This window comes from Chiloscyllium punctatum, chromosome 28, assembly GCF_047496795.1.
Source record: "Chiloscyllium punctatum isolate Juve2018m chromosome 28, sChiPun1.3, whole genome shotgun sequence".
Taxonomy (NCBI): Eukaryota; Metazoa; Chordata; class Chondrichthyes; order Orectolobiformes; family Hemiscylliidae; genus Chiloscyllium; species Chiloscyllium punctatum.
Genome location: NC_092766.1, coordinates 81,397,932 through 81,470,020, shown reverse-complemented (window position 1 = coordinate 81,470,020; position 72,089 = coordinate 81,397,932). Strand labels below are relative to the sequence as shown.

Below are 72,089 nucleotides of genomic sequence, written 5' to 3'. Positions count from 1 at the left end.
GGTGCCTAACCAAGACAACTGGCTGTTCACCCTCCCCGTTTAGAACACTCTGAAGTCAATCAGTGACATCCCTGACCTGAGCATCTGGGAGGCAACATGCCATCCAGTAGTCCCGTTTACGGCCACAGAACCACTTATCTACTCCCCTCACAATAGAATCCTCTATGACTATGGCCCTACGAGTCTTATTCCTGCCCTTCTGAACAGCAGTGCCCATCGCGGTGCCATTATCCTGGCAACTGCTGCCCTCCCCTGGTGAGCCATCTCCCCCAACTGTATTCAAAACAGTATACCTGTTTTGGAGGGAGATGACCGCAGGGGACACCTGCACTGCCTTCCTACACTTTTTCTGCCTTTTGGTCACCCATTCACCGTCACCCTCAGCAACTCTAACTGCGGTGCGACCAGTTCACTAAATCTGCTATGAACGACCGACACAGAATCGCGGATGCTCCACATTAAGTCCATCTGCAGCTCCAGAGTCGTCATGCAGTTAAACAAGAGCTGCAGCTGGACACACTTCTGGCAAGTGTAAGAGTCAGGAACGTCACCACGTTCCTAAGCTCTCACATCAACAAGACGCACAGGTCACAGGTCTAAGTCAACCATTGTAGTTTGGCTAAAAGGTTGTCATATTACAGTGGAAGTTTATAGTATCCATTTGCCTTACAGACACCGTACATTTCAAGATTGTCGCTTATCCATGGTGTGTGTGTGTGTGTGTGTGTGTGTGTGTGTGTGTGTGTGTGTGTGTGTGTGTGTGTGTGTATGTGTGTGTGTTTAGAGAGAGAGAGGATGACGAGCACGCTATTGCTGTTTTGGTATTCTCTAATTAGATTCAAGGGCTCTACCTTTTTTACATGAATGTTCGCGTTTACTTTGGTTTTTGTTTGGAATTGAGAATTAACTGGAGTTCCGAATGGTGAGGATAATATAACTTGAGCAGCCATTTGAATCAAATCTGTATCTGCTCAAATTTTCTAAGTATTGACTCACAGTCCATGACTTACGAAGGAATGAATATAAAGCTGACATGACAAAGAAAGGTTAAAAAATAACCTCAGCGGACATTGGGGTGCTATAGAGAAATATAGGTTAAGTGAGTAGTCAAAGACCTGACAAATAGAACTTTACGTAGATAACTGTGAAGTTGTCCATTTTGACTGGAAGAAAAGCATTTTTTTTTAAAATAGAGGGGGATTCCATAGTTCTGGGATGCAGTGGAATGAGAGTGTAACATAACCTAAATCACAAAGTACATACAGATATAGTATGTAATTAGGAAAGTGAATAAATGTTTTCCTTTTATCGTGGGGGAATTTTAACACAAAAGTAGAGAGCACTTCCAGAAGAGACGAGAATGAAGTACTACTGTCTAAATGTCAGTGGTTGTCCATTTAAAACAGATCGAGATGATTTATTCTATCTCAAAACGTGGAAACTCTGACACGTTATTAAAGCAGAGCAATGGAATATTTCAAAGGCCAAGATAAATAGTTTATTGTTGAGAGAGGGGTGGGGAAAGGTTTTCAGTTATAGGCAGGAATGTGGATTTAACATTACAATTAATGAGACATTCTCATGTTGAATATCTAACTCATCCCTGTTTGTATGGGATGTGGCAGGTTGAATAAATTACCAAATTGGAGTTTCAATGTAAAGATTCAACAAACAAGTTTATAATGCTGAAATCCTCCATCTTCAGAGCTTTTTCAATGGTTGAAATTTTCAAGTGTTTGTTTAAAATCACTTAATTTGTGCTGTAACACCAATTGCAGATATGGAAACTGCGACATTTCGAAGGCAGATGAGATTCCAGTAATGAATGCAGTGATCACAAAGAAAGTTTTCGTCCAATGTGTGACTTAATTAAGTTTCATCTAGAACACAACTATGTGAAAGAAAATTAGTACCACTTCCTGTAAGTTCGATGGAGGGGCTTCTGTCTGAGTACATGCCACAACAATGCAACAAACACCAGCCTACAGCAGTCACATTAACAAAATTGCTTTAATCTGTCTATAATGTTTGCATTTCTCTGAGAGATTATAGATTTTGTTTGCTTAAAAAATAGTTGCATCGTTGTGGTTCTGGGCGCCGAGCTGGGAATTTGCGTTGCAGACGTTTCGTACCCTGTCTAGGTGACATCTTCAATGCTTGGTAGCCTCCTGTGAAGCGCTTCTGTGATCTTTTCTCCGGCATTCGGAGGAAATGCCGGAGGAAACATCACAGAAGCGCTTCACAGGAGGCTCCCAAGCACTGAGAATGTCACCTAGACAGGCGACGAAGCGTCTGCAACACAAATTCCCAGCTCTGCGACCAGAACCACAACAACGAGCACCCAAGCTACAAATCTTCTCCCAAACTTTGAATAGTTGCGTCAATACAAAAGCTTCAAAAGTGGTCAGTGGAAAATTGCTTGCCCATTCAATATTCAGACTCAATTTGTAGTCGAACATTTAGATAGCTGAACTCTGAAGAAAGGTTAAAAACATTGAATGATTATGGTTCCTATCTTCTCTGCTTCCCTCATTCTGCCTGTGGTGTCTTTCAAATCCCCGATGAAAGTTTTAAAGACAAAGTTTTCCATTGTCCCACTACCTCTGGAAGTTGATCTACTTAATAAATATAGTTGATCAAAGAATATAATACTGAATCCCTGAGCATCCAGCAATTTTATACCAAGCATCAGCCAATTGTTCGTACAAGACCTAGCTTAAAATATCTTCTTTCATGACTAATTTCAGCTGTGTACACTGTAAAGAACCGGAAAATCTAATTTCTCCAGGGACAGTTGCAGAAAATAAGTTTGCTCCATTTTGTTTATAAATGATCCTTGATTAAGAATTCAAAGACGTGAAAGGATATTGCTGGAGAACTGTTGTTTAATTGTTCAGGGGCTGCCTCTTGAAAGCATGTGACAGCAGTGCAACAAAGACCTTTGTAAACCAGACCACAGCAATCGCACTGAATTTGCATCTCTCATGCTTGCTTTGTTCCTACAGATTGAAGCTCTTATTTAACTAGAACAACAGAATCCATCCAAATAAAACCGGAAAGAACTGCGAATGCTGTAAATCAGAGAGAAAAACAGAGTTGCTGGAAATGCCATTCCTTCAAAATATCCAAATCTCTTCAGTGAAATGTTTCCCCTTCATCAGCCCGGTCCTGTACGTTTTACTTCCCATTGACCTCTCTGGTCTGTACTGCATGGAAAAATTCCATCTCCCTGACATTCTCTGCCTCTCCCCTTACCTGTGCTCCGACTTCTTGCAAACCAGTTATGTAGGTTTACCAAAAAAATCACCAACTCATGCAGTCATCCTTCTGCAGTGTGAGCAGTTTTTTAAAAAGCAGCTGAATAAGCGCTGCAATACTGTATCCAGATCCTTCAGCCATTCCAGCAGCAGTCACACAATTGCATATGCAGGCGAATGCTGATTTCAGTGACTAAACTTGCCTGTTCAATTGCAAGCCTGGTAAACCTGACAGCCTAAATGGCGATGGAGATTGAAAACCGTGCCTTCCAAATCTAAGGCGGTCGCGAAAAAGTATGTGTGATATGATATGTGACCATGATTTTGCTTCATTCAGAGTACAAGAAAGTGAAAGTACGTTGCTGGTGGGCAGGCAGTTACGTAAGATAACGTACAGACCCATCATGAAAACACCACACAGCAATGCAGAGATTACCATTCCCGACCATAGCAATCACATACTGCCTCTCCATTATCTACTTTGGTCTTTGGGTCGGGGAGTTTTTTTTTTTCAAAACAGACAGCTTTAGGAGAGGACATAAAGGAAGCTTGAATTCATAATTGCTTGCAAATTTGGGTTACTTATCTCTGAAGATTTTAGTCTCTTAAAATGAATATATTCAAGAAATTCGTATCCCATCCCATTCTCACCCTTATCACCAGCTCTAGTGTCCATCAAACCTGTGAAAGGGGTTGAAGAATCAAATCAGTATTGATTGCAGTATCCGTCTGGATTGTAAGACGTTTAACAAAAACAGCTGAACTCAAGCTCCACGACTAAATCCAGAGTCTTCGGCCATTCCAGCAGCTGGCACTCAAGGATAGCTGGAGGCAAATGCAAACTTAAGGACTTAATTTATCTTGCCTGACCAGTTACAGGCATGGCCAGGATGACAATCCAAACTGCATGGGATATGGAAAATATAGTTCTCCAGGATTGTTTGCAATAACTAGAAAATATGTTTGATCTTTTGTGTAATTCGTACTTCATTTGATATTATATTCTCCAAGGCAATTACTGAAGAACAAGCAGTTCCTGTGAAATAATGTAGATATTTCCTTCTGCATCCAGAAGCCATGCAGCAGGCTCTAGTTACCACACTCAGCTTAACCCACAAAATAGGTATTACATCCAGAAGTTGGAAGATGGTGTTCTTTCTTATTCAAGACTTTTGCAGTCATAATTTTATGAATTCTGGTGAAGCCCTGCTGGTTGAACTGAGAGTTGGATTATAACGCGATGGTTGGCAGTGCCAAGGGTGGCATGATACTGACAGTAGCTAATACAGAAGTTGCTGCCTGGTCACAAATCATTATTGAAATGACATGATCACAGGAGCTAACAGCAATAACAGAGTGAAGGCAGAGCAGTGACCTTTCCTTTACTGCCATTAGTGTTGAGTATTGCTGAGTCTGTACTAAATAGATTTGCTGGCCACGGCCCACTGTGGGAGTTGAGGAGCTCTATTGTTCACAACACAGACAGACAGGAGTAGCTCTCAATTTGTGCCTTCATTTGCTCACCACTGACAAGATAATATAGTGGTGCAGAAGGGAGTTGGGCTTTGCTCCTGAACTCCTCTCCACTTGGCCTGACTCATGCGAATCTTGGCAAGAGCTAGCTGACATGGAAAATGCAGCCCTGTATGTCGAGACTGTACCAAAGGTCTTCATTGGACACATTGGAAATTTGCTTGCCTCGTCTTCATTTGGGCCTGGAGCTGTTGAGTTGAGATATTTTGAGATGTTGCAATAAGTATAAAGTATTGAAGAAATGAATTTGTTGCATCGTGTCTCCCTTTCTTTGCTACCACACTCCAGCCTCATTATCTTGTCTTGCAAACAGCCAATGAGGGTTTTGGGGTGATAGATCCCCATCTACTGTAGTTGTGTCTTGAACGAATTTTACAAAACTAGCAGTCAATGGCTTGAAATACTTCCTGAATGTTTCAGGTTTATAATGATGATTTTATTGTGGATGAAGATGTATGCTTAAAATGACTGAATAACACTTTTCTGACTATTTGCAGATCACCTGACCGTCCAATGTACAAGATCAATGGAAAACTGTACACTGCAAAATCTATCGTGAAAAAAGTAAGTTTGAAAATAATATGTGATTAATGTTTTTCTTCATTCAGAGTACACAAAATAGAAAGGAAATTACTTTCTAGGAACTTTTCAGGAAACATCACACAGCAGCGCAGGGAACACCACTCCAGGCAAGAGCATTTGCATTACTGTCTCTCCGTTATCTGCATTAGAACTAGGGTTTTAGAATTTTGATTCAAAAATATTGTATTCGTAGAGGATATCAGTGTAAGTTTGCTTGCATTTTGTTATTTAAGTTTCTAAACTCCGAATACGAATACATTCAATAACTTGCTATCCCACTTCTGTCTCTAAATGTTATCAACAGCAGCAAAGGATTTGAAGAACAAATACACCATCTATTGTAGTCACCCATCTGGACTGTGGCCAGTTTCACTCAAATGGCTGAATGCAGGCTACAGTCCTGAATCCAGAATTTTCAGTCTTTCAAACAGCTGGCACACAATTGTGGGATGGAGGCAAATGCTCATTTAAATAACTTCATTTGTCTTTTATGACTAACTGCAGGCATAGTAAGTGTGACAATCCAAACTGCGATGGAAATGAAACCTATTGTCCATCAGGAACAACTGAAGAAATTAAAGTGTCAGTTTGACCCAAAGTGCAATTTAATTCCTGATTAATATTGTATTTGGAATAAAGGTTATTTCTGGAGAACCAGCAATTCCTGTGAAGTTATGTAGGTATTTCCTTTTGCATACATGCGAGAACAATGTCAAATATACTATTCCAGGCCTTAGTTAGCACATGACGGAAAATGCAGGGCTCTGCCTCCCAAGTCTGTATTTTTCCTGCAAGTTAGATTGTGGTGTTTTTTTTTAAAGAAACAAGCCATTTGCAATAATAATATTGTGAATTGTGGTGGAGCCCTGCTGCTTGGACTGAGAGCTGGAGCCAGCGCTGCTGTGAATGACGGCACCACGAATGTTGACATGCTGCTGATGAGGCCTGATCAAGAATCTGTTGCTTGGTCACTATCCCAAGAATGAAATGGCGCAATCTAAAGAGCTGATGGTTTAATTGGAACAATAGCAGAGTGGCAAACCTTTCTGTGCCACCATTAATGTTCGCAATTGTTGAGCCAATACCCATTGATGAGGAAAAGTCAATCCTGTATGAAGAGCCAATATCCAATTCCCTTAAATGGAGAAATTGGACAGTTAGTTGCCCTTCTATAATTGCCCTAAGCTCTTTATTTGAGACTTTTCTAGACTATGCAACACGTGTTGAAGAAATGGGTTTGTCACATCCTTCATTTCCATGTTCTAGCCTGACTGTCAGTGGCTCGAAAGCCTGACACTCATATTCAAGTTTCTAAAAACGTTTTTATTCTGAGCGTAAATGTTTGCTTAAATTGGCTTAATGGCACTTGACCATTTGCAGCTCTTAAAACATCAACTGCTGAAAGTGCAAGGGAGCTGGTGATTCTGGTTCTCCAGAAACTAAGAAGGTAATTCAAAAATAAGCTGAATACAATGTGTGACTGTCTACTAACAGCGAGCAGATCTAGCTGCATCTGTGGAGTGAAAACAGAGTTAAATTTTTAGTTGAATGACTAATGTTCAGAACTTCAGATCTCTCTGAAAAAGGGTCACTTGAATCAAGGTGGACTCTGCTTTCTGTCCACAAATGCTGCAAAATATGTTGGGTTTCTCCAGCAAATTCTGCATTTCTTTTAGATTGTCAGATTCCACAGGTTGTTCTTTTACATTAAAGAAATTATTAACTGGCATATAATCTTTGCTCTGTCGTTAGTCTTGTGAAAAGACGTTGAAGGTGGAAGCTTGCAGTGAATGCTGCAAACCTAATGCTGGGACAGAAACCTGGAGTTTTGGCGTATGCTAAGGATGGTATATTGCCAGCAGTGACCAATGAAGAGATTCTTCATTAATGAAGGGCCTTTGCCCGAAACGGCGATTTTCCTGCTCCTCAGATACTGCCTGACCTGCTGTGCTTTTCCAGCTCCATTCTAAACTAAAATGAAGAGATTCTTGCAAGGGTTACTCATCAGTTGACGGTGCAGCTTACTTTCAAGAGCTGCTACTCCAGTAAGAGGGAGGACAGATCAACACATTTATGAGCCCTACTATTCATACTGATCATCGCTGAGACACCAAAAGTGGGCACAATTAGGGAAATGAGGGAGGCAGGCTTGAGAGATCATGGAGAGTCAAGATGTCAAAGAGAACTGGTCTCGCAATGAAAAGATGCCAGAGTCCCTACCTGCCATTTTCTAAGTCCTACCACCTCCCAGTTAAAAGCCAGTGAATAATTGAGCATGCATTAACACAAAGTCGTTCAATAATCATTTCCAACCGTTCAATGTTCAGGCCTTCAGTTGTTCACTTCAAAGCACTGGACTGTGCAATGAGGCTAAACGTATTGACAACCCTTTAACTACCTGACTCTCTGCTTCCCAATACTACTACATCGGCGACGTCCCCTCATCCCATCCCTTCAATGGAACAGACCATGGTGTCCTGCAAACCACTGTGAAAGTTGAAAAAAAGTCAACATATATTGCAGTCATAGCTTTTGAAAGTGGCCTTTTTAACAGAATGTAATGTGAACAGGAATTTCTGGACAGCAGGAATTTCTGTAAGATTTTTGCAGGAAATTCCTATTGACAAAATCACCCAGTGCTACAGCAAACACCACCATTCCAGACTCCAGCCCCTCCCAATATTTGCATTTCCCCTGGTGAGTAAAGTGATTCCTCTTTTTTTGAAAAAAATGTATCAGCTCAATAGAGCCTTTTGATCTTCAGGGTTTATTTCCAAATGTTTGCAAGTTGTTTTTCGGTGGAGACCTTTTGTGTAATTTGTGCTTCACGGTGACGTGTGGCTGGGGACGTTTTGACAGACCAGATTGCCAGGAGGATGGGAATCAAAGTTTACCAGACATGAGGAAGGAAGTTTGATTTGATCTGATGTTGATGTGATTTAATTATGCTTCATTTGGAATGCAACAATGTGAAAAGGGAATGTTGAAGAACCTTTGATTCCTTCAAAACGTTTTGTGCAATGCGACGAATGCCAGTTCAGACAACGGCAGCAACATTAAAGAGACTGATAGACTGCCTCCCAAGGAATTTAATATAAATGACAGACATGTCTTAAACAGTAGTACCACCACCCTAAATGCTGAGACGGGAAATTACTTGCTGATCAATATTGAGGTTCTGTTTCTGGCCATTGGAGCTATAGTGAAAATGCTGAAGAATTGGGTTCCTCACCTACACCCCACCGCGTCATTTCTCTTTGTTTCTCTTTCCTGCTCATCCTCACTTCCCCACCCACCATTCCACACTCCCTCCAAAATCATTGCTATAGTCTCCAGACTTTGGTGACACTTGATGAAATATGGCTATGGATTGGGACCAGCTCCTGGTCTCCTCGTCTTGTCTATCTCCCATACAATGTCGCTATTGAATGCTTCGCACTTTTTATAATTTAAGTTGACCAGAGGCCATGTGTAGCTACGGAGTCAGGCACTTTCCCTAGTAATAGTTATGTGTTTGAATAAAGCTTATAAAGTGCTTTCATGGCGAATGCAATACAGACAGCATCACATCCACGCCATTTTACTGATGTCATCAATTAATAGAATCCGAAACGCTGACGTCATTACACTGCTCTGTGTTTATTATGGTCAGATCTTTCTGTAAACTCCGAATGAATTAAGGAGCAGGAAAGGGAAAGGAATAAAATTCTCTTTTCAACGATACAGTCAATATGACATGAACCTTCAGTGAATTTGAAAAATTTAAAATTACAATATTCGGATTCTGAATCAAACATTGATTTACAAATTGTGCTTGTAAGGGTTACATTAGCATTAGTATGTGAAGAGCTTGAGTTTCTTTTTCTAAGATCAGTAAGTTAAACTTAAATCCTTGCATTTGGGATGTTTTCCCTCTGTCTCAGTGCAGAGAGTGTTTATTTGACCTCTTTATTCCCCAACTACCAGCTCCTGCCCTCACAGCCAAAACTCTCAATGTTGATAAGAAGTATCAACTATTAACTTGGTGATCATGCACATAGTTAAAATGATCTAACTGGCACTTTATGATGAGTTCCAGCTGTGAAAATGTTGTCACCTCACACTGTGAATAAGCTGGAAACCTAAGTTTGTCAGAAACTAAAAGAAACAAATTGGCAAGTAAGTTTGGTCTAATGTCAGACTTAAATCTGCTATGTTAGGGATCCAATAATATGAAAGGGAAGTGCTGGCAGCTCTTGCAAGATTATGTCAGGGTTGCCTCACGAAGACATCCCATGGCAGTGTAGTGAACACTAACAGCGATGAGGACAATCACAGAGAACAACTGCTTGACTGATTCAGAAATGCTTGGCTTTTTTTTTAAAGACCAATCTTGAATCAGAATAAAACAACCAAAGTTTTTCAGTGGTCAGTTGAATTTTGCTTGTCTTTCAACATGAAGGTTTGCATAGCCCAGAAATGGCTATAAACAATGGTGACACACTAAAGAAATGGTTTTCTCTTCTTTTCACCCTGTACTGTCTCTTCCACACTCCAACCCCAGCAGTCCCTCATTGTGGTGTACTGTAGACCTCCTGTGGAAATCTAAAGAACCCCATACTAACACGACCACGATGGTTCATGATGCATCTTGAAAACAAATAACGTCCCAGCAACATTTTTTAGATCATAGGACAGCATTGTCAATATACTCCAGGGGGACGGGTGGTGAAGGCAGCAATAACTCGTTACATTACCAAGATTACAAGACTGGGATACAAGGTATACTGTTTTGTCATTACCCCTCATTAACTTCACCATTACAAGGCTAAATTCGGGAGCATTGGAATCTTCACTGCTCACCTGGTAATTGCAACAATAGTCAAGAAGCTCAATATGATCAAAGAGAGCGCAGTTTGATTGACTGGCAAAAGAACTAACGTACCTAATTTCCACTCCCTTCACCATCACTGAGCAAAGATGTTGGGCTACCCAGCACTTACACTCTACGGAATGAACGACAACAACTCATTAGACTTACACTGAAACGACCTTTCCTGACTATAATCACAATTTCTGAAGAGAACAACGATCAGCAAAAGGTCTGTTACACCTGATTCTGACTTTGCATGGATATCTCTGTTTTTTTTTATCAATATGGCGAAATAATGCGATTTATTAAAATTGTAGTCATTGACTAACTTCAGAAAACTAGTCGACCAGGCTTGGAATATTGAATCTCAAGTCTGCGATTTTTTGGTAAATTGCTTTGGACTTAATTCTGGATAGGTTTACTGATGTTAAATGACTGAATTTGTGTTCTTTGATGAATTGCAGTTCTGGAAACACTGTCAGTGCAAACAGTGCGGAAAATGGGAATGCAGGTTCTCCTGGATCAGGTGAAGTAATTGCAAAGTAAGTTTATTTGCAGGCATGACTAAGTTAGTCATTATTTCAGAATATGACAAACCATTAGGAAATGACTGGAGAGCTGCTAGTTTGTGCAATGTTATACAACGATCAATGGTAACAACTCGGAGGCAATGATTTGATCAGCTCTCAAAGAGAACATTGCCTATGTGGACTCCCAAGTCCTTTTACTATGTGATACTGCAAAACCTCTCCTTATGAAAATTGTAGATTCCTTTTGAATACCTCAGTTGAAGCTGTCTCCACCGCTACACCATTAGGCAGAACATTCCAGTTTCCGAACTATGCTGCTTCTTTTTTAAAAAAAGGATTCCTTGAAACCGTTGTTTTTTTTTTGCTGGTCATCTTAAATCAGTGTCCTTTTCTTCTTAAGTCTTTTAAAATTATAATCCGTACAGAATGGAAACAGGCCACTTGACCCAAGTCCACACCAACCCTTCACAGAGTCACCAATCCAGATGCATTCTCCTCCCCTTTTACTCTACTCTATCCAAATCCCTCATGATTTTAAACACTTTTAAAATGTCTTCTTCATCTTCTGTTCTCCATAAAGAGCAGCCCGAGCTTCTTCAAACTATCCACTTAGTTGTCCAGTTGCTCATCTCTGGTACCATTTTTGTGTACCTTTTGTGCACCTTCTCTAATCTCTTCTTGAAGCGTGCTGTATAAATATTAGACATGAGGGAAAAGCAGGACTGTTTATAACTATTTGTCATAATTTCCTTATTTTGCACGCTACGGTCCTATTTATAATGTTCAGAATCCTAATGATATCTTCAATCTGCACTGCCAACTTCATAATTTGTGTGCATACACACAATATGTATAAAATGCATTAAGTATTAGACTGGGATCATTTAAGGAAGCATTGATCATTGTATCGAAAGATTTTAGCTTGTGTATTAAATGAGCAATGAACAATCAAGAATAATTCTGATTTGGAGGAGGGCTGAGTTCAATGAGGCAAGAGGGCATTTGTGCAAGGACATTTGAGCACAAATCTGGGCAATGTTCAGCTACAGCTGTACAGTACAGCTTAACATTTCCACAAAAAGGAAATGGTGGCTAAAACAGTACTTTAATTCCGTGCATGATGTTGCAAAGGACATGGATTATTGTTAACCCCAGTGAGAACAGTGCTAAATATAGATAGTTCACAGGGGAAATAAAGAGTAAGGGAGACTAGCAGCTAACTTTAAAAGGGAATCCAAAAGTCCTCATTAGTCACAAACAGTGAAAGGGTAGCAAAGGAATGAGTGGGGCCAATTATCATAAATCCCCTGTTTAAACCTCATAGGGGCAGGGGCCTGGCTGAGATATTATGAAGAGGAAGTTGATGTCCAGTTCATGGTGAAAAGAAAATGTAGTTGAGACTTGGATGAGATGAAGTTTGACAGAATTTTAGAAAGGCTAAAATAAAACAAAATTGTAGATGCTGGTAAACTGAAACAAAAATGAAACTGCTGGAGAACCTCAGCAGGTCTGGCAGCATCTGTGGCGGGAAAGCAGATGTTTAGTTTGCGAGTCCTGTGACCCATTGAGCATATCCAGCTCTTTCTTTTTCAATGAGAAAGGCTGATCATCATTGAGTGTTGTAACTGATAACAACTAAATTGGAGACACCTGAGGATACAGAGAAAAGTAACATTGAAGCTGCAGTGGGAATATCCACAACAACTTAATCCTGTTCAAATAGAGGCATGGAATCAGAGACAGGAGAATCACAACATTTAAAATACTTTTGTTCAAAATTGTCTGGATAAATCCAGCAACCAGATTCATCTTAGTGGTGGGAAAGTTTCTAATGAACAGTAATCTTAGCCTCAAGCAACAATATTGGGAGATCATATGGACTAACTTTATATGCTGACTAAAAATCTAATGTGTAACCTATTTAGCTAAGTCAACTGATGAAGGCTCATAATTTTGAATCTTCAGTTTTCTTGGGTATTTAATCCAGTTTAGAAACGAAGAAAATAGGGCAGGAGCAGGCCATGCAATCCTTCGAGCCTGCTCTGCCATTCATCACGATCATGCTGATTGGAGTATGACCTTGCTTCATTAAATTAATTGATCAAGCTTGAAATGCAGCATTGTGAGACTTCTGTTTTTTTTAATGTCTGGCAATAAATTATAGACCCGGACTCCACTTTAGTTTGCTTTTAATTTTGTGGTTATTGATCAATTGGAATTTAACAGACCGAGCATTCAAAAAAAATATAGCCTCAATTCTACAGAAAAAAAAGTGACAAAAAAGTAAGTTTGATTTGTCATGTGGCTAAATTGTATTTTTAATGTGGAATTTAACATCATGAGAGAAATTGCTGGAGAGTCAGAATATCCTGCAAAATAATGTAGAGACTTTCTCATGAAGACATGCCCCGAAAACCAGTCTACATTGTTTGTTCTTGAATTTTTCCAAAATACTTTCAAGGATTATGATCAAATGTATGGTTGTCTCAGATACATTACTGGCAAATGTTGTAACGCCAATACCAAACTCAAGGTCTCTTTCTCAACTTCAAATATTCCTAGGAGAAAGTGAGGACTGCAGAGGCTGGAAATCAGAGATGAAAAATGTGTTGCTGCAAAAACACAGCAGATCAGGCAGCATCCAAGGAGCAGGGGAATCGACGTTTCGGGCATAAGCAATAGTCAGTAATTTCTATCAGTGTCCATCGTTACAGCTACAAAAAATCCTTTAATATCTCTCCTCAATGGGTCATTCTTCCCCTTCGAATGTGTGCAGTGAGCACTCAGCTCTATTCTTTTTGGCAGCAAATGGCTACCTTGCTTCCAGCCTGCTCTCAACAAGAGGTTAACTTGCACTGTCAACGTGTGGCAAGACTGAGAACAATCTTCCCCATACATGACCCATGCTAAGATCGCAAGAGAGGGGCTTATGCCCGAAACGTCGACTCTCCTGCTCCTTGAATGTTGCCTGACCTGTCAAATATTCCTGTTGATGAATGTTTAGCTTCCTGAGAAACAATTGATAAGTCTTTTTATCTTCTCGTTGCTTTCTGTAAGAGTATAGCACCAACACTTCTATCACTTGCATCGATAACTATATTGGGTTATTAGTTGTCGCAAATATTGGGGCAGTAGTTAACACAACTTTCAGGCTGACAAATGCCTTCTGACAATTTTCCATCGATTGAAACTTCCTGCATTTCTAAGCAAGTCAGTGAGTGAAACAGCCAAACTGCTAAGACTCCCTACAACTTTCTGATAAAACCCACTTGTAGTACTACCAAATGCAGAACAACCTCTGTTATACGAACGTCAGTTATCCAAATTTCAGATTATCCGAATAAGATCTCAAGGTCCTTTGTTTGCAATCTGATCAGTTATCCGAGCAATGCATTATCTGAACAATTAGTTGTCCGAACAATTAGTTATCCTCACCAGTCTAATGTGGATAATCAAGATTGTTTTGTAGACGTACTACTCATTTGGTCGATGAGGACACCTGTCCATGTTCAATAACATGGTCCAGGAGAGTGATTTGTGTTTTCTTGAGTTCGCTGTCCGCCAGGTCTATCACCAAGCCTGCCTCTCAAAGTCGAGTGAATAATTTTGAGAAATTCTGCAAATTTGCCATCCATGTGTGACTAAAAACCAGGTCATCAATGTGTACCACGCAATTGGGGAATGAAGAAATTGCGTCATTGGTTAGTCTTTAAAATATAGCATTTTGGTGTCACAAAAGCCGAAATTGTCTTCACCTTTTTGAATAAAAGTAGCTGAAGGGATCCTTTGAGTAAGTCGTATAGAGAAATATAAATTGCTAGTCCCATCTTCTCAATATGGTCTTCCAAACTTGATTTAGGACATGTATCAGATTTAGTAACTGCGTGGATTATGCATAGGTCCACACATAATCATTGGATATTATCTGGCTTTGGTACCACTGATGTAGGTGAGCTCGATTCACTACGACAGATTTTGATTATATTGTCTTTCAGCAAGTGTTCATTCTCTTTCTGAACCTGTGCCTACCTTCAAAGGTTAAATCTGTAGGATGTTATTTGATTGTAAGAGCATTTCCTCAATCAATATTATGTGTAGTGAGATTGTAATTCCCAGGTTATTCCCACATATCTCCCCATGTGATTATACTATTTATTTTGGGTCATTTCGATTTTCATCTGGAAGGGAACTCAGCAGTTTATACTAGTTTCCCAGAACTTCTTCATTGTTCAATTTAATTTGAGGAGACCAATTCACAATAATCTGAAATTGTTCCGTCACTCTGTGTTGTAACCAGTAACACAGTCTCTTTTGTTTTCCTATCAAAATAGCTGTTGAACAAAACACATCTCTTCAAGCCACAGAATGGTCACAGAAATAAGTGGACCAGTAAGCCATTCAGCCCCTAAAGCATGCACTGCTGTTTAAAATGACAATGGCTGATTATCTAACTCAGTACCCTGTTCCATCATTCGTTCTGTAAGCTTTGATCCCTTTAACCCGAAAAAAACTATTACGTTTTGGACTCAATCAATTTCCATGACAGTGAATTCCAAAGAGTCACCACTGTCAGGGTGAAGAAAGGTTTCCTCATCTCTGTCCAAAATGCCCGAGCCAGTATCCTTAGACCGTGAGCCCTGGTTCTGGACTCCCCAGCCGTGGAGAACATCCGTCCTGGCTATCTAATTCTGGACATAAACGCTGACTTGTGCTGCATCTTGTGATCTTAGCCTGGGTCAATATGGGAAGGGTTGTTCTCAGTATTGCGACACTTTGACAGTGCAAGTTAACCTCTTGCTGATTGCAGGCTGGAAGCAAGGTAGCCATTTGTTGCTAAGGAAGAGATAGGACTGAGTGCTCACTGCCCATATTCAAATGGGAAGAATTACCTATTGAGGAGAGATATGAGAGGACTTTTTGTAGCTGTAACGGTAGACAGTGATAGAAGTTACTGACTCCTGTAAAACACACAGGGAATCAGCAAAGGTGACCCAAAGTGCTGATTCCTAATTACACATGTTGCACTTTCCAAATGACAACAGTCCATTGGTTAAAGAAGTTTTCTTTTATTTAAAATTAAAATGCCCATCGATGTATGATACACTTCTGGAGTAGGTGGGACAGGAAGATAAGCCTATTCAGTCTAACCTGGGAACTTCAGCTACTGATCTAGGGTAGGGAGATTACCATTCGACGATAAGAGGCCTGTTTGGCATCTCATACCGAATCGATGCAATTGCCCTTAATTGCTTCATTAATCCCTTGGGATGTAAGTAATAAGGCACTTGTCAGAGTGTTACGTTTTGCTCAGGTGTCACTGAGTAGTGTGATGATCTTTAAGTCGGAACGTTCAGGGCTCAAGATCTACCCTCGGGGTTAAAATAGACTGATTGATACTGCCACAGCAGTGCTGTCCTGAGATAATCCTACACATCAGACGGATATGAGGCATTAAACCAAAGCCACTCTGCCCGCTAAAGGGACCCTTATTATTTTGAACTAACATGAGGAGATTATACTTGTTGTCCCAGCCAATATTTATTGCTCAATCCCGATGAGCAGATGATCCAGTCATCATCTCCTTCCTGGTTTTCTCATGGCACACAAATTAGATATCACTTTTCTGACATGTGACTACATGATCAAAAGTACTTCGGTTGTTGCATAGAATATCTCTGATTGAAAATTGATTTGTCAGAACCTGGATGTATTGTTACTCAAATTTGCTCTTCATTTTTTATTCTCTTCACTCTATGCTGTAAAAAAAAACTCCTTTCCAACTTCCACCAAAGGAGAATGAGACAAAGCTCAGTGCTGCAATATTTCACTTTGTACTAAAAGTGGATGAAACTAAAATACCATTCAATGTAAATATAAAACGAATTGAACCAGTTTTAAACGTTTAAAACAAATTATTTATTTCACCAAACGAGTGTATTGAAATATTTCAATAGTTCTCATTGTGTCAAGTACCAGCAAACATTTGGAGTCTGTTCCAATCTATTTTATCTTGTCTCAAGAATAGGCTGAGGAAAAGAGCAGTACATTATGGGCTCCTTCAATTTGAGAATGAGGAAAGGAGTACAGTGTGGATCAGTGATTAACAGCAAGAAAAGTACACTCCAGGTTCGAATAGATGTGCAGTGGAATATACTAAAATGATAGAATGAGAGAAGCTGAAGTGGGATATTGTCAGCTGAATGTTTGATAAGCGTGTTCAAATCGGGTCAGTCAGGATCTTATTGAATGGTGGAGCAGGCTCGAAGGGCCAAGTGACCTATCCTCGTTCATTGTTCATACCTCGAAACACATTTTAAACTGTTACATGGGTACATGCTGATATTTCCATCTATGACTCCCTGGGTTTGATAGCATGTAGTTGACAGTGGCCCCAGGGGTTCTGCACTTGTTTCAGAGATCTGGAAATAGATGTATAGGATACTCTGAGATTGCATTAAGATGTTATATAAATACACAACTTTTCTACTTGTCCTCCTGCGAGGGTAGAGAGGGTTTTGCTCTTCATCAAACCTGTGCATCATTTGACTTCAATCTACTTTACTCTTTTGCATTATTGTGTGGAGTTTATTCTCTTAAGTCAATAGCCTGGGTTTTGCCCAACGTTTAAGAGGTTTTACTTACATTGGTGAGTTTCTGTATCCCATGAGGTAGATTCATTGCAATCAGTAATGGAAAATATAGCAGATCAAATATAATGTTGTTAACTGTTATTAGGTCATTTAACAGGGATAACTATGTGCTGTTCTATGTCCCTCAGGATTTAAAAACGTTTTCAGTGGGGCCACTGTGGATTTACCCAATGCGCTATACTGGTGAACTCACTGTTACTGAAACCTCTATAATCTGGGACAATGATGAAATACACACAGACTGGAACCACAACTTATCAGAAAAACTAGGGAGCAGCGAGAGATTGGGGCCGCAGCTCAGAACACAGAGGCACTGTAAACCCAAACACCCATTGACACAGCTTCTCGAGATGAATTATGATGTAGTTCTGCACTATTCGGTTCAATACTTCTCTGTCAAGCCTATGTGGTTTGTGGATAAAAATAATGTCTGCTAGGAGGCAACTACAAAGCTCTCTTGCGATAATGTGACACAGAATCAAGTGAAATTTGGAGTATCTCCTTTTGGGGCTTCTTGAATCCTTTCACGTCGCAGCTGAATTTGGTGATCAGATATCAGTTACTATCGAATTGGACGAAATCATGTTCGTGTTTCATTTATTTACATTTCCCTATCTCTGAGGTTTGCCCAATTTCTTTATTAAAGAGCCAATGTGTGTGAGATCTCTTTAGTGATGTCCATTGGATAGCCGTGCTCCTGCCACTGTGCAACTTCATATTGACAACTGCCTTTAAAAACAATCTGAATCTGTGGTCACATTCTGGTGTAGGAACTGAGCGGGGCTCATAATAGAATGAGCACCTCTTCTACTGCTGCAAACCAATGTGGGCTAGATTTTCCAATTGTCATTATCACAAGGGTGTTTTTGGTGCCACAATCACTATTCAGAATAACAATTAGTTTTTCTGCTCGTGCAGAATTTCTCTCTGCTACTTTAAATAATAGTGTGCTGTGCGTATGTGCATGTGGTTTGTTTCTATTTATTTCTGTTCCTCAATGGCTTTGAAATTGCTGCTGTATAGGATCAAAGGCAAAGTAATGTCTCCACAAGGACATTGTTGCTGGGTTTCCTCTGAGACCAGTGCAGAACTTTACCAGTTCATTGTAGGCCTGATACATTATAGTGAAGTTTCACCTCTGCCAGCTGGTACAACATGAAAATTGGAGTAATGATGAAAATAAAGGATTTCTTAAAATTTAAGTCTTTAGTATTGTACTTATCAGGATACTCTCAAGAATACCAATGGGAAGGGAGAAAGCATTTAATCTGTCTGGGTAATGAGTGCTGATTGGTAAAGGCATGGAGAATGGACCAGGTGATGGTTGGCAGTTAACTGCCAAGGCTTGTTGTGATTCGACTAAATTGGTGATGGCCATTCTCTGATTCATTTGGCAAGGCAATACCTTGACCACTCAGGCAACCTGCCAATTGAAAACTGAACAACGTTTAGCTGTTAACTGTCCATTACCATCTGAGCAGTCCATTTCCATTGGGGACATCTCGATCAATCATTGTGCACTTTCCAAAGCATCAGAACTCTTTTGTTGTCCAGTGTAAAATGTTGTTTCCCTTAATATCAAAATCCTTGCAGCTATCCTGCTGTATGCAAGACAAAAAAAAGTCCTATTTTATGGCAATATCCAATTTCTATATTTGCAAACAACCGTTTGACTATGGGTACCTTTTGTTAATGGAGTATCCAGCATCCAGCTAATATGATTAAAATGGAATCTAGGTTTCGAGTTTGTAATGATTTAACTCCCTGACAAGCCCACTTTGTACATGTAGCTCCTCTTTGAACATTGTATCAGTCTGGCTGTTGAAAGTCAGCTTTGGAAAGTTGTTTATTTCTGTTAACTTCTATTTAATGAATTCCTGAAACGGTGGAAAATACATTCTATTGCATTTACAAACTAAGATATCTTGTGAAATCAGGAGATGTGCACAGTGCAAATAAAAATCCAATTTAATGCTGGCCTGGACAAGACTGGTAACCTTAAACTTGTGCTTCTAGAGAAAGGACTGAGATCAGTCAGAATCATTGGTGACCTTTAAGCGGCAATTGGATAGGTACATGGATAGGTGCTTAAACTAGGACAAATGATCGGCACAACATCGTGGGTCGAAGGGCCTGTTCTGTGCTGTATTGTTCTATGTGCTATGTTCTATCTTAACTGGCTCATTATCATCTAATATATTCAGTGTAAACCTATGTCTATCTCTAAATTCTTCAAGGCCTTGGTCCACGCTGTCTCTTGTACCCTTTATATACACACTCTGTTCTTTGGTTCTCTGATTGCTTTATATCTTTTTGTCCAAGAGTTTGGTGAAGTCCTCTGAATTAGATGCACTTTATTGATAAACTCCCTTAGCTGCCCTCTGGTACTCATTCTCACTTTGAAAGCTTGCTTAAAAGCCGGTTTCATGTTTCTGGTCATTGGTCCAAACTCTTCTGATACATGCCAACAAACTTCTCCTGTTTGGCATTCGGTCCATCCTTTTCCAGTTTGGAAGGTCGAACTCGAATGCTGAATATAGGGTTAAAGGCAGGATTCTTGGCAGTGTGGAGGAACAGAGAGATCTGGGTGTGCAAGTACATAGATCCCTCAAAGTTGCCACCCAAGTGGATAGGGTTGTTAACAAAGCATATAGTGTTTAGATTTCATTTACAGGGGAATCGAGTTTCAGAGCAGCGAGGTTTTGCTACAGCTCTTCACGTCCCTGGTGAGACCACAATTGAAATATTGTGTCCAGTTCTGTTCGCCCTGCTATAAATATATATATATAGAGGCTTTGGAGACGGTGCAAAGAAGGTTTACCAGGATGCTGCCTGGACTGGAGGTTTGCTTTATGAAAAAAAGTTTGAATAAGCTCAGACTTTTCTCTCTGGAGAGAAGGAGAAAAAGAGGAGACCTGATTGAGGTATACAAAATAATGAGAGGAATAGATAAAGCCAATAGGCAGAGAATTTTCTGCAGGGCAGAATTGACTGGTACGAGGGGGTCATAGTTTTAATATATTAGGAGAAAGGTATAGAGAAGGTTCTTTACGCAGAGAGTTGTGAATGCATGGTGTGTCAGATAGATCTCAGACTCAGGCAGGTGTGACGTGCTTCTTTATTTAGTGATGAACTCAGGCGAACATACAATAGTAAGGGAGTAAACCCAAAGGGGTGAAGGAGCAGAGGATCCTCCGTGTGTATGTGCACAAATCAAGGAATGTACCATGACATGTGGACAGAAGAGCAAATAATCCCGACTTCAAGTTGTAGAGAACCAAAGCATAGCAATAATATTAAGCTGATATAAAAGAGTCGCTTGCCTCACTTGGAATATTTCATCCAATTTCAGGTGCCACATTTTTGAAAAAATGCAAAGTTATGAGATTTGGTGCGTGACTGATTCACAACACTATTCCCGGGTTGATACACCTCACCGACTCTAAGAAATTGAGAATGTTCTCCTCTGCTGACAGTTTCCAGACTCTGTGAACAGTTGCTATGATTGGTTCTCAATTCTGTCTTGCGTCATCTAGATCCCAAAGGCTGAAAATTTCAAGCACTCATGAGCTCTGCCGTGCCTGATCAACATCGAACTCTGATTTATTATTTTTGAGGGTTGCTGTTCAGTAATATCCCTGTCTCATATAGATTTCAGTCTCGTTTCCTGGGATTTGACAGGTGTGGTGTGTCAAATAGATCCCAGGAATTGTGCTCCATGAGATTTATGTGTGAGAAAAACTCCAATTCTGAGAATCCGCCCTTGGATTGTGCACGTGTTGTGTCTGAATACCTGACTGAACGTTGACATTTTTGGCTGATGAATATTTCGTTGGGCACTTTAGATGGCGATTTCTGCATTACTAACCTAGGCTGTCCGACATTGGGAGTACTTTTAGTTTAGACAATATAGAGTAAACTTTCAAACTCCGTTGCCTGCCTTTTTATTGGCTTCTGGTGGAGCCTATAAAATTATCATTACGTGACCCGAGGCCGTGACACTTTGTGCATAAGAGGAAATGTTCTCTCATCATTCTGCCTCTGGAGTGTTCCATCAGGCATATCGTGTGAAAGATGTATTTACATTAGTGGGCTGCATGGTAGCGCAGCATTAAACTAAATGTCTGGATGAAACACAACCGAACAGAACAAGTGAAAGTATTTGGATGGGAAAGGAGTTGGATGTGGGAAAATGTATTATTACTGACTGGCCATGAAGAAAGAATTAAACAAACTCAAGGTTAGTGCATATCCATTCGAGATTTATTAACCATTTCAGAATGCATTTTTATCCAAAAGGTTGATGTAAAAGTTAACAGAAGTGAATATAATGGCTGAATGCCACATTGAGACGAGAACACATGCGCTGTGAGCTGGGAATTTTCTGTACATCAGTAACAGTCACAAGAAAGGGAATACAAAGGCTCACCAGAAAGGGTAGGCAACCATTCTGAGTAAGGAACAAATAAAAACAAAACAAATGAGGCTTCAAACAACTGGGAAGCAACAAATTCTTCCAACCACAACCATCTCAAAGATATCAAAGTAAAGAGGAAAATCCATCAATAATTGTCTCAGTTACACGCTGATAAACTGAAGTAATCTCACAGTTAGAGTCAGCAACAGGACAGATTGTAGATTGGGAATTCAGAGACCTTGATAAGCAGATCAGGAAAATCAAAGAGGTCCACAACACATTCACTTAACCTGGAAAAGAGAAATAAAGCAATAATGTAGATATTTATGATCAGGGAATTTCAGACTTAATGTTTATTCAATGGCACACTTAGAGATTTCACACAACCTATTGGGCTGCTTGGCGTGAGAAAGATGTGATTATCCTCACCTTCACCAGAGTGACGGCAGCGCTGGAGAAAATACTCAGGAAGAACAAGGTGATGAACGTGGAAGCAGTTGCCCAGATGTTGCTGTTATCATCCTCATAGTCTTCAATCCAAGTGCGATCTATTGAATCTATGAATATAAAGCCGAGAGAACGCATTTAGATTGTTTATCGATCCAGATCGATCTATCTGCATCCAAGTATTGTAATTAGAGGCCATTACATCTTCATAAAGCAGTCAGGTATTTCCCAAATGTGATTGTTATCTGTATCTTTTAGTGCATTATTGACTCTTAGCAGGACATTACAAATACGAACTGCACATGTTCTTTCTTCATTGTCCACGTCAGAACGTTTTAAATTATTTTTCTTTTCATTTATTATTTAAGGATATTATTGTTTGTGGAATGCTCATTATGAATTATATCATTATATATTAAATATAGGGTGTGACAGCACTTTAGTTGAAAATTGTGGACATCACTGAATAAAAGTTCACATGTGATTCTCATCCTTCTGTATTGGTGACCAATGGCTTGGCAAATCATGAATATAAGTGACATCACAGTCAGGTAATTGGTTCATATTTTTGTTTGTAGGATCTGTATATTTAGGAATAAGTTTTTGTACATGTGTCCCTTGATTTATTTGATCTACTGCTTGGTGTGTTTGGTTTTCCTTTCATGTTTGTGTATGTCGTTATGAGAGTCTCTTACTTCACTCTTGCCCATGTTGGAGTCCGTGCATGAATAAACATATTCCTGTTCCTTTGCTGCTGGTGTGCTCATGTGTTTGTGCACCTAAATTTTGGTCTTTTCACCTTGTGTAAGCATCATCATGCTAATAAGTCACTTCGTTGCTGCCTATGCTTATCTTGTAATGTCTTTGTGAGTGTTCACTTTTCATTAGTGCTATCTAAAATGTGTGCTTATGTGTCTGTTTCAGATCCTACCAACAACTAGGTTATTTTCATGTTTATGCTTAATAAATGTTAGCATGCAATGTAATGTTTTGATGGATGTTTATATTTATATGATTATGTTTGCTTGTGTGGCAATCTTTCCCAAACCATCTCCTGATAAGCTTGTTTGTGTTATTGTTTGTGGATGCTTGTGCCCATTATCCTTATTTAATAAACGCCCCTCTATTTAGGCACTTGTGTGTCTGCATGTGAGACTCTGAATTTGTGTGTACGTGTGATATTGTATGTATGCTAATCAGTGTGGTGTATAAATAACTAATTCAGCTGCCCCTGTCATCGTAAATTTGTGATTCTGAAAATGGGAAAATAATGATATTAATAATTATCTCTGTGCGCTTACGTGGCTGTGTGAGTTGACATGTGGGAGGACATATTTCAAAATTTGTATCTGTGTGTTCACGCGTGTATGTCTGTACGCATTTTGCTGTATGAATGTATATGTATTCATGCCCATTTGTGTGTTACCGTGTGTCGATGTTTCTCATGGTTATGTGTGAGTACCCCTGTTCATTTGTGCAAATGATTTTCATTTGGTGTATGTAAGTTTTTGTATGAGCATAGGTGAGTGTTCAAGTACCACTTGCCATGTGTGGCTCTGTGCGAGTATGCGTGTGTGACATAGTATCTATATGCACATTTGAGTGTGCACATAAATATTTGTCTTTAGGTGAGAGCCCGTACATGTGTCATTACGTGTGTATTTGCGATCATCTCTCTGTATCTGTTCTTATGCCAGACTGCAATTTTTGTTATGCTAATTTATTGTTCTTATTTTAATGGATTGCCCATAATTAGACTTGACCTTGGTGTTGTAGGAAACATTTCCCATCGTCGTGGCGAGATAAGCGTTTTATGAGCAACTCTTCTGTTGCAGTGATAGAATTTCTGTCTCTGAGAGAAAAGGCGTGAGTTCAAATCCCCACTGATAACATTTCTGAATATGTTTATGAGAAAATGTCTACTTGTGTACTGTATGTGAAACAAAATGATATCAGGTATTCGAATACCAGAATTGATCCCATGTGCTCCAGAAAACTGAGACAAAACTATGGAATTCTAACCCGGACGATGCAAGCACCAGTTTTGGATTATGGGAATCAATGTTAATCATTTGTTAACAGAGCCAAGCGTGTCCAACATGCTTCAAAGGTATTATTTTGCAAGGAAATTTTAAATCTTTGGACAGTAAGCAAGAAGCTGACTGTTCCTGTTAGTAACTGGGTAACATTACAGAGGACATCTACCATGAAATCTCTGCACAGGTCGCAAGAGGACAGATCATTCAACATTCCCCTCCCCTCTGCTCCACGACAACTTATCTGTCGATTCATTTTAGTATGAAAGTGAAGATACATTCTGTCAACTCATGCGCTGGTGCAAGATCCCTGGAAGTTCCCCAGAAACAAAGGTTACATTCAAACTGCTCTGCACTGTTTACGATTGGTATGTTCCAATCAAATTTAATTTTAATGTGTCTTAAATTTACATTTCCAATTGCTGCAATGTGGCAGTTGAAAACTGACCTGAATTTTATAAGAATGTCCAATCGGGGGAATCAAGAACACCAAGTTCAAAACCCGTGCTCTACCCTTGACATAAAATGGACATTGTCAGATTTTGTCACAGAGGGATTTAGGATGGATAAGGTACTTGGCGGAATCCTGCAATGAGTGAGCTTTACTCTGTCTCTGACCCAGGGTGTATCTGAGCAGAGAACATTAACTGCACAAGACACTCATCCTAGACCTGTTCATAATCCACTTTAACTACACAGATGCAATGTAAGTCAGAGTGAGAAACAACTAACTCAGTATTTAACTCACAACTGGAGGAAAAAAAAGCTTTATTACTTTTGTTGAATTATTAAATGCAACTTTGAGATTTTTATTGACATGAATTAACAGTGTCCATCAGTGCAAGTGAAATGTTTACGAAACTCAGTTTACCGCTGGATTTATCGACTGTTCTGTTGATGATCTTCAATGGAATCGCTTCATGTCCCACCACAAAGGAGTAAGAAGCACCGCTGGCCCACTCCTCCGTTGTAATGGGTAACAGGCTGTACATGAAGAAGGAGGTGTTGTCGCTCTCGGCCATCACCTCGGTGTTCTTGTAGTTACTGGGATTCACCGGCTTGTCATTGTTTGTCCACTTGACGAAGATCTCTCGGGGGGAGAAACCTCTCACTAAACAGGTGAGGGAGAGAAACCTCTGAGCGGAGATTTCTTCTGTTGGTGGCAGGAGGACTGACACTGATGGCTCCAGCGGATTAATCACGGCAGAATATTTGAGACAAATATAAATCAACCAAAAAATCCTGAACCAATATCACAATTTCACTAAATATTAAAATACGCCATGTTTAATTTGGGATTTGGTCACTTCCGTTTACTAAAGGAGCAGAATGGTACACATTCTGTCCAGTTAAAAAAGTAAAGTTTAATGTGAAAGTTGCCTCCATGTTTCCAGCCCACAACAAGGACATTCTGTCCAACTGTCATTGCTGATGGTGACATCAAAACCCTGGCTTCTTCCCACCTTATCTGACTTAATCAGAATACAATATCCTTTTGTCTATCTTTTTCTTAAGCAGCTACCTAGCTATCCTGCCTTCAGATGCATCATTAATGCTCCCAACAGTGTTTGTTCATGACCAATCAAAGCCTGCCATTGATGTAACTGGATCTGGATTACACATGGGATCCTTTGTGCATTAATTTCACCGCTCTCCTTTCTCCTTGTGGATGGAGTCTCTCAGTGGAGTCGGTAGATTCTGATGGTACACCACACATTCAAAAGTAAAGCCACTCAGCCAGGCTTCAGTAGAAATGTCTAATTTGCTGATCACGCTGTCGGGATTCTGTCCAGGCTGGTCAGCAATCTCTGATCTCAGATGCTTCTTTTCTTGTTTCCAGGTCACGTTGACTCCAGAAGGAAGATTGGACACAACGCAGGTTAACGTCACCGTCGCCTCCAGTAAGACTTGTTCTAATGGCGGTGGGAGGATATTAATGGTGTTCGGCTGGCACTAGGTATCTTCTATGAAACAAATATCAAAGTCAATGAAAAATGCCCCTTTCTGATACAAACAGCCAATCTTCAGATTACCTCTTCACAGGGTGAAGATACCACCTTCAAAATGGCAACTCCAACTATTGCTGGAACGATAAAAAGTAAAATCATCGAAGATGCCATCATGTGACCCATGGAATGACCTTTCTTTCAGAGTTTGTCTCTCACTTAACACCATCTATTGATACTTGTGACAAGAGTAATCTGAATACAATCAGTTCTTTTCCATGTTCATAACCCTTATGTGCAAATGCTGCTGGTCACGCTGACTGCCAAATCACATCCTAAACTTTGGACAAATTATAATAAATAATAATTATTCTCTTTGCAGAGATCTAAAGTGATACAGGAGCGGTGAACAGCCATGTAAATTCAGTTCATTATATTTAATGATCAAAATTACTTTGCGATATTGGTGTGATGTCATTCTCTAATTTATGTCATTGTTCCTCGTGGGCTGTGTTTGGAGTAGATCTGAAAACAAGACATTGAGTACAGCATTGGATATCGAGAAGGACACCCATCTCCTTAAGTCTTTCCCTCCATTCAGTTAGTTCATGACTGGTCTGTACTTTCACTTTATTAACCAAGCTGCATTTTTTAATTTCTTCATAGAGCCGGGGAGAAAAAAAAAACAAACAAAAGCGTATTAAATTAATCTACAAACGCGATGGAAATGTACACTAGTTTTATAGACATCCACTACTCACGATGTAAACATCGCCACCCCAAACCAGGCTAAATCAGCCTGTACTGGATTAGTGGTGCTGGAAGAGCACAGCAGTTCAGGCAGCATCCAACGAGCAGCGAAATCGACGTTTCGGGCAAAAGCCCTTCATCAGGAATAAAGGCAGTGAGCCTGAAGCATGGAGCCTGTCTCGAGTTCTTAGCTCATTCATCCCTATTGTAGCGTTCTTACCAGAATTTACTCTCCTGCCTCATCCAATAATTACAGAGAGCACCTTAAAGAAGCTCAGTGAGATCACGTTTATCCCAGTTCATCAAATGTGATGCCCACTTGGTCTGTGGCCTGATCCCATAAGTGAAGTTAAAGAGCTCAGTACCAGATAAAAATCAATGTCGTACAGTGTCCAAGGCCAACAGGTCATTCCTGAGCAGGGAATGAAGCGTTGAACGCATTTTGATTTATTTTCAAGTAAGGGTCACTGCATATTTTAACCGCATCATTTTAAGACCACAACATCATAAGATGGGGGATCAGAATAAGGCTGTTCGACCAATCCAGAGTTTAGATCAGAATGATGCTGGAAAAGCACAGCAGGTCAGGCAGCATCCGACGAGCAGGAAAATCGACGTTTCGGGCTAAAGCCATTCTCCTGTCTTCTCCCCATACTAAACAAGAGCCGATCTATCTCTGGCTCGAATACACACAATGGACTGACCTCCAAAGCCCTCTGCAGCAACAAGTTCCACAGCCTCATCACCCTCTGGCTGAAGAAATTCCTCCACATCTCAGTTCTAAACGGTGCCCCTTTGACCCTGAGAATGTGCCCTTGGGTCCGAGTCTTGCCTACCAGTCAAAACATCTATTCCACATTCACTCGACCTCAGTCTCTTAGTATTTTCTATGTTTCAATCAGATATCTCTCCAATATCTCCACTCCACCCCCAAACTTATCCTTGAAGCGGCTATCAGGCAAGGATTCAGCACTCTGAATGCCTGTCCCAGTATGGTCAGGCAACAAACTATTTAACAAAGCTCACTGTCTATATACCTAACTTCAACAGAGAGGAAACATGCTTTTCTGACTTGCCAAAATGTTGAATTATGAGCAATGCTAATGTAACACTCAAACTGAAATGAGATACGTGGCATGTGGGAAATAAGAAGCTGTACCATGCTGTTTATTATGCCTGATAAATTAGTGTGTTTGATTCACATCAGAGTTCAGAGTGATTTGTAGCTCTCTCAGTGTGTGTCTCTTACCCTGGAGTGCGGTGATGTTTTTACTTTGAATGTTCCCTCCATGAGAGACTTGGCAGGTATAAACTGCGCTGTTGAACCATTCACCATAAGGGACCATTAGCCGACTCGTCACCGAGAAGTTCCCGTTCGCCTCAAACACGGGAGACGTGAAGAAGCCAGAATCCAAGGGTTGGCCATTCTTCAACGAACTCACGGAGATTGACTTCGGATGGAAATCGATTATTGAACAGACGACGGTTGCAAACTTGCTGCTTGCGATTTCTTCACTGGAGCTGACAGTTAGAAGGGTTGGTGGGAGAATACCTAGATCATTAGGAAACACATCGCATAAATTATGTGACGAATTTCAGAACAAATACAATCAGTTCTCATATATCAAGGTTTCTTGTGGTTAATGGATACAAGAATCATAATTGTGCAGAGTGCTGGAGAAGCTGGGATCCACACAGAAAGATCAGCAGGACAATGTGAAAGGCTAATATTATAGGACACAGCAAGGGAGTCAAGGAGGCATAGAAACTATAGGCCAGTAACACCAGAAGGGAGACAGCAACGTTCGATGGTATTCATTTTAATGACAGAGTCTGATGAACAAGGCAGATGAATTGCCGGCATAAATGAGGAAATGATGCGGTTGCTATCACGGAGACATACTGAGAGCCGGGCAGGAGTGACTATTCAATATTCTAGGATTTAGTGCCTCCAGGCGAGACAGGGAAAGATGGAAAAGGATGGGGGCGGGGGTGTGGGGTACAGAATGTTGCTTCTGTCCCAATTCTGACAAAAGTATTTTAAGCTGTAAAGAGAAATGAAATCATGGATACCTCCTCGAACCAAGGCAAATGGATAGTACTTCTAAACCAAAATAGGGCAAACATAACTACAGGGAGAGCACGATAGACCTTACTATAGGTCCAAAAGACCAAGTGCACATATATGGGCAAATTTCAGAGAAATGTAAATTAAATAGGGGAATGAGAAAAGAGGTTTTGAACTTCCTCAGCATAGGGTTGGATATTCATTTTGTCCAAAATTTAGAAGGAGCACAATTCTGAAAATGCCCCCAGGAGAATATTTTAGCAAAGTGTGTGTTTAATACAGAGAATTTCAATCCAGACATTGCAAGAAAGGGGTGAATCTGAACTTAACTTTAGGGAATGAAGTCGACCCAGTGGGTAAAACCTCAATGGTGGAGCACTTTGAGACAGTGATCGTAAATCAGTTGGATTTCAGATTGTACTGCAAAGGAATAGAAATTGGCCCAAAGTTCTGAAAAGGGGAAGGACAATTTTAGTAAGATCAGGTAATGACTTGACCAGAGTGGACTGGAAGCTGACATTTATTGGTAAATCTGAGTCAGAGCAGTGTGACACATTTAAGAAAGAGATAGGAAAATCACAGGGAGGACATTTCCCAGGAAGCCACTGCGTGGGACCAAGAATGCAGCGGGCTCTGGACACCAAAGGGCATGGAGGGTGAGATAAAGAGAAAAAAAGGAGGCTTCCGGTCTATACTGAAATCTCAAAACAATTGAAATTATTATCGAGTACAGAACGTGCAAGGGGGAGTTTGAAAGACAAAGGAATTAGAAGAGCAAAAGGCACCATGAGAAAATAATAGCAGTCAAAACAAAGGAAAATATTTTTAAAAGTTACAGTCTCATTCATAATAAAAGAATTATTCGGGAACAGTAAAGCTCATTAAGTGTTATTATTGGAGTGGAGCTGGAGTATTAGGGTGTTGTCAAAACGAATGTGTTGTGTCAGTGTTCACTGGTATGAGGGACAATGTGGGGACAGAAATCATGGAGGGGTGTTGGGATGTACTTTCAGAAATTATGACACATGACGTGATGTTCTGTGTTGTCTTGCTGAATGAAAAGTGGTTATATTTCCAGGGCAGATGAAAAGGTTTCCTTGGATTTTCTCTTACATACCAACGATTAAGACTCAAATTTAAGAGGATTAACCAGTGAAATCACAGATAAAATGAAAACTGTCATGTTGGTAAGTCATGAGCATCATAGCTTTAGATTGCAGGAGGATTTAAAAGGGTTGGTTGTATGTAAAGAGAAGTTGCAAATGCAAATTATTCCGGATATATGTAAGGTGATGTAATTCGGCAGAAGAATCTGTGAGGTATGACGTTTTGAATGGTGGAACCCTGGAAAGGCCTGAGGATCTTTGGTGCATGTACCCACCGATCCCCTGTAGTTCTGTGTCGTCTTAACAAAGAGGCTAAGAAGGTCAGAGGATATTTTCTTTTCTGAGCCGAGACATTGACAATGAAGAGTAGGGAGATGATACTGGAACTTAATAGAACACTGGTTCGGCCATACTGAAGCGTTGTGTGCATGTTATCGAAGGAATGAGATTACACTGAAGGCAGTATTGATGAGAGTTGCCAGGATCTTGCCTGGGTTGGAGGGTTTTAGTTATGAAACTAGACTAGATAGACAGGAGTTTACCTTGGAGCAGAGGAGAATTAGGGAGAAGATTACCATGATGTCTAGAATTATTTTAGGCATAGACAGGGTAAACTGGATGAAACCTTTCCCCTTGATGGATTGATCAATGCCTCAGGGGCACAGGATGAAGGTAAGGCCAGGAGGTTCCAAGTGGATCTCAGGGGAAAACAAAATCAAACCGAGGGTGGAGTTAGCCTAGAGCTCAGCACCTATAAGTCATGTAGAGACTGAGCCCCTCTAAATAAGTATGAGGAATTGAGATGCATCCTTGCAAAGGCAAGTCACACAAAGCAATGGATCATGTGCTGGCACATGAGACTGGAATAGTTAGGCGGCTGTTATTGATAGGCGTGGACTGGATGGATCAAAGGGCCTTTTTCCTGTGCTCTTTCAGGTGATTCTGTGAAAACGGTTATAAATAATGCCTTCTTCATATTAATCCAGTTGCTCTGTTTATCTCAGTTCCCACAACACGTACCTGGACATGGCATTTCTTTGTTCTTGTGTGACCCGCTGTGTTGAACCTCACAGTAGATTTTGCTGGGGCAATCTGACGCTGACCCGGGCAGGGTTAACTGGTTGCTCAGGGTGTAGGTTCCTTTCTTGTTTCTCACTGATGGGTAAGTCTTAAATCCAGTCGTGATTAGCTCCCCACCGTTCTTCCTGGTTACCTTGGTGACGTCAGGGGAATAGTCCATCACCAAACAACCAAAGGTCGCAGAACCTGTGTCATGCTCCTGACAGGAGGAGACCAGGCCATAAAGCATGGGGGGGAGACGGTGTCTCTACAATAGAATGACCAATTGAGCAAGTTAGTTTCTGTTCATTTGACTTTATCAGTTACTCAAATGTATCCTCAGCTGTAAATGTTTGCCAGTATGCTCCCGCTGAAGTCTACAGCATAACTGGAGTTTATTTTTGTTTCCTACCAGTTGCTGATTATGATCATTGGTTTCCTGTTCTTGACAATTACGGTATAATTTAGGAAGAAAAACTTCCAGATCCCACCCCAGTAACTGTTTGAAGATCTCACCAACTGACACTTTCACTGGATTGCTGTGAAGAGCAGAGAGGTTTCACAAAATACAAACCAAGAAAATGCAGGTTCATCGAAATTCTACAGTGTGTGCAAACAGGCCATTTGGCCCAACAAGTCCACACCCACCCTCTGAAAAGTAACCCGTCCAGACCTATTGCCCAACCCTATTATGCTACAGTTAACCCTGACTAATGCACCTTACCTCCCAAATCACTGAACACAACATTTGCAATTCCCCCAGCTTGCGCAACTTTGGACTGTGGGAGGAAACGCACACAGACATGGGGAGAAATTGCCAACTCCACACAGATAGTCACCCAAGGCTGGAATGGAACCCGAGTCCCTCGCACTGTGAGGCAGCAGCGCTTACCACGGAACCAGCGTGCTGCCCCAACATGCACCATGCTGCTGGAAATACCCAACAGCTGGCAGTACCCCCGGAGAGAAATCAGAGTGAATCATAGAACATAGAACATTACAGCGCAGTACAGGCCCTTCGGCCCTCGATGTTGCGCTGCCCTGTCATTCTAATCTGAAGCCCATCCCACTACACTCTTCCATGTACGTCGATATGCCTCGGTGAAATCAATGACTACAGATGCTGGAAACCAGATTCTGGATTAGTGGTGCTGGAACAGAATAGCAGTTCAGGCAGCATCCAAGCCTGTCCAATGATGACTTAAACTTGGCGAATCTACTACCGTGGCAGCAAAGCATTCCATACCCTTACTACTCAATGAGTGAAGAAACAGCCTATGATATCTGTCTTACACCTATCTCCCCTCACTTTAAAGTTGTGTCCCCTCGTGTGTGCCGTCCCCATACTTGGAAAAGGTCCAGTGAGCCTTCCTCACTTATCAATGCAAGGCAGAATGTTCTCTCTGGGAGGAAGGTCACTGCAGCAGCAGCACAGGCAGGAGCTGAGCACTGGGACTGGGAGGAGGGCTGTCACGGCTGAACTCATGCCAATTGTCTGGAAGTTGAAACATCTAATTTACAATTATCTGAATTCTGGAGGCCTCTGAGAAATAGAGGACCATTAAGGTTCAGAGACTTTGGAGTGTTACAGCTGAGTATTGACGTAAATATGATTTGAGAAATGATCTCGTAATCTTTAACTTTAATAACTATCAAATTGACACACAGTTCACCACCAAACCTCATCTTTCAGACTAATCACTGCACTTACTCTGTCTAGACCTAAATTCCCACTCACATTGACAAACCCTACCCTGCTATACACCCATTCATGCCCAGAACACACAACACCTATCACACCCAACAAATCCAAGGCAATCCATATTGACAGTGTAGCTGAGCACAGAGATCTCGGTGTCCATGTACATAGATCCCTAAAAATTGCCAGCCAGTTTGATAGAGTTGTTTAGAAGGCATACTTTGTGTTGGCTTTCATCGATAGAGGGACTAAGTTTCAGAACCACGAGGTTAGGCTGCAGCTGTATAAAACTCTGGTGTGGCCGCACTTGGGAGTATTTTGTACTGTTCTGGTCACCACATTATAGAAAGAATGTGGAAGCTTTGGAAGAGTTCAAAGAAGGTTTACCAGGATGTTGTTTGATATGGAGGGAAGGTTTAATGAGGAAAGGATGAGGGTCTTGAGGCTGTTTTTGTTTGAGAGAAGAAGGTTGAGAGGTGACTTAATTGAGACATAAAAGATAAACAGAGGGTGGACAGTGAAAGTATTTTTCCTAGAATAGTGATGGCTGCAGGAGAGGACATAGATGACCGATGTCAGAGGTTGTTTCTTTACTCAGAGAGTAGTAGGGCCATGGAACCCACTGCCTGCAACAATAGTACACTCGTCAACTTTAAAGGCATTTAAAAGGTCACTGGATAAACATATGGATGAAAATGGAATAGTGTAGTATAGATAGGCTTCAGATTGGTTCCACACGTCAGCGCAACATTGAGGGCTGAAGGGCCTGTACTGCACTGTAATGTTCTCTATTGTACCTTCCAGATGGACATATGATCTCAATTCCTTTCACTCATTTACACTCCTGCCGCCCTGCACCTGGCCCATGGTGAATCTGGCCCTGACTGGACCTGGCACCATCATTTTCACAACCTCTGACAAAAGCCCACTACCCAAGACATGACCTCAGCCCTTGATCACTGACCTCTCATCTTACCCAAGACAACGTGTGCACATTGTATCCTAGCTCCTTTCACATCTATGCTTTACAAACTACCATTTTGCCAGACTCCGAGCTTTGCATTTTGACAACAAGTCCACCTGTCACTTCATGACAGTGACCTTCCACCCCCGAAACATGCTGGCACTCTGCCCACCTCTACACTAACCAGCCTGGTATTCTGCCCACCTCTCCATAAACCTGCCTGGCAAAGACAGACCTCCTGCATTTCAGCTCAAACTACCCCTCACCTACCAAGCGCAATTCGAACAAATTATCCTGTGACCATTACCATTTATCTTGATGCCACCTTGCCAGACAGAGTGCATGCAAGCTTACCCAGCAGCCAGCCAGCATCTCACAGCCTACCAGACTAAATTCTCCCACCTGCCCAATCTAGCCCCTCACTTGCTCACCACCTTCCAACTTTGAGCCTACTCCAACATAAAGTCAGAGAGTCATAAATTCGTACAGCACAGAAACAGTTCCTTTGGTCCAGTTCATCCATGCTGACCAGAGTTCCCAAATTAAACTAATTCCACTTGCCTGCCTTTGGCCCATATCCATCCAGACCTATCCAGTTCCTGTAGCAGTTCAAATGTCTTCTAAATATTGGACCTATCTCTACATTTACCACTACCTCTGGCAGTTCATTCCAATGTTTTGGACAGTTATAACGTGAAGCCCTAACTCCTGCACTCAGTGCTCTGACCAATGAAGGTCCATGTTCCAAACACCTTCAACACACTAGGTACTTGAGACAACGCTTTCAAGAATCTATGAGTCTGAACCCTCAGGGCCCTGTGTTCAACCTCACTACCCAGTGCCCTACCATTAACTCTGTAAGTTGTGACTTGATTTATCTTCTCAAAAAGCAACATGTCGTATTCATTTAAATTAAACTCCATTGGCCACTTTTCAGTCCATTGGCCCAGCTGATCAAGATCTCATTGTACGTTTAGATAACTTTCACTGCCAATTATACCACCAATTTTGGCATTACATGAAAACTTACAAACCTACAAACCATGTCCCTTTCAATGTTTTCATGGCTTTCAACCAATTTCAACCAAGCCTGTTTCCCTTTCTCCCACATATCTGGAGCGTTTTTTTAAGGATTGAAGGAATCTATCTCCTTATTGAAATCATTTAATGTTTTGTCCTCAATCAATTTCTGTGGTGGAAAATTCCAAAGGTTCATCAGTCTTTTGCTGTAAAGTAAATAATCAGGTTCAATGTTATCGCTGTTTTGGGAAGATTGGTGAGCAGCAAGATTAATGATGATCCCATGAATGTAATAGCCTTCTAGAGGGGCCGAGGTGCCTTTTTCAGCTTCCATTTTGCATGCTGACATGTCCCTTCGGCAGCATGTTCCAAAAATGTGATCCTTGAGGATAAGGGCGCACATGCATGTAAATGCTTCTCCTGAAATCTTTCCTCCAAATTAGACTTCAACTTGACTCTCAACTATTTCTCTGCCCGTTTCCTCTTCCTCAATCACAGCCATGGGACTCACTTCCTAACAGCGCTGTGAATGTGCTAATACCACAAAAACTTCAGCAATTCAAATAAACTGATGATAACTGGTTTCTCAAGGCAATGTAAAAAGTCTGACAATTCCACACGTGTCTGGAGATTCAAACAACCACTGGAAGAATTGTTAATTATTTGAGGTACTTGCGTGTCTACACAAGATGACATGGTTTCCTTTTGTGTGAGTTGACTGTGTTTTGTCTGAATGAACAGAGCTATTTCTTAATCATATAATAGGAATCAAGCATCCCTCATTTTTAGCAAGGCTATCACACATTATATTTCTTTATTCCAGGGAAGTATCGTGTTAAATTAATGAAATATGATGATTGGGATGTTTCAATTGGAAATTGTCAGAGATTTAAAGTTTTATTTCATGAACAATTAATTCCAGCCTCATTGTGTCACAGTACTCACAGGAATATCTTTCAGAAATGGTGTCTCCCTTTGTTATGGGCAGTCAAATCAGTAAATCTGGGATAGTTTTTGCTTGTTAATCAAAGGTGTTAAAGAGTTTTAGCCAAAGGTAGACCTGTGGATTTAGCTCACAAATCCTCCATGATCTAAGTAAGTGTTGGAACAGCTCGAGGGGCTTAGTGCCCTCCTCTTGCTCCTATCATTGTGTCGTTCATTAAGCTAGCATTGGCGGTGAACACTTTTTATTAAAATATTTCAACAAATTAATTGTTTCACACATGCTTTAAAAAAAATTATGTTAATTATTTGGAACGGGATCATTGACATTCTCTATTTGAGTGATCAAAATAACTTCAACCCAATTACAGCAGTCACTGCACTCTCGAGTGTGTTGTCACTTCATATTAGTTTCTTGTGAAACTACAGCTCGAGATCAGGGCGCTCAAATTCAATGATTCTCTGATATTTAATATCACTGAACATTCGCAATTTGTTCAAATGCATCTTTTCTCTGAAGAACGTGTTTCATCGAACAGAACTTGTCTCAATGAAACAACAAACTTTAAATGCGAGAAAACCAAAACAAAAGACAGAAATTTCTGAAGAAACTCAGAATGTCTAGCAGCTCCTGTGGAGAGAAGGCAAGGTTAACCTTTCCCACCCAGAGAACCCCCCCCCCCCCCCACTTTACCAAATTGCTTTCATGTTTTTGACACAAGAGCTCAACCTGTTAAGATAAACAGTGATTTACGTTGGCTTGACTCCTGTTGGAAAAAGAATTCTTACCAGAGGTACTGGATGGTCTGAGATAGCAATTGAAGATCAACTGAAAAACTATGTCCATCTGCTGCAAGTGTTGGATTCAGCGGAACCCCCACCGTACTGAATAATCAAATTCAGCGACAGTACTGGTTTAATATAAAGTAAAACAGCCTAGGCATAATCTCATCAAATATGCTTCGAAAATGATTCATTCTGGTTTAGTTATAAATGATATTGTTAGAACAGCAAGTCAAAAGCTGGGATTTCTTTGAGCACGTACTCCATTAACCCCATCTAGTGATGACCAAAAGCTTGTGAACAAATATTGATCTGGAAAAAGCTGCAAAACATCAAATTTCTGTTTAATATCTAAGAGACACAAGTCAGGACAGCAATTGAATAGATTTCACTGGCCTCTGTGACTGGAATTCCAACAAACACCCAAACATCTCAATCTACTTTCTTGCACTGAAGTAACCTGATAAGAGATTGTGTTACATACCTCTCTAACAGGTTGTAAGTGAACACAGGCCACATGGCACAGAATCAGGGACCTTACGACAACATCACAACAGACCTGAACACAATGAGCTCGACACTATCACGGAGAACACAGCCCACCTGTTTTGACAGTACATAAACCATGTTAGTCATTAACACTTTCCAACAACCAGGGATTGTTCCAGAATGTTTGTACAATGAAAGTATCATTTCAACATTTATCCAAGAATTCTTTGACAGCAGCTCTGAATTGCTGAAACTCTATGGGAACGACAGAGGAAGATGCAAAAAATTTCTGATTCTACATTGTGCCACGAAACATGTCCTGCATAACTGAGGCACAAAGAAAATATGCAGCATATTTCCTTCTGCTTCGCTCAATTAAATATCTTTTGTTGGCAACAACCAATTTCAAAACTCTTGCTATCTGCCTTTTGTTCCTGAAACGTTCGTTCTGAATGGAACAACTTAGTCAGGGCTCTCAATTCTGAGGCACCTAATCGAATATTGTATTTCTGTCTGATAAAAGTGGTTTTGAAGCGCGAGACGAAATTGAACTATCTGAGATTCAGGCATCCGAACTGGACAATTTACAAATGGTCATTTCCGTTAACAAGTTAGTCAGAGATAGCACTGAAACAAACTGTACAACAGACTTAATCCTAGAGACTAATCATTGCTCAACTCCTCATGTCAAATATATTCACTATAATTGAACAATCATCAGAAGAACTAACCAGTGGATTAATGTGAACGAGAATGTGTTCACAATGAACATAAATAACCACTGAGTTACTAAATTAATAAGTCATTGTATTTAACAAAATTATTGAAGTGGGAAATATCGCCAATTAAAGCACAGATCCAGAGGAAATGGATTATTCTCTAAATTATTTTTTCATATTCTTAAAACGTTCCTTGAACTGTAGATATTTTGCATGCACTGCATAAAGTCAATACTGCATTCCAGTGTGGAAAGCATTTCAGTTGAAGGAATTAGGGCAAGGTCATTTTCTTGTTAACTGCTTTTAATGAACTAAAATGTTTAAAAAGGTATGAATTGAAAACATCCTTCTGTCTGGAGTTGCCCGCTTTAACAAATGTCTAAGTAAATATGGGCACTGCTGCCTCACAGATCCAGGTACCCAGGCTCGGTTCCAGCCTTGGGTGACTGCCTATATGGAGTTTACACAATCTCCCCTGTATCTGTGTGGATTTCCTCCCACAATCCAAAGATGTGCATGTCAGGTGAACTGGTCATGCTATATTGTCCACAGTGTTAGGTGCATTAGTCAGGGGTAAATATAGAGTAGAAGAATGGGTGTGGGTGGGTTACTCTTCAGAGGGTTGGTGTGGACTTGTTGGGCCAAATGCATACTGCAGGAAATCTAATCTAAATGATTGTCATACTTAAACTAATGTGAGCAGATTCCTTCTGATCGCTACATTGCAATAAATTGGTCAAGTATAAAAATTAAAATAAATATTACTCTATTTTCAGTGTCTGAATAAACAATGTGCTCTGTTATCGTCTCGGTCACATCTTCTGCAAATTTGTGAACTCTGCATACGTCTGAACACATCGATGTAAAATGAATTCTCTGCATTTCCAGCAAGTACTCCCATGGTTTAAAGAGTAGAGTTCCTACAGTATGGAAACAGGCCATTTGGCCCAACAATTCCACTATTCCACACTGACCATCTGAACAGTAAGTAGCCCACACAGACCCATTCCTCCTAATTTATATTTACCCCTGACTAATGCGCCCTAACCTATACATCCCTGGGCACTATGTGCAATTTAGCACAGCCAATCACCTGACCTGCACATCTTTTGGACTGTGGTAGGAAACCAGAACGCCCAAAGGAAACCCACGCAGACACAGGGAGAATGTGCAAACTCCACACAGGCAGTCACTCGAGGACGGAATCGAATTTGGGACCCTGGCGCTGTGAGGCAGCAATGCTAACCACTGAGCCATCATGCTGCCCTGCGAGGTCATGATTAGATTATTTTAATTAATTTGAAAGTTGGCCTTGGTCACATAATTCACTATAGAAGTTGTTTCCGAAAAAAATATTCTTAGTTGATATTTTGTTGTAAAATGTAACTATTTATTTAAAATGCACAGATTGGGAACACCTAAAGCACTGTGCAGATTAAATAATTCAGTTAATGTTTCATTTTAATCCTGCAAATCTAGTTTAATCGGGGACATAACAATGAATTAACTCAAGTTACGTGTGAAACAGATCAAAGCAGTGAAACGGATCTGTTCTTCACAGAATTGAGCAGAATTTCCAAATGGTCTTTGCCAATGATCTTTTCCAGCCAGAAAAATATGTATGTAGTGCACAGCGGAATTGAAAGGTATTTCTTGATCAATTATAACACAGTCATGGCACCTTTGCTCAAGAGCAAGAACTATTAGAACAGTAGACTTTTGAAATTCTATTTATATTTCTCTATGACTTGTAAACTGTTTAAAGACAGACCTTTTGATTGACCGAGATAGTGGAGTTCTGAATTTGGATTGTAAAGCATGGATTAGATTAATCCTTAATTAATTATTTTAAGTAAAAATGGCGCCCCAAAGTATCTGTTTTCCTTCATTTCTAAAATCTTTGCAATTTGCCTTTCACTTAATAATAGGCTTTATGAAATTTCAACTCGCATGCTGATTACATTGAATGAGGAACCTGGAGCGGTTCACTGTCACTAACCGTGTTAACATTGCACAAACAATGTAGAAACCAGAAACGGTTTCCCAAATGTAACACATTTAATGTTACCCAAGAACAGTCCCTCCTCAACAGATCAACGATCACCAGATCACGACAGAATCAGCAGAACTAGCTCTGCAAACATTTTCAACAGAACCAAGAACATGATGTAACCTCACAAAAAAAAACAAATTGAAGTCTAACAAAGCTGCTCAGAATGAAGCAAACTAATGATTAAATTGAATAGAAATAACAATTCATAACAGCAACCTTGTTTGTGAGGGGACTTAACACTTAAAGCTGTAACTTTTCTGGCAACAGTTTAACTTATTTCCAACCTGCACACCCTTCTTGATCATGACAATCCTGTGCAGCACACAGTAGAAAGTTGAAGGCATATATTGATTAATCACTTCATGGTCAAAACAAAATTACTGAATGGACAAATATTACCACATTATAATTTTAAGTTAGCTTCAATTACATAATCTGATCAATTCTGCAGTTTCAGATTTTAGTCCTAAATTTTATTTTGTATGAGGCTACTCAAAACAAAATTCAGTTAGTTTAAAATTAGAACTGAGTTCTTTTTTTAAAAAAAGTCAATGCATTAAAATCTTATTTTTTTTTCATTTCTCATACTTCTGGGTTTCTGCCTTAAGTTGGTTTTCAGACCGTTACAAATGGATGTAATGTTTTCAATCAAGCAGAGAACAATGTGTCATATAAGTTTAACAAATGCAGAAATGATTTTGAAAAACAAAATAACTTCACAAATATTGGTAATGAACAGTAATCCAGAGAGTTAATCTCCTCACCAGACAGAAAACACCAATTACAGAAAGCATGAAAACGCAGATCAATTTCACAAACTGAATAAGAATTCTATCAACTCAATTCAACAGAATCAAGGAAAATAAAATCAGAATCCAATCAACTCAAAACAACAGATTTGAATGAAACATAATCAGAATCCAACCAATTCAATTCAACAGAATCAAATAAAACAATTTCAAAAACCAATCAACACAATTCAACAAAACCAAGTAAAAACAAAGTCGGAATCTAATCAACACAGTTCAACCGAATCAACTAGTCACAAAGTTACATTCTCCGGACTGGGTCACACAATAATCAGCACTGCATAAAACAAATCAAATATCTACCATCATTTTAAATTTTCAGAACCACAGGCAACAAAAAATCACGATAAATCTTTATCACATAATTGCGCTAGTGAATTCTGATCATTCTTGATAAACTTTAATACTGTTTTATCCTTCACAGAGTAACACATGAGCTGATTCTCAAAATCCCCAAATGGTGTATCAATAATTACCCAACACGTTTACAAATTAAATAGTGATACTGGCATTAAACCCCACAGAACTAATACTGCACTGCAAGTTAAGGCGGTTTGTAGAAGTAATCACTGACTAGTTTCAAACAATGGAGGCTGAATAGGGTTTTGTATTGATCATAATTGCAGTGTCACTCCAGCTATATCACTATGAGACACGTTGCGTCAAATACGATGACAGACTGTAAACTGTAAAATGCAGATAATTTCTTCACTTCCTACAAAGCAGTGATTCTGACTCCTCTAAAAATGATTTGGCGCATTATTTCAGTTTTTACTATTCATTGTATTTTGAAAGCTTGGAACACTTTTCCAGGTTTAGTCTGCATTTAACTTGACAATCAACACGAAGAAGGTAGGAATATATATATATATGTTTGTACAAATTAGCACTACTGGACTGCGTTTAAATTGCATCTCACATTATTTCTCGCTCCTGCCATGGTAGAAATCACCAATTTGAGATAAACACTTGTCAGTGGTTATTGTATGAGGATGTCACTGTGCACAACGCTGTGACCCACTACAGTATCACAATGATGGAGACCAGTACACTCATTCTCTGTTCTTTACTCTAGGTCTCAATTTTCATTTGAAAGAGCCATTCAGAACTGATCATGTTTAGAATGAATGCCATAGTTGACATAACAAACAGAAGTGTTTTTCTGAGCTGTCAGATATATTAAAATTAACATTTTGTCCGAGCATTTAATTGATGGAAGTGTTAGCAGGACATATGACATGCCGAAAACATTGTCCCATTGTGTCACCAGTTTGCTAATTTAAATGGTACATTTCCTCTTTGATAGTTTTGTAAGAGGCAGCCTGAGGTCTGCTTCAGATCGCCGTTGGTATAATTGCATTTAAAACTCGTACTGACCGTCCGTTTATGATGGAATTGATAAAATGTTCCCTCGAGCTGTTTTTGAACGGGTCCAGACCTGGTTCCTCTCGCTGTGATCTCTTGCACAGTAATAGATGGCGGTGTCTTCGATCTTCAGGTTCCCCATGTCCAACGTGAAAATGTTGTTTGAAGTGTCTTTGAACCCAATAAATCGATTCCTAATCGCTGGTGCATAGTTACTGTTGGATGAACTATAGTAGTTAAGCAGCCACTCCAGATCCTGTCCGTGAACCTATCGGACCCAGTACATGTAGTTGCTACTAAGATCGAAGCTGCTGGTTTTAAAGGTCAGTTTCAGGCTGCCTGCGGGACGGCCAGTCTCTGCCTCTGGCTGAGTCAAACCATCACCGACTGGACACCTTTAAAAAATAAAACAAATAAACCATGAGCATTAATGCAGATTAAATAATGGCTGAGTCTTTTACATTCCTGCGGTAGACTAACAATTGAGACATTGACAAAGACAGACTTGAAGAAAAAACACTCACATGATAAGAAAGTCAGTAATAAACTGAGAAAAATTATCGACACAATCATTCTGATAACTTGTGGGAAGCGGTTCTGTCAAGATCTTTCTAAACAGAGCCGACCCAGGAGTGTTGAATTACGGTCTAGAGCCCAGGATTATATGGCCATCGGAAAGGGCAGGTTTTCAGCTTCCGCCCGTTGGTTTCCTGCTGGAGGCTCAGACTGGATCCTGGTATCAGCTTGCACAGCCCGAACACATGGGATCATGTATTTACGAGGTTACGCTTAAACATGGACATATACACATCTTGGGATATTGGTTTTGCTGAATAGCTTCTTTGGGAGTGTTTCTATTTTAATGGTGGAAGTAAAATTGAGTAGCTGTTTCACATGATAGTTGCAAGTTTTTTAAAAAAAATAACAAATTCATTCGGATGTTAGCTCCCTTTATTTCAACATTCATTCACAAGCAGATAAAACTAAAATCAAAGTTCAAACATATTTTTAGCTAGTAAAACAATTGAGCTTGTTTTCCCAGGACACTGCCAGTCTCTGTCCCACTACAAAATAACATGCAATTCATACTAAATATTTCAAAATTCAATTTAGACAACTGAACACAGAGCATGTCCAAAGTGATTATATTTAGAATATTCAATTAGAAGTTAACTCCCTTTAATTCTACATTCCACCACAAGCAGATAAAGCTAAAAAGAACTTCAATAATATTATTAACCAACAAAATTAGTGACTTTATTTTTGCTGTCACTCAAAGTCTCTCTCAATTTACAAAATAACATACCATTTCTAATCTGCGTTTCTAAATTCAATTTAGGCAACCTAATATGGAGCATGTCTAAAGTGCTTGTGTTCAGAATGTGAGTGTGTGTCACTAAACAGTTTGGACCCGGAGATTAGAAGCACCTCCTTACATTGCAGAATGTCTCTCCCTGCTTTTTTTTCTCAAATTACTCCGACCCTAAAATGCATAGTAAAGGAAATTTGTGTGCCTGAGAAACAAAAAGTGAGTTGGCAGTGATACATAACACCTAAGGAAACTTTTGAAAGAACATCTAATGAACTAGAACACGACAGTCCATACGTTTTTTTTTAAAGAAATCCTCAACGTCTAAACCATTGCATGTAATAATCTGGGTACATCAGGAATATTTAGTTAAATTAGAGAGTATTACAATAATCATTACCACGAATGTAGGTTATAAACAGTACATGTCTCTGCTCACTGATAGCTCTGACAGGGGCAGTTAACTCATAAAAATCAGCAAAAATTCGCTGTTACACGACACCAGTGTTAACCACGCAGTTTTATTGAGATGCATGAATCAGAGAATGGTGCAACAAGTGATGTGAGTTTGAATCAATTCAAGTTTGTTAATTTACTTTGAGATGATAACAAATGTTACTGCAATATTGGATTTTTGATCCATTAACTTCATATTCATGAGCTTTAAAGATACTCAGTAAACAGGCTGAACTAACCAGAACGTCATTGCATTCAATGTCCTGTTTTCTGACAGTCACACAGTGAATGCTGTATTTAGTGACTTTCATTTTTAAAGAAGAAATGTCAAGTGAAATGTGTCCATTGTGAGTAAATGGGAAAATATAATTTGTTTTGTAGGATCTTACTTTAGTTGATTTATTGTCCCTTTAATCGGCCAGATACAATAGTTGGCAGCAATTAAACTGACTGCAGAAAAGGTCCTTGAGTTCCCAGTTTCATTTACTGGAAGCAGCTGGAGTTTCTGCAGTGGATCAAAGATATTTTGTCTCACGGTTGACAAGTTGGTGGAAAACCAACTGCAAACCATAACTACCGCCTCTACAGAAACAAATCGACTCAGCAACATTGCTGGAGAAAAGTTTATTTTTCAGTTGTGTAACTTGGAGAACTAGTCACTCCTCTCATTGAATTAAATATTCGCAGAGTCTCAGACACAACCTAAACATCAACAGTTCATTCAAGGATCACTACAGCACTATTTAATATTGAGAAAAATTGATAAATAGTCATAGAGCCATGATACAGCATGGTTACAGACGCTTCGGTCCAACCAGTCCATGCCAGTCCTAATCCCAAACTAAACTAATCCCACCTGTGTGTACTTGGCCCATATCCTTCCAAACATTTGATATTCATTTACTAATCCAAATGTCTTCTAAAGGTTTTAAGTATCCACCACCAGATCATCTCACACACAAACCATTCTCTGTGTAAAATGTTGTCTCTGATATTTAAAAAAAAATTCTCCTCTCATTGTAAAAACATATTGTTGAAATCCCCCACCACAGGGAAAATACGCCAATGTCTTAGTCAAAACTTGAAAACAATCCCAGCTCCAAACATTTATAAAATATCACTATGGATCTTCCTCGAGTTCAAAAAAGATTGTCCCCTTTGATCAATGATTTGTAACATTTACTCGTGTATGTACGGTGATAGACGTTTTCAAACAACTTCTTAAGTGCAAATGGTTCACATCAACCGAATTAAAGTAACATTTCGTGCGCTACCCCACACACACAAAAAAAACAAGTTTGTGAACATTAATTGCTCTTAGGAAGTCTACGATGGATTCTTTTATCAAACAAAATCATTTCCAATGTTGTGAGGGCTCGTCTATCTTCTGTGCAATGGTCTGAATTTTAAGTTGTGTCTGACTGCAGATGAAACTGGCTGATCTGGGTAAAAGTATAGTTTGTGCCTTTCACATTGTTAATGTATATTGCTTACTTTAGTTGAATAAAGTGATGTTGTCCCAGGCATCGTCTGGCACCATTAATTAGACCATTAATTTCCACATCACTAGCCGTCGAGTCAGGTGGAGTTTATTGCTATGTGATATTTTTTAAACGAAACCTTCGTACATTTCCAGTATGAATCATGTCAATTAGAGCCATTCAGCTTTCCACTCATGGCTTTATAAACTTATATAAAGTCACCCAACGCACTCTCACCCTACAGTGAAAAAAGTTCCAGTCTATCTGGATTTCCAACGGTGACTCTGTTCCCTCACATTCTGCTGTTTAAGATCCGCCTGCCATCCCAGGTCCACAGATAGTGTCCCTTGATACTAGTTCAAAGAAATGAAAGGAACTTGTCCCACCATATTGTTCAATTTTAGTTGGCTTCAAACACCATAAAAATTAAATTTTCATATCATTGCTGATTCATGGGAAAATGCCGTGTCCACAGTATCTGCTGAAATACCTGCAGTACCACCCTGTGAATCTGGTTCGCAGGTTCATCTGTTGCTCACAAGCACAACCAGACATCAGGGAATAGTGAACATCGCTCACCCCCAACCCTCCACCCTTCCCTTCTGTACTTCCCACTTTGTGAAATCGGTGTTGTCAATAATCAGTTAAAAGAAAGTTTTTTTTTTAAACTTTCTTAATTCATGTTGCTGATCTTGGCTGAGTAAAGGTATGTTGCTGTCAGCATTTCTGGGGAACATGTCTGCATTTTTTTCATGTCAGTTTACAATGATATTAAAACAAGAATAGTCAAAATGTCCTGAGAAACAACTTTAGAAATGGGCCTATTAGCTCCTCGGGGCTGTATGAACGGTTTGAATATTGATACAGTTCTACCCCTACTTTTTCCCCATAAGCCAGGACTTACAGCATTGGAGATCATATCTATGTTGATAATGGATTAGACCCTACACAATGTTACAATGTTTACAGTGCTATCACCTGAAGGGTTATGGACAACATGCTATAAGGTGGGTGTTGGCTGGAAGGCTCTGTCTTCACGTGATACAGGTGCGATGGGCGAAGTGATCTCTCTCTGTCGTAAACACTTTCTACTACTAAATTCATCTTTCCTACTTTGTCTCGTTCATTGGCTATAATTCACATGATTCATACCGGAAATATCCCAAGCATTTTTTTCAATGAGATCAATACACTCCACCTGATAGTCTGGCTAGTGATGTGGAAATTAATGGTCTAATTAATGGTGCCAGACGATGCCTGGGACAACATCACTTTATTCAACTAAAGTTAGCAATATACATTAACAATGTAAATGGCATAAACCGTACTTTTACCCAGATCAGCCAGTTTAATCTGCAGTCAGACACAAAATTCAGACCATTGCACAGAAGATAGACGAGCCCTCACAACATTGGAAATGATTTTGTTTGATAAAACAGTCCATCATCGACTTGCTTAGAGCAACTTGTGAATATTGCTTAATTTCTTTTTGTGTGGGGTAACACATGAAATGTTACTGTATTCCGATTGATGGGAACCATTTGCACTTCAAGTTATTTGAAAACGTCCTTCATAACAGATATGGGAGTAAATTTTAGAAATCATTGATCAAAGGGACATTTTTTATTGGATTCCAGGAAGATCCATAGTGATATTTTGTTAATGTTTGGAGCTGTGATTGTTTTAAATTTTTAACTAAGACATTGGCATACAGTGCACAACTTCACAATTTGCTGTAACATGAAACTGCCAACCACTGTGAACCTGGAAGGCGATGGTTGAGAATTTAACAAGGACCTCGCAAGGTTCGTGGAATGGATCAACGAATGATTCATGAAATTTAACAAAGGCATTTCTGAAATGATTAATTTAGCTAGGAAGAATGTAGAGACACAAATTCACATCTCTGTTTGAATTTCAATATACTATAAATTACTTTTCTGTGACATCCTGAAATACTTGTGTCTTTGTTCATATTTAATACACTCTATCTTGTTCCGGTGTTAAGATAGTTTCTTTATTTATTTCACTCAAGACTGTATGCTGTATGTTTGCCTCAGTATTGACCAAACTCGGTTTGGTGCAGCTTATATCACTTGAACTGCTTTTTCAGGAAGTGAATCTCTCCACCTGTTATGCCAAAATAATCTGTTCATGCTTAGATCAAAATAAATCCTGTTAATATCATCCCAAATTCAGGCTCAGTTATTTTGTATTTATTCATTGGAAATGAACAGAATATGACCGGCCTGTTCTTGGTGGAGTGGGAGAGGGAGTTAAAGTGTTCAGCCACGGGGCCGTGGGGTTGGTTGGCATGGGTGTCCCAGAGATGTTCTCTGAAATGATCCGCAAGTTAGTGTCCTGTCTCCCTGATGTAGAGGAGTCCACATCAGGTGGAACAGACACAGTGGATGACATTTGTGGACGTATAGATAAATTTCTCTGGGATGTGGAAGGATCATTTGGGGCCTTGTCGGAGGTGAGGGGGGAGTTGTGGGCGCAGGTTTTGCACTTCCTGTGGTCGTAAGGGAAGGTGACAGGATGGGGAGTGGGCTGGTGGAGGGGCATGGACTTGACGAGGGAGTCGCGGAGGGAATGGTGTCTCCAGAATGCAGATGGGGGTAGGGAGGGAAATATACCCTAGTGATGGGGTCTGTTTACAGGTGGAGGAAGCAGTGGAGGATGATATTATGTATGCAAGGTTGGTGTGTTGGAAGTTGAGGACCAGGAGGTCTCCCTGTTGCGATTAGAGGAATGGGGTTCAAGCGCATCGTCGATCACGTGGGAGGGAAAATTGCAGTCTTTGAAAAAGGATGTTATCTGGGATGTTTTCTGGTGGAACTGGTCCTCCTGGGAGTAGGTGTGCTGGAGGTAGAGGAATTCACAATAAGGGGTGGCATTTTTACAGGAGGTCGGGTGGGAGAAGTGTAGTCCAGGTAGCTGTGGGAATCAGTGGCTTGTAGTAAATGTTTAGTCGGTCACTGGAGATAGAGGTGGAGAGGTCTAGGAAAGGGAGGGAGGTGTCCGAGATGGTCCCTCTGACGTTTAGGTCAGGGTGGAAGGTCTTATTAAAGTTGATGAACGGTTCAACCTCCTAGTGGTAGCATGAGGTGGCGTTGATACAGTCATCAATGTAGCGGTGTTAAAGGTGGGCAATGATACCAGTGTAGCTGTGAAAGATTGACTGTTCCACATATCTGACGAAGAGGCAGGCATAGCTGGGGTCCATACAGGTGTCCATGGCTACCCCTTTGGTTTGGAGGAAGTGGGAGGACTAAAAGGAAATGTAGTTGAGGTTGAGCATATACTGCTTGGCTTGGCGTGACAGGAAGAAATGGAGGGCTTCGAGGCCTCCATCATGGTGTTTGGATGTGTACAGGGCCTGGACATTCTGTTCATTCTGGGGCTTTTCAATAGCTTGCAGTTGTTAAGGAACTGCAAGTGCAATGGCTGGGAACTCGGAGAAACCAATGTTTAAGTCTTCTGCTTGAAGCAAATTTTGACCAGAACATTTAAACACAACAAAGCTCACTGTAGGAAATGCCAGTGCTGCAACTTTTAATACTATTTGAAACTTTGTTATAAATAGGGATTTTAGTCATAGTTTCTGAAAAAAATCAAGAAAATACTTAACTGTTAGAACAAGCTCTTTCAAAGAGAGAGGAATTGCAAAGTTTGAAACCATACAATGCTGTGCTTTATTTGAATTCAATGTCGGTCAGAGTTAGATACAGCCAAGGTGATCTCTCCATATATTGATTCTGTTAATCTGACACACCAACATATCTGTCTGTACAAAACTGTATTATTTGTTTAGTTGATCAAAATTTAGGAAATAGATCAAACAGAATGTATTCCGCTGGGAAGGTGATGGATACAGAAGACAGAATCAAAAACTGGGAACATTAAATCTGAAAAGAGAGTAACAAGTAGTACATGATCAAAGACATGAAAAGTGCATGTCGATGTGCTCCAGACGTTAGTGAATCGAATGAGCTTGTTAAATGGTCGAGAGACTCGTCCAATGGTGTCCTGGAATCAGACCATGAAACAGAGATCGAAAGTTCGGTTTGCAAATGTCACTTCAATATGATCGCTTCACACTCTGTGTCCTGATATAGGCCACATTGGCAGATGTTTCTGCCAGATTGCAACCCCTGGGTTTATTTTCTGATCAGAAGTGAGATGTGTGGCTTGCTGCTGGCACATAGAAACAGGAAGTTGTGTGCCAGCTGAGAATGATACACCAGGCACTACTTTCCCTATTATCAGCACAAACAGTGTTCCTACCTCTGAGGGTGAATATACACTGAGAGTGTCAAGAACAAACGGACAAATGGCTGTAGGTCACAACATTGTACTCAATTCCATTCCCATTTTCCAGAATAAAACAGAAGAAACACAAGATTAGTTCAGCTAGAGTAAATTATCTGTCAGAGATAAGAAGAGTTATCATCGGGTGAAAGGAGCTAAATGACAATGTGTCGTTTCACTCATAAACCTATGTTAAAAAGTAGAAAGCTTGGGGGATGTTAATAAGTAAATCTAAGAGACAGCATTCATTAAAAGTTGGAATTGTAAGGTTTAAGCAAGAAAAATCAGCATGGCTTTGGTGGAAGTGATATCATATCGGAAGTGGTTGATTCTGTTTTCCGGAGAGGAAATGAGATGTGACATCGGGTGTAAAAAGTGGATGTAATGCGTCTTGACTTCAATCAGGTCTTTGACCAGATCTTGCATCTTAAATATGGTAAGGGTTCATGGGATCTCGTGCAGTAAAGCAAATGTATCGAAGGTTTATTTGTTGGCAGAAGGTAATGGTTGAAGGTAGTCATTGTGAAGACATCTTGTGTCCAGTGCCTCACTATATGACTTGGTGCTGGATCCTTTGCTGTTTGCAGCGTTTATGAACGATCTAGTCAAGAATATAGCAATTTTGATCAGTAAGTTCAAAGATGAGGTGAAAAACGTTTGGTTTTGCAATTAGTGAGGAGGAAAGCCAGTGTGACATCGATGACCTTGCCTGTTGGAGAGAAGAATTGAAAACAGAGCATTATATCCTAAAGTCTGTGAAGTAAAGTATTTTCGAGACAAACAATTTAAGCGAATATACGATGCGTTGTTGGAATCTGCACAATACAAAGGATAAGCAATCTTCTGTTGTGAATATCCACATCATGGAGTGGGGGTTGGAGTTATAGTCTGGAGATATTGTGGCTAGACCATTAGTTCAGGAAACTAGGGTCTGAGCCCACAGTGCTGCCACAACAAGTCGTGAATTAAAGTTGATAATTAAACAACTCATTGAAGGAATAAGCTCCACAGATATTCCCTTGCTCTGCTTTGGAGAGCACAAAACATCAGCACAAAGGTTAAGCAATCTTCAGCCAGAAGTGCCAATTGTCTGATCCATCTCGGCATCTTCCATAGATCACCAATATCACAGATACCTGTCAGCAGGGAATTCACTTCGTTCCACGTGATGTCAAGACACTGTTGGGTGAGGGGCACTGGTTACTGCAAATGCTATGGAGGCTGACAAAATTCTGGCAATAATACTGATGACTTGTGCTAGCCAAGCACTCCCGCCCACTCCACCAACCCCATACCACACCACTCCTTCCCGCAAACCCATCCCAAAACTCCCCCTCCCCAACACCATCCAACACCGCCGCCTCCCTAACCCCGTCCAAAACCGCCCCCTCCCCAACCATGTATCACAACAACCCCTGTCCCAACCCAGTCCCACACCACACCCTTCCCCAACACCGCCACCTCAAAAACCCCGTCCGACACCTCCCCCCAATCCGGTCCGACACCGCCCCCTCCCACAATGCCGTCCCACACCGCCCCCTCCCCGAACCATGTCCAACACCAACCCCTCCACTAACACCGTCCAACATTGCCGCTTCACCAACTCCATCCAACACCACCCAGTCCCCAACCCCGTCCAAAACCACATCCTCCCCATACCCGTCCAACACCGCACCCTCCCACAGCCCCGTCCAAAACTGCCCCCTCCCCAATTCCGTCCACAACTGACCCTCCCCCATCCCCGTCCAACACTGCCCCCATCCCAACCCCGTCCAACACTGCCCCCACCCTAACCCCGTCCAACACTGCCCCATCCCCCATACCCGTCCAACACCGTCCCCACCCCAACTCCATCCAAAACCACCCCCTCCCCCAACCCCGTAGAACACTGTCCCCTCCCAAACACAGTTTAACACTGCCCCCTCCCCCAAACCCGGTCCAACACTGCCCCCTCCCCCAACCCCATCAAACACCGCCCCCATCTCCAAAACCGTCCAACACCATACCCTCCCCAACCCCAGCCAACACCGCCCATTCCCCAACCCGTCCAACACCGCCCCTCCACCAACACCATCCAACACCGCACACTCTCCCAGCCCCATTCACACTGGCCCCCTCCCCATCCCTGTCCAACTCCGCCCCCTCCCCAACCCCTTCCAACACCGCTCACTCCCACAACCCCGACCAACACCGCTACCTCCCCCTCCCCATCCAAAACCGCCCCCTCAAAAACCCTGTCTAACACTGACCCCTCCCCCAACCCCGTCCAACACAACCCCCTCCCCCAACCCTCTCCAACACCGCCCCCTCCCTCAACTACGTCCAATACCGCCCCCTCCACCAACCCCATCATACACTGCCCCCATCCACAACACCGTCCAACATCGGCCCCTCCCCAACCCCGCCCAACAGCGCCCCCTCCCCCAACCCCGCTCAACACCGCCCCCTCCACCAACACCGCCCAAACCCAAGCCCGGTTCACAACCGCTCCCTACCCAACACCATCGAACTCCGCCCACTCCACCAATACCATCCATCACCGCCCACTCCCGCAGCCCAGTTCAAAATCGCCCCCTCCCCAAAACGGTCTAACACCGGCCGCACCCCAACCCTGTCAAACACTGCTCCCTCACCCCGACCCTGTCCAACACCACCCCCACCCGAACACCGTCCAACACCGCCCACTCCACAACCCCATACCACACCACTCCTTCCTCCAAACCCCTCCCACACCTCCTCCTCCCCAACACCATCCAACACAGCGGCCTCCCTAACCCCGTCCGACACCGCCCCCACCCAATCATGTATCACAACACCCCCTCCCCAACCCAGTTCCACCCTCTTCCAACTCTGCCCAACACCGCCACCTCAAAAACCCCGTCCGACACCTCCCCCCAATCCCGTCAGACACCGCCCCCTCCCACAATGCTGTCCCACACTGCCCCCTCCCCGAACCATGTCCAACACCAACCTCTCCACTAACACCGTCCAACATCGCTGCTTCACCGACACAGTACAACACCAACCCCCCAAACCCGTCCAAAACCACCCCCTCCCAAAAACCCGTCTAACACTGCACCCTCCCACAGCCCTGTCCAACACTGCCCCCTCCCCAACCCCGTCCAAAACTGCCTCTCCCCATCCCCATCCAACACTGCCCCCACCCCAACCCCGTCCAACATTGCCCCCTCCCATGAAGCCCTTCAAACACCACCCCCTCCCAAACCCGTCCATCACCGCCCCCTCCTTCAACCCCGTCCAACACCGCCCCATCGCCAAGCCCGTCCAACACCGTCCCGTCCCCAACCCCATCTAAAACAACCCCCACCCCCAACCCTGTCAAACACTGCCCCCTCCCAAACCCCATCTAACACTGCCCCACTCCCCCCAAGACGGTCCAACACTGCCCCCTCCCCCAACCCCATCAAACACCACCCCCATTCCCAAAACCGTCCATTACCGGACCCTCCCCAACACCGTCCAACTCCGCACCCTCCACCAACACTGTCCAACACCGCCCACTCTCCCAGCCCCGTTCACAACCGCCCCCTCCCAATCCCTGTCCAACTCCGCCCCCTCCCCACCCTCGTCAAATATCGCCCACTCCCCCAACCCCGACCAACATCGCCACCTCCCCAACCCCGTCCAAAACCGCCCCCTCCAAAACCCTGTCAAACACTGATCCGTCCCCCAACCCCGTCCAACACTGCCCCCTCGCCCAACCCCGTCAAACACCGCCCCCATTCCCAACACCAACCAACACCGCTCCCTCCCCCAACCCTGTCCAACACCGCCCCCACCCTCACCTCCGTCCAAAACCGTCCCCTCCACCAACACCATCCAACACAGCCCACTCCCCCATTCACGATGAAAACCACACCCTCCCCAACCCCATCCAACACTGACCCTTCACAAATCCCGTCTAACACTGCCCTCTACCCCCAACCCGGTCCAACACTGCCCCCTCCCCCCAACCTCATTAAATACGGCCCCATCCCCAAAACCGTCCAAACCGCCCCCTCCTCAACCCCGTCCAACACCGCACACTTCCCCAGCCACGTTCACAACCGCCCCCTCCCCAACACCGTCCAAATCCGCCCCCTACACCAACACCGTCTAACACCGCCCACTCCCCCAGCCCTGTTCAAAACCACCGCCTCCCCAACCCCATCCAACACCACCCCCTCCACCAACACCATCCAACACCGCACACTTCACCAGCCCCGTTCACAACCGCCCCCTCCCCAACACCGTCCAACTGCGCCCCTCCACCAACACCATCCAACACCGCCCACTCCCCCAGCCCCGTTCAAAACCAGCACCTCCCCAACACGGTCCAAAACCGCCCATCCAAAAATGCTGTCCCACACTGCCCCCTCCCCCAACCATATCCAACACTGACCACACCACCAACACCATCCATCACAGCCGCTTCACCAACCCCGTCCAACACCGCCCCCTCCAAAACCCGGAATAACACTGCCCCCTCCCCCCAACTCCATCCAACACTGTCCCCTTGCCCTACCACGTCAAACATTGCCCCCATTCTCAACACCATCCAACACTGCCCCTCCCCAACCCCATCCAGCACCCCCCTCCCCCAACCCCGTCCATGACTGCCCCTACCCCAACTCCGTCCAACACCACCCCCGCCCCAACCCCGTCCAACACCGCCTCCTCCAAAACACGGTCTAACACTGCCCCCTCCGCAAAATCCCGTCCAACTCTGCCCCCTCGCCCAAACACGTCAAACACTGCCCCCATTCCCAACACCATCCAACACCGCACCTTCCCCAACCCCGCCCAACAGCACCCTTCCCCAACACCGTCCAACACTGCCCCCTCCACCAACTCCGTCCAACACCGCTCCCTCCACCAAAAACATCCAACACCGCCCTCTCCCTCAGCACCGTTGAAAATCACCCCATCCCCAACCCCGTCCAACATGGCCCCCTCCCCAACTCCGTCCAAAACCGCCCCCTTCCTAACCACATCCAACACCAACCGCTTCTCCAACCCCGTCCAACACTGCCCCCATTCACAACAACGTCTAACACTGCCCCATCCCCCCAAACCGGTCAAACACTGCCCCCTCCCCCAACCTCATCAAATGCCGACCCAACCCCAAAACCATCTAACACCACCCCCTCCCCAAAACCGTCCAACACCACCCCCTCCCCCAACCCAGTCCAACACTGCCCCCTCCCTAGCCGCATCCAACACCCCCCACCCCCAACCCGGTCCAACACCGCCGCCTCCCCAACCCCGTCCAACACCGCCCATGCCCCAACTCCGTCCAACACAGCCCCCTCCACCAACCCCATCCAACACCGCCCACTCCCCAGCTCCGTTCAAAACCGCACCCTCGCCAACCCCGTCCAACACTACCCCCTTCCCAAACCCGTCAAACAGGGCCTACTCCCCCAACCCCGTCCAAAACCTCCCCCTCTCCTAAACCCGTCCAACACCGCCCTCTCCCCAGCCCCATCCAACACCACCCCCTCCCCCAACCCGGTCCAACACTGCCCCCTCCACCAACCCCATCCAACACCGCCCACTCCCCAGCTCCGTTCAAAACCGCACCCTCGCCAACCCCGTCCAACACTACCCCCTTCCCAAACCCGTCAAACACGGCCTACTCCCCCAACCCCGTCCAAAACCTCCCCCTCCCCTAACCCCGTCGAACACTGTCCCTCCCAGCCCCATCCAACACCACACCCTCCCCCAACCCGGTCCAACACTGCCCCCTCCCCAGCCTCATCCAACACCACCCCCTCCCCAACCAGGTCCAACACTGCCCCCTCCCAAACCCCGTCTAACACTGTCCCTCCCCCCAACCTCCTCCATCACTGCCCCTCCCCAGCCCCATCCAACACCACCCCCTCCCCCAAAATCGTCCAACACAGCCCCCTCCACCAACCCTATCCAACACCGCTCACTCCCCCAGCCCCGTTCAAAACCGTACCCTCGACAACCCCGTCCAACACTGCCCCCTCTCCAAACCCGTCAAACACGGCCTACTCCCCCAACCCCGTCCAAATCCTCCCCCTCCCCTAACCCCGTCCAACACCGCCCTCTCCCCTACCTCCGTCCAACACCGCCCCAACCACCAACCCCATCCAACACCGCCCAATCCACCAGCCCCGTTCAAAAGCAAACCCTCCCCCAACCCCGTCCAACACTTTCCCCCCCCAGCCCCATCCAATACCACTCCCTCCCCCAACCCAGTCCAACACTGCCCCCTCCAAAACCCCGTCTAACTGTGCCACACCCCCCAACCCCCTCCATCACTGTCCCCTTCGCCCAACCCCATCAAACACCACCCCCTCCCCAATCCCGTCCAACACGGCTCCCTCACCCAAAGCTGTCCAAAACAGCCTGCTCCCCGAACCCCTTCCAAAACCGCACCCTCCCCCAACACAGTCCAACACTGCCCCCTCCCCAAACCCTGCCCAACACCGCCCCCTCTCTCAACACGTTACAAAACCGCACCCTCCCGAACCCTGTCCAACACCGCCCCCTCCCCAATCCCGTCCAACACCGCTCCCTCCCCCATCCAGATCAAACAGCACCCCGCCCCCCAAAACCGTCCAACACCGCCGCCTCCCCAACCCCGTCCGATACGGTCCCCTCCCCAAACCCGTCCAACACCGCTCCCTCCCCCAAAGCTGTCCAAAACTGCCCTCTCCCACAACCCTGTCTAAAACCGCCCGCTCCACCAACCCTGTCCAACACCGACCCCTCCCCCAACACCATCCAACATTTCCCACTCCTCCAGTCCCGTTCAAAACAGCCCCCTCCCCAACACGGTCTAACACCGCCCCTACCCCAACCCTGTCAAACACTGCTCCCTCACCCCAACCCTGTCCGACACGGCCACCACCCCAACACCGTCCAACACCGCCCTGTCCTCCAACCCCATCCAACACTGCCCACTGCCCCAACTCATTCCAACACGGCCACCACCCTAATCCCGTCCAACACAGCCCTCTCCCCTAACTCCGTCCAACACCCCCCTCCACCAACCCCAACCAACACCGCCCACTCCCCCGGCCCCGTTCAAATCCGAAACCTCCCCCAACCCCGTCCAAAACTGCCCCCTCCCCAGCTCCATCCAACACCACTCCCTCCCCCAAACCGGTCCATCACTGCCCCCTCCCAATCCCCGTCTAACACTGCCCCTCCCCCAACCCCCTCCATCACCGCCCCCTTCCCCAACCCCATCAAACACCACTCCTCCCCCAAAACCGTCCAACACCTCCGCCATCCAACCCCGTCTGATACCGCCCCCTCCCAAATCCCGTCCAACACCGCTCCCTCACCCAAAAGCTGTCCAAAACTGCCCCCTCCCGAACCCTGTCCAACACCGTATCCTCCCTCAACACAGTCCAACACCGCCCCCTCCCCAAACCCGTCTGACACCTCCCCCTCCACAATCCCGTCCAACACCTCTCCCTCCCCAATCCCGTTCAACACTGATCCCTCAGCCAAAGCTGTCCAAAACCACCCCCTCCCCAACTCTGTCCAACACCGCCCCTTCTCTCAACATGGTACAAAAACGCCCCCTCCCCAAACTTGTCTGACACCGCCCCCTCCCCAATCCCGTCCAACACCTTCCCCCTCCCCCAACCAGGTCAAAATGCAACCCCCTCCAAAACCGCCCAACACCGCCGCCTCCCCAACCAAGTCCGATAGCACCCCTTCCCCAATACCGTCCAACACCGCTCCCTCCACCAAAGTTGTCCAAAACCGCCCTCTCCCACAACCCTGCCCAAAACCGCCCACTTCCCCAGCCCCGTTCAAAACCGCCCCCTCCCCAACACGGTCCAACACCGCCCCCACGCCAACCCTGTCAAACACTGCTCCCTCACCCCAACCCTGTCCTACACAGCTCCCACCGCAACACCGTCCGACACCGCCCCGTCCCCCAACCCCGTCCGACACCCTCCTCCCCAACCGTATCCAACACCGCCTCCTGATACAACTCCATCCATCACCGCCCCCTCCACCAACCCAATCCAACACCGCCCACTGCCACAGCCCCGTTCAAAATGGAACTCTCCCCAACCGCGTCCAACAATGCCCCTCCCCAAATCCGTCAAACACGGCCCCCTCTCCCAACCCCGTCCAACACCGCCCACTCCCCCAACTCCCTCCAACACCGCCCCCTCCACCAACCCCATCCAACACCATCCACTCCCCCAGCCCCGTTCAAAACCAAACCCTCCCAACCCTGTCCAACACCGCCCCCTCCCCAACCCCATCCAACACTGACCCCTCCCAAACCGCGTCGAACCCTGCCCCCTCCCCCAAATCCCTCCCTCACCGCCCCCTTCCCCAAACCCCATCAAACACCACACCTCTCCCAAAACCGTCCAACACTGTCCCGTCCCCAACCCCATCGGACACCGCCCCCTCCTCAATCCCGTCCAACACCGCCCTCCCAAGTCCGTCCATCACCGGCCCTCCCCAACCATGTCCAACACCGCCCCCTCCCCAACACCGTCCAACACCACCGCCTCACCCACCATGTCTAATTCCATCCCCTCCCCAAACCACTCCCAAACCACCCCCTCTCCAACCCCATACAACACTGCCCCTTCCCCAAACCCATCCAACACTGCCCCCTCCCCAATCCCGTCCAACACTGCCCGCTCCCCAACCCCGTACAACTTTGCCCCCTCCCGCGAACCCCTTCAAACATCGACCCTTCCGCAACCCCGTCCCAGACCAATCTCTACCCCAACCCCATCCAACACTGACCCCCCCAACCCCATCCAAAACGACCCCCTCTCCTAACCCCGTCCAACACCGTCACATACCAATCACCGTCCAACACCGCCCCCTCACCAACCCCATCAGACACCACTCCCTCCCCAAAACCCGTCCCACACCTCCACCTCCCCAACACCATCCAACACCGCTGCCTCCCCAACCCCATCCGACACCAAACCATCCCCAACCCTATCCCACATCACCCCCTCCAAAAGCCCATCCCCCATCACTCCCTTCTCCAACACCGCCCAACACCGCCGCCTCCCCAATCCCGTCTGACACCGCCCCCTCCCACAATGACGTCTCACACTGCACCCTCGCCCTACCATGTCCAACACCGACCCCGCCACCAACACCGTCCAGCACCGCTGCTTGACCAACCACGTCCAACACCAGCCCCTCCCAAATCCGGTCCAAAACCACCCCCTCCTCAAATCCGTCCAACACAGCACTCTCCCACAACCCAGTCCAACACTGCCCCTCCCCATCCCCGTCCAACACTGCCCCCTCCCCAACCCCGTCCAAAATTGCCCCCTCCCATAAGCCCCTTCAAACACCATCCCTTCCCAACCATGTCCAACAACACCCCCTCTCCAACCCCGTCGACCTCCGCTGCCACCCCAACCCCATCCAAAGCTGCCCTTTCCTCCAACCCCGTCCAACACTGCCCGCTCCCTCAAACCCGTCCAACACCGCACCCTCCGAAACCCGGTCTAACAAATCCCCACACCCCCCAACCCCGTCCAACACAGCCGCCTCGCCCAACAGCGTCCGACCGTGCCCCCTCTCAAACCACGTCCAACACCACCCCTTCCCAACCCACAAACCCGTCCAACACCTCCCCCTCCGCCAACCCCATCCATCACAGCCCACTCCCCCAGCCTGTTTTAAAACGGCCCCCTCCCCAACATGGTTCAACAACGCCCGCACCCCAACCCCGTCCAACCCCGCCCCCTACACCAATCCGATCCAACACCGCCCTTTGCCCCAACCCCGTCCAACCCCGCCCCCTACACCAATCCCATCCAACACCGCCCTTTGCCCCAACCCCGTCCAACCCCGCCCCCTCCCTCAACGCCATGCAACACCACCCACTCCCCTGGCCCCGTTCAAAACCGAATCTTCCAAACCCCGTCCATCACTGCCCTCTCCCCAAACCCGTCAAACACAGCCCCGTCTCCTAACCCCGTGCAACACCTCCCCCTCCCCCAATCCCCACCATCACTGCCCCCTCCCCGAAACCCATCAAACACCACCCCCTCCCTCAAAACCGTCCAAAGCCGCCACCTCTCCCAACCTTGTCCAACACCTCCCACTCCCCCAACACGTTCCAACACCGCCCCCCCGCCAACCCCGTCCGATACCGCCGCCTCTCCAATTCCGTCCAACACCGCTCCCTCCCCTAAAGCTGTCCAATGCAGCCCCCTCCCCCAGCACTGTCCAACACCGCCCCTTCCCCAACACGGTCGATCATTGCCCACTCCCCAACCCCGTCCGAATCCGCCCGCTCACCAATCTCGTCCAAAACCGCCATCCCAACACCGTCCATCACCGCCTCTCTACAGCCCCATAAAACACTGCCCCCTCCCGAACCCCGTCCAACACTGCCCGCTCCCCAACCCCGTCCAACATCGACCCCTCCCCCAAGCCCATCCAACACCGCCCACTCCCCAACCCCGTCCTACACTGCTCCCTCCCTCAAACCCATTCAACACCTCCTCCTCCCCAACCCCATCCAATACCGCCCCCTCCCCAACCCCGTCCAACACCGCCCCCTCCCAAACCCGTCTAACACTGCCCCTTCTCCCCAACCCGATCAACCACCGCCCCATCCAAAACACTGTCCAACACCGCCCCTCCCCAAACCCATCCAACACTGCCACCTCAACAAACTACTTCCAACACGGTCCATTCCCCCAGCCGCGTTCACAAACGCCCCCACCGGAACTGCAAACATTTCCATTCACTCCATCAACACCATCCAACACCGCCCACTCCCCAAGCCCCGTTCAAAACTGCCCCTTCCACAACCCTGTCCAGCACTGCCCCTCCCCACAACCCTGTGCAACACTGCACCCTCCCCCCAACACCATCAAACACTGCCCCATCCCCAACCCCTGTGCAACACCACCCCCTCCACCAACATCATCCAACACCGCCCACTCCCCCAGCCACGTTCACAACCGCCCCCTCCCCAACACCAGCCAACTCTGCCCCCTCCACCAAAACCATCCAACACCTCCCACTCCGCCATCCCATTCAAAACCGCCCCCTCCACCAACACCTTCCAACACTGCACACTCACCCAGCCCCGTTCAAAGCGGACCTCTCCCCAACACGGTCCAACCCGCCCCCACCCCAACCGTGTCAAACACTGCTCCCTTACCCCAACCCTGTCCAACAGCACCCCACCCCAATACCGTCCAACACCACCCAATCCCCAACCCCATCAAACACCACCCCAATTCTTAACACCGTCCAACACCGCCCCCTCCCCAACCCCATCCAACACCGCCCCTCCCCAATCCCATCCAACAACGGCGCCTCCCCATCCACGTCCAACACTGCTCCCTCCCCAACCCTTTCCAACAATGCCCCATCACGCACACGCCTTCAAACACGACCCCTCCCCAACCTCGTCCAACACCACCCGCTCCCCAACCCCGTCCAACACTGCCCCACACCGAACCCCGTCCAAAACAGCCCCATCCCCCACACTGTCCCACAACAGCCCCCAAACCCGTCCCACACCACCCCCTCACCAAACCCGTCCCACACCAACTCCTCCCCCAACATCGCCCCCTCCCCAAACCTGTCCAACACCGTCCCTCCCCCCAAACCCGCCCCACACCAACCCCTCCCCCAAACCTGTCCAACACTGCCCCCTCCCCCACCCCGTCCAACACCGTCCCTCCCAACCCCGTCAAACACCGCCTCCTCCACAACCCCCTCCAACACTGCCCCCTCCCCAACCCCGTCCAACACTGCTTCAGCCCCAATCCCGTACAACATTGCCCCATCACGCGCACCCCTTCAAACATGACCCCTCCCCAACCTCGTCCAACACCACCCCCTCCGTCAACCCCCCATGCCCCAACCCCATTCAACACTGCCCACTCCCCCAGTCCTGTTCAAATCCGAGCCCTCCCCAACCCCGTCCAACACTGCCCCCCAAAGCCGTCAAACACAGCCTCCTCCCCTAACCCCGTCCAACACCTCCCCCTCCCACAACCCCGTCTAACATCGCCCACTCCCCCAACTCCGTCCAACATCGCACCCTCCACCAACCCCATCCAACACCGCCCATTCCCTCAGCCCGGTTCAAAACTGCCCCCTCCCCAAACCCATATAACACTGCCCCCTCCCCAACCTCGTCCAACACCGCCCCCTCCCTCAACCCCGTCCAACACCGCCACTTCCTCAACCTCGTCCAACACGACCCCACCCCTAACCCCGTCCATTTCTACCCCCTCACTCACCCTGTCACACAACACCCCCTCCCCAAACCCGTCCCACACCACCCCCTCCGCCAAAACCGTCCCACACCAACTCCTCCCCCAATAGCACCCCCTCCCAAACCCTGTCCAACACCGCACCCTCCCCCAAACCCGTCCAAAACATCCCCTCCCCAACCCCGTCCAAAACCATCCCCTCCCAAACCCGTCCAACACTGCATCCTCCCCCAACCCCGTCCAACATCGCACCCTCCCCCAACTCCTTCCAACACTGCTGCCTCCTCCAACCCCGTCCAACACCACACCCTCCCCAACCCCGTCGAACACTGCACCCTCGCTCAACCACGTTCAACACCGCCACCTCACCCCTATACCGTCCATCACTCCCACTCCGCAACTGCGTCAAACACCGGCCCCTCCCCAACACCATCCAACACCGCAACCTCCCCCAACCCCGTCCAACATCTTCCCCTCCCCAACCCCGTCCAACACTATGCCCTCCCCAACACTGTCAAACACCGCCCACTCCCCAACCCCGTCCAACATGGCACCCTCCCCCAACCAGGTACCACACAGCCGACTCCCCATCCCTGCCCAACACCGGACCCTCCCCAACCCTGTCCAACAACACCCTCTCCCCAACACCGTCCTACACCACCCATTCCCCAAACCCATTCCACACCAACCCCTCCCCTAATACCGTTCAACACCTCACCTTCCCCCTACTCCATCCAAAATCTCCCCCTCACCAAACCCGTCCAACACCACCCACTCCCCCAACCCCGTCCAACACCGCCCCTCCCCATCCCTGTTCTACACGGCACCCTCAGCCAACTCCGTCCAACATCGCATCCTCACCAAACCCGTCCAACACTGCCCCCCTCCCAACACCGTCCAATACCGATGCCTCCCCAACCCCACCAAACACTGGCCCCTCCCCACCACCGTCCGACACCACACACTCTCCCAACACTGTCCAACACCTCCCCCTCCCCAACACCGTCCAACACCGCCGCTCCCAAACCCCGTTTAACAGTGCACCTTCCCCTAACCCTGTCCAACACCGCCCCTCCCAAACCCCATTTAACAGCGCACCTTCCCCTAACCCTGTCCAACACCGCCCCTCCCCAAACCCGTCCAACACCTCACCATCCCCCAAACTTGTCCAACACCGACCCCTCCCCAACTCCGACAAACACTGCCCCCTTCCCAGCCCCGTCCAACACCACCCCTTCCCAACCCTGTGCAACACCGCCCCCTCGCCAACCCCGTCCAACAACGCCACCTCCCCTAACCCGTCCAACACGCCCTCTCCCCCAACCCCGTCCAACGCTGCCCCCTCCACAACACCGTTCAACACCGCCCCCTCACCCAACACCGTCAAACACCGAACCCTCCCGAACCCCGTCAAACACCGATCAATACCCAACCCCGTCCAACATGCCCCCCTAGATGCATCCATCACCGCCCCCTCCCTCCAGCCCCGTCCAACACTGTCCCCTCCCCAGCCCCCTCAAACACCTCCTCCTCCCCAACCCTGTCCAACACCGCCCCCTCGCCAACCCCGTCCAACAATGCCCCTCCACAACCCCGTCCAACACCGCCCCCTGCCCAACACCGTCCAACACCGCCCACCCAAGCCCGTCCAACACCACCCCTCCCCAACCCCGTCCAACACCACCCCCTCCCCAACCCCGTCCAACACCACCCCCTCCCCAACCCCGTCCAACACCGCCCCCTCCCCAAACCCATCCAACACGGTCCCCTCACCAAACATGTCAAACACGGCCCCCTCCCCCACCTCCGTCCAACACTGCCCCCTCCCCAGCCCCGTCCAACACATCCCACTCCCCAACCCTGTCTGACACTGCCCCCTTCGCCAACCCTGTCCAACAACGGTCCCTCCACAACCCTGTCAAACAGCGACCCTTCCCTAATCCCGTCAAGCACCGACCAATACACAACCCCGTCCAACATGCCGCCTCCCCAGCTCCATCCATCACCTTCCCCTCCCTCCAGCCCCATCCAACACTGCCCCCTCCCCAACCCCATCTAAGAACGCCCCTACCACCATATCATCCATCACTGCCCATCTATCCGCAACGCCCTCCATCACTGCCCCTAACCCCAACCCCGTCCAACACCACTTCCTCCCCCAACCCCGTCCAACACCGCCACCTTCCCCAAACCCGTCCAACACCTCCCGTCCCCAAATCTGTGCAACTCCGCCCCCTTCAAACAACCCCGTCCAACACCACCCCATCCCCCCACTCGTGCAGCACCACCCCTTTCCAGAGCCCTGTCCAAAACCGACCCTCCACACCTGATCCAAGACCGCCCCCTGCCCAACCCCATCCAACACCGCCCTATCACCAACCCTGTCCAACATCACTCCCTCCCCATCCCCATCCATCACCGACCACTCCCCAAAACCGTCCAATACCACCCCCTCACCAACCCCGTCCAACACTGCCCCATCCCCAACCCCGTCCAAAACTGCTCCCTCCCCAACCCCATCCAACACCGCCCCCTCCCCAACCCCGTCCAACACCGCAGCCTTCCCAACCCTGTCCAACACTGCCCCTCCCTCAACTCTGTCCAACACCGCTCCTTCCCCAACCCCGTCCAACACTGCCCCTCTCCTCCATCCCCGTCCAACACTGCCCCTGCTACCAACCCCGTCCAACCCCGCCCCCTCCCTTCACGCCCTTCTTCACTGCACCCTCCCTCCAACCCCGTCCAACACATCCCCTTCCCCAAGACCCCGTCCAACACCACCCCTTCCCCAACCCCTTCCAACACTGCCCCCGCCCCAAACCTGTCCATCTCCGCCTCCTCCCTAACCGCATCAAACACCGCGCCCTACCCAACCCCATGCAACACCGCCAGCTCCCCCAATCCCGTCCAGCACCGCCCTCCCCCAATCCCGTCTAACACCGCCCCCTCCCCATCCCTGTCCAATACCACCCCATTCCCAACACTGTCGAATACCACCCCTCCCCAACCCCGTCCAACACCGCCCCTTCTACCAAACTCGTCCAACACCACCCCCTCCCATCCACATCCAAAACTGCCACCTCTCGCAAGCTCGTCTAACACCGCCCCCTCCCCAATCCCGTCTAACAGCGCCCCCTCGCCCATCCCCGTCCAATACCACCACCTCCCCAAACCTGTCCAAAACCACCCCTCTCACATCCCTGTCCAACACTGCCCCCTCCCCAAACCCATACAACACCGCCCCCTCACCCAAACTCGTCCAGCAACGCCCCCTCCCCAACCCTGTCAAACACCGCCACCTCCCCCAACCCTGTCCAACTCTTGCCCTCCACCAAGCCCGTCCAGTAGCGCCCGCTCCCCATTCCCCAGCCAACACCGCCCCCTCCCCATCCCTGTCCAATACCGCCCCCACCCCAACACTGTCCAACATCGCCCCCTCCGCAACCCCATTCAACACCGATCCCTCCCCAACCCCATCCAACACCACCCCCTCCCCAACCTCGTCCAGCACCACCCCGTCCCCAAACCTGTCCAACACTGTCCCTCCCCCAAACCCATTCAACAGCGCCCATTCCCCATTCCCCGGCCAACATCGTCCCCTCCCCAACCCGTCCAACACCGCCCCCTCCCACATACCCGTCCAAAACCACAACCTCCCCTAACCCCGTCCAACACCGCACCTCCGCCAACCCCATCTAACACCGCCCCCTTCCCCATCCCCGTCCAATACCATCCCCTCCCCAACACTGTCCAACACCGCCCCCTTCCCAACACCATCCAATACTTCCCCCTCCCCCAAACCCAAACAACACCACCCCCTCCCCAACACTGTTCAACACCGCCCCCCACACAACCACGCCCAACACCGCCCCTCCGCCATGCTCATCCAACACCGCCCCCTTCCCGAACCCCGTCCAACCCCGCCCCCTCCTCAACCCTGTCCAACGCCTCCCTCCCCAATCCATACAATACCGCCCGCTCCCCAACCCCGTCCAACACCGCCCCCTCCCAACCCCGTCCAACACTGCCCCCTCCCCAAACCCCGTTAAACACCGGCCCCTCCCCAACCCAGCCCAATACCGCCCTTATCCCCAACCCCATCCAACACTGCCCCCAACCACAACCCCGTCCAACATCGCCCTCCCAAAACCATCCAACACCGCCCCCTCCAAATCCCGTCCAACACCGCCACCTCCCCAACCCCGTCCAACACCACCACCTCCCTCAACCCCGTCCAACACCGCCCCCTTCCCGATCCCCGTCCAACACCTCCACCCCACCAACTCCGTCAAATACCGCCCCTCCCCTCAATCCTGTCCAACACCACCCCCTCCCCATCCCCGTCCAGCACCATCGACTCCCCCAACCCCGTCCAACACCGCCCCTCCCATCCCCGTCCAACACGGCACCCTCCCCCAAACCCCGTTAAACACCGCCCCCTCCCCAACCCCGTCCAACACCGCCCCCAAACTCAACTCCCTCCAACATCACCCCGTCCCCCAACACCGTCCAACACCATCCCCTCCCAACCCCGTCCAACACCGCCCCCTCTCCTCACCCCGTCCAACACCGCCCCCTCCCAACTCCGTCCAACACGGCCCCTGCACCAAACCCATCCGACATCGCCCCCTCCCAACTCCGTCCAACACCGCCCCCTCCCCAACCTCATCCAACACCGCCCTTTCCCCATTCCCATCCAACACCGCCCCCTTCCCCAACCCCGTCCAACACCGCCACTTCCCAACCCCTCCCAACACCGCCCCCTTCCCAACCCAGTCCTTCACCGCCCCTCCCAACCCCATCCAACTCCACCCCCTCCCCAACCCCATCCAACAACCGCCCCCTCCCTATCCCCGTCCAACACCGCCCCCTCCCCAACCCCTTACAACACCGCCCCCCTCCCCAATTTCCATCCAAGACCACACGCTCCCCCGATGACATTCAAAACTGTCCCCCTCTCTCTGTACCACTCTTTCTGTCCGCCGCTCGCTCTGTCACCCCCTCTCTCTGCCCCCCACACTCTTTATCCCCTCTCTGTCTCACATTCTCTGTCCCCACTCTTGTTCGCGCCCCTCTGTACTTCTATCTCTGCCCCCTCTCTCTGACCCCCACTCTGTCCCCTTCTGTGTATCCCTCTCCGTCCCCCCTCTCTCTCCCTCTCTCTGCCCCCCTCTCTCTGTCTACCCTCTCTGCCCCCGTCCCCATCTCTGACGCCACTCTCTCTGTCCCTCCATCCCCCCTCTCTCTTTGTGCCCATCTCTCTGTTCACTGTCTTTCTGACCTCCTCTATCTGCTCCCGCTTTCTCTGTCCCTCCTTTCTCTGTCCCCTTTCTCTCTGTCCCCTGTCTCTCTCTGTCGCCCCTCTCTCTCTGCCCCACAAGCCCCCTCTCTGTCGCCCCCTCTGTTCCCCACTCTCTGTCTCCATCTCTCTACCCCCCTCTCTCTGTTCCCCTCTCTCTCAGTTCCCCTTTCTCTGTCGCATTTCTCGCTGTGTCCCCCTCGCTGTCTCTATGTCGCTCCTCTCTCTGATGCCTCTCTCTCTGTCCCCCCAATCCATGACCTCTTCTATCTCCCCCCGCTCTCTGTTACCCTCTCTCTGTCCTGAGCTCTCTTCCCCCTCTGTTCCCCTCTCTCACTCACCCCTCTCCCTGTTACCCCCCTCACTGTCCACCCATTCTGACCCCTCTCTGTCCCACCTCTCTTCCCCTCTCTCTTCCCCCGTCCTCCCTTTCTGTCCGCCTGTCTCTGTGCCCCTCTCTCTGTCCCACTCTCTCTGCCCGCCCGTACCTCCCCTCTCTGTGTTCCCCTCGTCCCCCCCCTCTCTGTACCCCTCTCTCTGTTCACTCGCTCTCTGTCCACTCGCTCTCTGTCCCCTCTCGCCGTCCCCCCTCTTTCTGTTCCCCCCTCTGTTAATCCCTTTCTCTGCTTCCCCACTCTCTGTCCCCGTCTCTCTCTGTCACTCCTCTTTATGTCCCCACTCCCCCATCGCGCCCTCTGTCTCCCCTCTCTGTCCCCATCTCTCTGTTCCCCTCTCTCTCTGTTCCCCTATCTGTTGCCCATCTCTATGTCGCCCCTCTCTCTGCCCCTTCTCTCAGTTTCCCCACTTCCTGACCTCTTCTATCTCCCCTCTCTCTGTTCCCATCTCTGTCCCCGCTCTCTTTCCTCCTCCTCTGTTACCTCTCTCTGTCCCCTTCTCTCTGTGCCGCCCTCTCTGTCCACACCTCTCTGTCCACCTCTCTGTCCCGCCTCTCTCTCCTGCTCTCTCTGTCCCCAATCTCTGTCCCCCTTCTCTGTCTCCCCTCTCTCTCCCCGTCTCGTTGGCCCACTCTCTCTCTCCCCTCACTGTTCTCATCCCCATCTCAATGTCACCCTATCTCTCTCCGCCTTTCTCTGTCCCCCTCTCTGTCCCCCTCTCTCTGTTCTCCAGCGTCCCCCTTTCTCTCTGTACCCCTCTCTCTGTTCACTCTCTCTCTGTTCCCCTCACTCTGTTCCCCTCCCTCTGTTCCATCTCTCTCTGTCTATCCCTTTCTCTGCCCCCGTCTCCGTCCCCCCTCTCTCTGTCCCCTGTCTCTCGGTCGTCCCTCTCTCTCTGTACACCCGCCCCCTCTCTGTCGCCCCCTCTGCCCCCCTCTCTGTCCCCATCTCTCTGACCCCCTCCCTCTCCCCTTTCCCGGTTCCCCTCTCTCTGTCGCCCTTCTCGCTGTTTCCCCCTCTCTGTGTCGCTCGTCTCGATGTCACCCCTCTCTCTGACCCCCCTCTGTCCCCCCACTGCCTGACCTCTTCTATCTCCCACCTCTCTCTTTTCCCCTCTCTCTGTCCCCCACTCTCTTTCCCATCTCTCTCCCCTCTATCTGTCCTCCCTCACTCTGGCCCCCTTTATGTCCGCCTCTCTACGTCCCCCTCTGTCTGTCCCCCTCTCTCTGTCCCCCTCCCTGTACTCCCTCTCTCTCTGATCCCACCCCTCTCTCACTCTGCACCCCTCTCTCTGTCCCCCACTCTCTTTCCCCTCTCTCTCCCCCTCTATCTGTCCACCTCTCTCTGTCTCCTCTGTCTGTCCCTCTTTCTCTCTCCTGCTGTCTCCGTCCCCCTCCCTGTACTCCCTCTCTCTCTGATCCCCCGTCCCCTCGCTCTGTACCCCTCTCTCTGTTCACTCTCTCTCTCTCGCCTTCCTCTGCCCCCCTCTCTTTGTTCCCCTAACTCTCTCTGTCCACCCCTTTCTCTGTCCCTCCTTTCTCTGTTCCCCTCTCTCTGTCCCCTGCCTCTCTCTGTCGCCACTCTCTCTCTGCGCCCGCCCTCCTCTCCGTCGTCCCCTCTGTCCCCCCTTTCTGTCCCCATCTCTCCTTCCCGCCTCTCTCTCCCCTCTCTCTGTTCTCCTCCCTCTCTCTTTTAACCTGTCTCTGTCGCCCTTCTGACTCTGTCCCCCTCTCTCTGTCGCCCGTCTCTATGTTGCCCCTCACTCTGATCCCCCTCTCTCTGTCCCCCCACTCCCTGAACTCTTCTATCTCCCCCTCTCTCTGTTCCACTCTCTCTTTCCCCCACTCTTTCTCCCCCGTTCATCTCTCTCTGCCCATCCTCTCTCTGTCCACACCTCTCTGTCCCCCTCTCTGTCCCGCCTCTCTCTCTCCCCCTCGCCCCCTCTCTCTGTCCCCAATCTCTGTCCCACCTCACTCTGTCTCCCTCTCTCTGTCCCCTATCTCTGTCCTCCACTCTCTGTCCCCCTTTTTCCCCCTCTATCTCTGTCACCCCCTCTCTGTCCCTTCCTTCTCTGTCCCCCGTCCCCCTCCCTCTGCCCCACTCTCTGTCCTGCCTCTCTCTGACCCCTCGCTCTCAGACCCCTCTCTGTCACCCCCTCTGTCGCCCTCTCTGTCCACTCTCTGTCTGCCCACCTCTCTGTGTCCCCCACTCTCTTTCTCCCTCTCTCTCTGTGCCCCCTCTCTCTGATCCCCCTCTCTCTGTCCCCCCACTCCCTGACCTCTTCTATCTCCCCCTCTCTCTGTTCCACTCTCTCTTTCCCCCGCTCTCTCTCCCCCCGTTCCCCTCTCTCTGCCTACCCTCTCTCTGTGCCCACGTTCTATCTGTTCCCCCTTCTCTGTCTCTCCTATCTCTCTCCTCTCTCTCTCCCCCATCCCCACCTCTGTCAGCCTTTCTCTCCTCCCCCCACTCTATATCCTCCCACTGTCTGTCCCCCCACTCTCTCTCCCCCTCTTTGTCCCTCTCTCTCTGACCACCTCTCTCTGTCACTTTCTATCTCCACCACTCTTTGTCCCCCTCTCTCTGTCCCCCCTCTCTCTTCCCCCTTTTCTCTGTCCACATCTATCTGTCCCCCGCTCACTCTAACACCTCTCTGTCCCCTCTCTCTTTTCCCCCTCTCTCTTACACCCTTTCTCTTTCCCCCTTTCTCTGTTCCCCTCTCTCTGTCCCCAATCTCTCTGTCCCCCTCTCCCTGTCTCCCTCCCTCTGTCCCCCTCTTTCTGTCCTCCTCTCTCTGTCCCCACTCTCGCTGTTCCTCTCTATCTGGCCCCCGCTCTCTGCCCCCCTCTCTCTGTCCTCCTCTCTCTATCCCCACGCTCTGTCCTCCTCTCTCTGTCCTCCGCTCTCTGTCCCGCCCTCTCTCTGACCCCCATCTCTCTGTCCTCCTCTTTCTCTCCCCCGCTATCTCTCCCCCTATCTCTGACTTCCACTCTCTGGCCCTCTCTCTCTGTCCCCCTCTCTCTTTCCCCCTCTATCTCTGTCGCTCCTCTCTCTGTCCCCCTCTCTCTGTCCCCCTCTCTCTGTCCCCTACTGTCTGCCCACCTCTCTCTGTCCCCCGCTCTCTGTTCCTCTCTCTCTGGCCCCCTCTTTCTGACCCCTCTCTCATTATGTTCTCCCCTATTTCCCTCACTCTTCCTCCCTCACCATATCTCTGCCTTGCCTCTGTCTCTCTCTCTCTCTCTCTCTCTCTCTCTCTCTCTCTCTCTCTCTCTCTCTTTCTCTCCGTCTCTCTCTCTCACACTCTTGCCCTGCTCCTTCACTCTCTCTCCACCTTCTCTCACTCTCGATTCCCCTATCTCGGTCTCTCTCTCTCCCCACCTTGCTCGGTATCTCTCAGACTAAATCTCTCTCCGTTCTGCCCCTCCCTCTCTCTCTGACACACTCTGTCTCTCTGACGTCTCGCTCGTCCACTAAACCAGATGGGGGTGGGGGATGGGGAAGGTTGGTGCTTTGGCTGCATGTGGTTGGATGGGTGGTTTTGATATGATAGAGAGATATGGGAGATGGGAGGAGGGGGAAAATGGAGTACAGACGGAATTGCGGGAGGGAGGCAGATTGCAGGAGAGAGTGAGTGCAGGGGAGGGGGAAAGGAAAGAGTGGAGGCAGGTGGAGAAATCAGGGTAAGTGGTGTGTGAGAGAGAGAGAGGGTGGACGAGGGAGAGTGAAAGGGAGAGGTGGTGAGAAAGAGAGAGTGTGCAGTGAGAGAAATGAGGAGAAAGAGTAGGGGAGAGGAAATGTGGAGGTCAGATTGGAGTGGGGGGACAGATGGAGTTAAATCCAGCTCCTGAGCTAAGGGCGCGGTGCCCTCCCCTTTCCTGAGGACCAGGACTTGAGGCTGGGTCTGTCTCTCTCCAGCTCAGCTTCTCCAACACAAAGACATACAACAACATCAGTCACTCTGCTGCTCGGCACGCTTTAATCAACATTTTTATTGTTTACAAATGGAAGTGATGGATAGAGTCAGTGGGATGGTACCTTTTGTCACTGGCCCCTGAGTTGTGAGAAACATTGAAATGTTTCCCTGTAACCCCACTGTGGGATAAGGATGGACAAACCAGCTCTACCCTCAGTCTGTTACCATAGCGACAGGCTGCTCCATCGCTGAAAAACTGAACTGAAATGAGAAAATCCCGGATGGATTGATTAATGAGGGAATTTGATGGATGGATGGATTTGGGTGAAGGGATATTTCAGCACATTCTTCAGCTGCTGCCTGAACCTAGTCTGGGTCACGGCATAAATCGCAGTGTTTGTGCAGCAACTGAGGAGCTGCAGCATGAAGCCCAATTCCTGCACAAAGGCATCGAGATACACAGACCGATACCCAATCCAATACATCCGGCTCCATATAGAATACAGCATTAACATTGACCATAACAGGATGAAATTGGCCGAGATCACAAACAGTAAAATGATGGATTTTTTTCGGTTTCTCATTTCAGTGTCTGACTGAGCGTCCCCATTGGTGTGAGCGC

The 72,089-nt window shown here is 46.5% G+C and overlaps 1 pseudogene; it reads right to left on the bottom strand.

Annotated features, from left to right (window-relative positions):
- Positions 1-25,089: 25,089 nt before the first annotated feature.
- On the bottom strand, positions 25,090-42,649 carry LOC140454098 (Ig heavy chain C region-like; annotated as a pseudogene).
- Positions 42,650-72,089: the final 29,440 nt, after the last annotated feature.